This window comes from Leucoraja erinacea, chromosome 11 (assembly GCF_028641065.1).
Source record: "Leucoraja erinacea ecotype New England chromosome 11, Leri_hhj_1, whole genome shotgun sequence".
NCBI lineage: Eukaryota > Metazoa > Chordata > Chondrichthyes > Rajiformes > Rajidae > Leucoraja > Leucoraja erinaceus.
The window spans coordinates 12,654,321-12,726,409 of record NC_073387.1 but is presented as its reverse complement, the minus strand read 5'-3'; the positions used below and the strand labels follow the sequence as shown (position 1 = coordinate 12,726,409).

Genomic DNA, 72,089 nt, shown 5'->3' with positions numbered 1-72,089 from the left:
ATTATCAATAGATCTTATGAGAAGAATTTCAGTCACCACTGTAACTGGTGCTGTCCGCAGAGAGGTAAACGATGTACCATGTGACGAGGGCCAAATTTTCCAGCAGCCCCTCCCCTGCCGCAGGGGATAACAGGTTGACCACTTCCCATCATTTCATTTTCTCGCCTCCTTCTACTCTTCAATTACTATCGAAGTTGCTGGTGTCCATTATAAGTTATTGGATGATTTGATATACTCTGTGCAGATGCATCTGCACCCAGGGAGATCCAATTGCATGCTAGTAAAGATGACCTCAATTAAATCAAACTAAGCCAGCGATCGAGCTGCAGAGATCCAGAGAGGTTGCTGTTTGCCTCAGTGTTGCAGCAATAGAGTTGCCACAGATTCATCATCGTTTACTACTATTTGTGGAAATTCATAGTTCCATGACTCAAATCCCAATGACATTATATAAATCAACCTAGAATAACTGATATTTTATTGTATATATATTTGTTGTGTTGTTGCGTTTAATGTCCCTGTAAACCTGCAGTAAGTAAGGATTTAATTGTTCCGGTCCCAGTATTACCTGCAGTCTACGGTGCTTCTGGCTGCGGCGGGGACTTTAAATCTCAACCGCCGGCCTGCGGCCTACACAATCTTGAAGCCGCGGTCTCCGGTGAGGAAAGACCGATCCTGGACTGGACTCTGGACTCTGGTCTTGTCCACGGGGGGGGGGGGGGGGGGGGGAAAGGAAATGGAGGAGGACGGCCCAAATTTTTTTGTGCCTTCCACCATAGTGATGAAGGCTGTGGTGGATGTTTATGTTACATGTTGTGTCCTGTTTATGCATTTTATTATTTTTATGCTTTGTATGGAACTGATTTTTAAATTATGTAAAGCACTTTGGGGTCAATGAAAATTGACTATAAATGTGCTATATAAATAAACTTATTATTATTATTATTATTATTATTATTATTATTATTATTATTATTATTATTATTATTATTATTATTATTATATGGCATTTAAATACTCTTGATCCTTGACAAATACTTGTTTTCCACAGTCACCAACGTACTTCAATCTCCACTGAAGCTCCTCGTCTAGGTTTGCTGAATTTATTTTGTTGCTTGAGTTTGAACAGTTAACCCTACTCTGGGTGGGTGGAGGCCACACGCCCCACCCTCTTCACCGTTCTTCACCAACAAATAATTCTAAGATACCAAATAGAAGTTCAAAATAGTAAATTGGCAGAGAAGAACAGGATGGTTGCTGGAAAAGTGTACGTGAGTAAACTGCAGATGCTGGCAAAAAATAAAGTGCTGGAGGAACTCAGCGAGTTAGTCAATATTTGTGTCAGGAATGGACAGACACCACCGTTTCGGGTCAGGACTCATGTAGTTTAGTTTCGAGATACAGCATGGAGAGGGACCCTTTGGTGCCACAAGTCCACACCAACACCCATCACCCATCACCCATTCACACTCGTTCTGTTATCCCATTTTTGCATCCTACATATTAGGGAGCAATTTAAAGAAGCCAATTAACCTGTAAACCTGCACGTCTTTGGGAAGTTCGGAGCAAACCGGAGCATGCAGAGTAAACCAATGCGGTCACAGGGAGAACGTGCAAACTCCACACAGATGGCACCCGTAGTCAGGATTGAACCCGGGACTCTGCCACTGTAAGGCAGCAACTCTGCCGCTGTGCCACTGTGCCACTCCCTCCTCTCCACAGATCTGCCAGTCAACCCTACCTCTCACCCGTATCCACCTATCACTTGCCAGGGTTTGCCCACCCTCACCGCTCTTTTCTAGCTTTCTTCCCCCTCCTCCATGAGAGTGAAGAAGAATCCCGACATGAAACATCATCTGTCCAGTCCCACCATAGATGCTGTCTGTCCTGCTAAGTTCCTTCAGCAAATTGTTTTTTTGCAGTTCAGCAATGGCGAGGCCAACATTATTATCCCAATCCTCTGGCTGCCCATAAGAAGTTGATAGCACGCTGCCTGCTTGAACTATTGCAGACCATGCGGAGTTCAGTGATGCTTTTCATTATACGGACACTTCATTTTCAAGCATGTTTTACTGGCTTTGGGACCCCAGTCAGGTGTTCTGACTTGATAATGACCGAGTGTGATTATGCTGTACTGTGGTGCATTACAATGTTATTGCTCATTGCCCACGCGGCCTTAGGTACCACCAGCTGTAAGCTATTAGAATTGTTGTTAAATGACCTAATTTTGCAGACTGGGAGCTCCACGTGTCAAAGCTGAACTTCATGGACCATCACAAGGAAGAGGCAGTGGCCACTCCTACCAATACTGCCACAGGTAAGGTGATGACTATGGTGGGAAGTAGATTTTTCCCTTGTGAGGATACTCGCATTTGGCTCAAGTCTACTGTGGTAGCTATGTCTCTCTGGGATAGACCAGGTTGGCCAGTAGTGACTGCCATCCACTTTTGGGAATGATCATTGCTGACTCCCCTCTCAGTGCTTCTCTGAAGGGGTCAGTATGGAGGGACAAAATGTGGAGGAAGGAATTGTAGGTGCTGGTTTACACCAAAGATAGATACAAAATGCTGGAGTAACTCTGCGGGACAGGCAGCATCTCTGGTTAGAAGGAAAGGGGTGACGTTTCATGTCGACGCCAAAAAGGGTTTCCTTTTTCTTCTATCCAGAGATGCTGCCTCTCCCGCTGAGTTACTCTGGCATTATGTGTCTATCTTCAGTGTGGAGGGATATTGATTTATTTGATGGAGATTAGTGCCATTTGATAACTAGAGCACATCGTTTTCAGGTGAATAGGGAAAGATTTAATAGGAACAACTAATAGCAACTTTTGCACATATAGAGTTGTATGTATATGGAACGAGCTGCCTGAAGAAGTAGTTAAGGTAGATACAATAATGACACTTAAAAGATATTTAGTACAGGTATAGGACACATTTCAAGGAATATGAACTAAACATGGTCAAATAGGACGAGCTTATACTTGGAGCTTGGTTGGCATGGATGTTATGCCGAAGAGCTTGTTTCCAAGTTGTATGGCTCTTTTACTTTATTGTGGTGTGGCGGCGCCTAACGGCAGCGGCTCCACTACAGTCGTCCGTCTTTTTTTTAATTTGTGTCTTGTTAAGTGTGTGTTTTGAGCTTAGTTTTCATTATTTTTTATCTGTGTATATGTGGGAGGTGGAGGGGGGATGTGGGGGAAACCGTTTAGTCTCTTCCCTGTACGGGGACCCGACTTTTTCCCTGTCAGGTCTCCGGGGTCGTTGGGCCTAACATCGTGGAGTTGGCGGCGGCGCGGGACCAACCTGAGGGCTCCAGTCGCGGAGCCTGCGGACCTGCCATCGCGGAGCTGGCCGTCTTCGGAGCGGGGTGAGCTGTGGTGGTGCACGGCTGCGACCCAACTTTGGAGCATCGGAAGCTTCGGAAGCTCCGGCTGCAGGCCAGGTAGACCGGAACATTCGGAGCTCCTGCAACGGCAGCTTCTCCCGCAGGACACGGAGCGAGGCCTAACATCGCCCGATGTGGGTTAGTGGCCACGGGACTTACCATCGCCCGCCGGGGGCTCTAACATCGGAGCCCCAGTTCGCCTAAACGCTGCAGTTGGACTGCTGGATTGCGGGATGAATTGCTTGAACCGCGGGGCTTAAAGGACACGGAGCTGGGGCCTAACATCGCCCAGCGCGGCTAAATGGCCACAGGACTTACCATCGTCCGCGGGGGGCTTTAACATCGGAGCCCCAGTTTGCCTAGACGCTGCAGTTGGATGAAGAATGCAGTGGGTGAAGAATAATGGGAAGAGATAAGACTTTGTCTTCCATCACAGTGAGGAGGTGTTGGAGACTCACTGTGATGGATGTTCATGTAAACTGTGTTAAGTGTGGTCTTGGGTTTTTTTGTAATGTAAAAAACTAGTAAATGTATTTTCGTTCAAACCTAGGTTTGAATGACAATAAATAGCATTTCATTATGACTAAAATCTTGTGGCTGTCATTGCGTTGGAAAGGGTGTAGATGAGATTCACCAGGATGTTACCTGGGCTTGTGGGCTTGAGTTATAGGGAGTGGTTGGACAGGCTAGGAGTTTTGTCCGTATCTGGAATGTAATCTGTATCTAGAATGAGCTACCAGCAGGTAAATAGACTAATTCAAAATGCCAACCTTGTTGGCGTAGACAAGGTGGGCCAAAGGTGGTGTTGCCATGCTGTTACAACACCATGAGCCCAAGGGACTAATTTTCCAAACTAGTGCCATCAGTTCTCATAGGAAACCTGGCAATACACTTCTTTGTATATCCTAGCTGCACCATTCTTGGTTAGGGTGTTGTTCAGGTCAGGCAATAGAAATCCTGACTAAAGTACGAGGTTTATTATTTTGAATCAAACTCCACAATGTATGAAATTCCAACCCCAAATCTTTCAACTACATTTGAACAAGATCAAGTTGCTATTATAAGTATACCAAAAAAGGCTCAAAGTGCTGGTGTAACTCAGCGGTTCAGGCATCATCCTCGATAGATAACATGGATAGGTGGCACTTTGGGTTGGGACTCCTCTCCAGACTGCAATGCCCCAACCTCAAGTGCCACCTATCCATGTTCTTCAGGGATGCTGTCTGACCCACCCAGTTACTCCAGCACATTGTGTCTTTTTTTAACACCAGCATCTGCAGTTCCTTGTTTCTGGAGATTATAAGTATCCCATATCTGTCAGCACCAACATGCCTTTGCAGGATAACTTGAGAGGTTTCTTGGTGCCCCTTAGCAAAGAAGATGCATTTCATTTTGGTCATTCTGTTATAGGAAAGATATTGTTCAGAGAAGATTTATTGCTAGGACTTAAGGTCCTGAGATATAGGGAGAGGCTGGGCAGGCTAGGTCTGTGTTCCTTGGAGCGTAGGAGGATGAGAGATGATCTTATAGAGGAGTATAAGATCATGAGGGGGAATAGATAGGGCAGATACACAAAGTCTTTTACACAGAGTAGGGGAATCATGAAACAGGTTTAAGGTGAGAGGGGAGAGATTTAATGGGAATGTGAGTGGCACATTTTTCACACTGAGGGTGGTGGGTATATGGAATAAACTGCTGGAGGAGATAGTTGAGGCGGAGACTATAGCAGCATTTGGACAGGTACATGGATAGGAAAGGGTTAGAGAGATATGGGCCAAATGTGATCAGATGGGACTAGTGTGGATGGGACACCTAGGTCAGCAAAGGAAGTTGGGCTGTTGGAGCTGTTTCCATGATCTATGATTCTATGATTCATTGACAATATGTCTCTATGTAAATGTCCCAGTAGAGTGCCTCAGTCTGTAGTGCATGGACGAGATCCCATGGGGAACGTTGGCTCTGATTGGAACACCAATGTAACAGCAGTATATGAAACGATGTTGCAATTCCGCATGAAATATTGAACAGACAATGATTTCTCACGCAACAGTTCCGAATGATGGATTATTTATGAGCTTTGGATAAAGGCCAGAAGGTTCAATATGCTAAATACCTTCCTTTCAATTGAGACCTGGGTCAAACTCATGATAAGCTGCGAAAATAAATGTCTCTCAGTGAGCTATAAAGGTTCAATATTTAATGAGCAGGGCAGTTTCAATCCAGCTCTCAGTGTTCAGAGCAAAATGCTCCTAGTTTGCTCACCTCACACTGCTGTTGTGGAAAATATTCCAGTCAGTTGTATCTAAAAGTGCGCATTAGTTTAGAATTCACAATCCCATTCATTGTTCACAGACCACGCACAAAGAGTACACCTTACTAAATCTTAAAATCATTTATGTTTGAAAAATAACTGCAGATGCTGGAAAAATCGAAGGTAGACAAAATACTGGAGAAACAAGGCGGGTGAGGCAGCATCTATGGAGCGAAGGAATAGGTGACCCAAAACGTCACCTATTCCTTCGCCCCATAGATGCTGCCTCACCTGCTGAGTTTCTCCAGCATTTTTGTAAACCTTTAAATCAAGCTCTTCATAAATGTTGCTTGGTCCGTCAGTGATGACAAGCAAGCATGTTGCAAATATCACTGATGCTGCCCCACCTATGGAGTTTCTCCTGCACTTTGTGCTTCGCTAAACATCCACGGCATTTGTGCACTGCATCTCTCCAGTTAATAATGGCCATGACTTCACGGATTGAGACCTTCTGCCTGAGGCATCCCAGTAAGTATCTTTCCATGCATATACCATTCATGTTTTTATTCCATCATTGTGAAACATATTGGAATATTGCTTTTTTTTAATCGTCTGCTACATATAAAATGTCCCACACTATCAAGCAAAGTTCAGTTGTGCTGTGGATCGTTTTAAAATACAATAATGTCAGGGGAATAATACGGAAATCTGATGCGTTGAGGCCCCAACTGGAGTAATGACTTGGTGACTTGGATATAAAATGTTTGGCAGATGCAGTATAATGTGGATAAATGTGAGGTTATCCCAAAAAACAGGAAAGCAGATTATTATCTAAAACTATGGGAAAGGGGGAGATGCACGAAACCTGGGTTCATGGTACTAAAGAAAGCTGGCATAATGGATTTGAGTATAGGAGCAGGGAGGTTCTACTGCAGTTGTACAACCTGGAGTATTGCGTGCAGTTTTGGTAGGAAGGACATTATTGCCATTTTCACCAAATCCTGGGATGTGCAGAGAGGAAAGACTGGATTTGGTTTATACTCTCTAGGTAGAGAGAGGGGATCTTATAGTTCAAGGGGGGAGGAACTTTATCATGTTGGGGAAGTGATGTAGGAAGGGGGAAATCCTGATGCGTTGAGGAGAGTGGTGAATCTCCCCAACTGGAGTAAGAGGGAATGCCACAGCCAAGGGGATCAGAGGATCTCAGATCTCAGAGGTTAGAGTGGAGAGAGGAGATACCGAGTTGATGATCAGCCATGACATATATGGTGGTGCAGGCTCGAAGGGCAAAACCACCGCAGTTTTATGTTTTATGAAAACAGAGGGGTGAGAGGTTTACAAGCGAGAAGCAAAGCCAATTTGCCGGAAATGCACAGAAAAATGCTGGAAATGCACAGTTGGTCCGGCAGCACCTATAAAGAAAGAAACAGTGCTAACATTTCCAGTTAATGATCTTTCATCATAAACTTTCGTCATATGTGACTCCATTCCCAGTCTTTTGTGGTTTGAGTTCCAATCTTCAACATTGCAGTTTGTTGTTGAAGAATTTTTAAATGAAGGCAAATCCAGGCCAGAAATCAGCATTAATCAATAAGCAATAAGTGAATGAAAGTTGGGGAAAGCAGAGTTTTGAGTGATGTCAAGCTTACAGAAATGTGTAGGGTAAGAGGACAGAGAAATAAGCTTTGGAACAGCTGAGTCGCGAAGGAAAATAACAGTATGGTTGAAGGGCCTAACACCAGTTGGGCTGCAGCAGGGGCAGAGGCTGGTGACACTCAGCTGTGGCACGCTTTAACTCTGAGACTGATTCTGACTTTGGGGCTTCAAGTCCAAAAATCCACCTGAAACCTTTGTGCAGAACTGAGGGAAGGCTGCATTGAATGTGGGGTGCCATCTTTCAGATCAGATGAGATTTTAAACCGAGGACCTGTCGGTTTGTTGTGCAACTCCATCACTTTGAAGAAAGACAGGGAGGTTGCATCTGATGACTTAGCCAACAGCACTGAAATAAATTATTTTGCCACTTTGAGTTTGTTATTTGTGGGAAATGGCTGCTGCAATTCTTGCAAATCGAAAATAACTGCATTTTGCTTTGGCTCTAAAGCAATTTAGATGATCAGAGGTGATAAAAGTTGCCGCATGAATGCTAGATTTGTTTCCTTTGGCATGTACAAAGCCTGTCATGGCGATGGAAAGGATATTGGATTGGAAGCTGGGCAAGTGGACAAGGTGTTACAAACCAGCTTCCCTTTGCACTCTTAGTCTGACTTTCATGCTCCATGGATTTCTCCACAGAGCAGTACGTTTTTGTATAACCCATCTGCTAAGTAAACCAATCGCCACCTGCAATCAGCATCCACTCGCAGCACATGGCCTCCATAGCTTCTCAGGCTCCCCCACCCGTTTGCTCATCATTCATCCCTATCTTCACATGATTCCCAGGCTCAGACCTTTGCCTACTGATCACCACTACCACTACCACTCCCCCCACCCCCACCCGCTTCCTCATTTCTTCCCTGTCACCTCCTCCACATCAATTTTCTCCTCATCAGCCCACCCCTTCGTGAATCTTCTCCCCGTCTTAGAAACATAGAAACATAGAAAATAGTTGCAGGAGTAGGCCATTCGGCCCTTCGAGCCTGCACTGCCATTCAATATGATCATGGCTGACCATCCAACTCAGTATCCCGTACCTGCCTTCTCTCCATACCCCCTGATCCCTTTAGCCACAAGAGCCACATCTAACTCCCTCTTAAATATAGACAATGAACTGTCCTCAACTACCTTCTGTGGCAGAGAGTTCCAGCGATTCACCACTCTCTGTGTGAAAAAGGTTTTTCTCATCTCAGTCCTAAAGGATTTCCCCTCTATCCTTAAGCTGTGACCCCTTGTCCTGGACTTCCCCAACATCGGGAAAAATCTTTCTGCACCTAGCCTGTCCAACCCCTTAAGAATTTTGTACGTTTCGATAAGATCCCCCCTCAATCTCCTAAATTCTAGCGAGTACAAGCCGACTCTATCCAGTCTTTCTTCATATGAAAGTCCTGACATCCCAGGAATCAGTCTGGTGAACCTTCTCTGCACTCCCTCTATGGCAATAATGTCCTTGTGGGACTCGTGTAGCTGGGACATGTTGGTCGGCGTGGGCAAGTTGGGCGAATGTGTCTGTTTCATTGCTGTATCACTCTATGACTATTGAAATCCCTCCCCCGACTACTTACATTCTGCCACACACCTTTCTCCATATAATCTCCAAACTCCGCCATGGTGGGATATCAGAAAAGAAAGGTATTTGCAGTTCCACAAAGCCATGGATGTATATTGGTGCCTCAAATGAGGGCAAACCACGGGTAATCTGGTTTCCTCCCATACTCCAAAGACGTACAAGTTTGTACGTTAATTGGCTTTGGAAAAAATTGTAAATTGTCTCCATTGTGTAGGATAGTGCTAGTAATCGCTGGTCGGCGTGGAACCGGTGGCACATAGGGCCTGTTTGCGCATTGTATATCGATAATAAATGAAACAATAATCCAGAAAGTTTGCCAAGCCGGTACCACCAATGGCCCAAGCATGCCAGCTAAATAGAGTTTTACTGCACTTCCATTAATGTTGCTTTCAAAGCTTCAAAGCTTTTCAAAGCTGCTCTTTGGTCAACACATTTTCTGGAGCTTAATTTGCAGAAGATGTTTTACAATTTGGAGTTGATGCTGTTACCTTTCTGGCTCCATGCCTGGAAAAACATGTAGCACATCAGTGGGTAATTAACATCACAATTACAAGGGCTTTTAGCAGTTCAATGTCAGATACCCTTTGGAGCTTCCAGTAGATCACTGTGGTCTTAACTCTCAAATGCCTACCCTACTCCTTCACCCAACAATCAATAATTCTATAGTTTAATCTAATCAAGTGCCAAAGATTAGATTAAGCAAAAGAGAAACAGCTTTTAAATTGAGGACTAATTGGGTCACCTGATGTCTCTGTTGCCCTGCCCCCATTGCCCTGCACTCTTTCTGTTACTGGGTGCCTTACAGCTTGTGGAAAATATGTAGCATGGTCATGGCCATGGGCAAGGAGCGCAAGAGGTGCTCAGGTGACATTTTTACCACATCTTGGGTTCCACCAGGAAACAAAGGAACAGCAAACTGGGACTTGACCTCAACAAAGGTCTTTCAAGCCACATTTTCCATTTCACCACCCGCCATCTTTCCATCTTCCCATGGTCATCCAGGCAAAAGGAATGCTGAACAATCAGCAGCATGATGTAAACGAAGCATGTGTACAAAATCATGAGAGGAATAGATCGGCTAAACGCACTGAGTCTTTTACCCAGAGTTGGGGAATCGAGAACCAGAGGACATAGGTTTAAGGTGAGGGGGGAAAGATTTGATTTAATACCTGTGGAGTAATTTTTTTACACAGAGGGTGCTGGGTGTATGGAACGAGCTGCCGGAGGAGGAAGTTGAGGTGGATAGGTTCGCTACATTTAAGAAACATTTGGACAGGTACATAGATAGGACGGATTTAGAGGGATAAGGGATAAACGCGGGACCATGGGAGGACTGGAAAGATGGTGGGACGAGTGTAGATGTGTAGATGGGACATAGATGCATAGATCTTCGCTCCATAGATGCTGCTGCACCCACTGAGTTTCTCCAGCAATTTTGTGTACCTCCTGTAGATGGGACATGTTGGTCGGTGGGGGCAAGTTGGGCCGAAGGGCCTGTTTTCATGCTGTATGACTCTTTGACACTATGCATTTAAATGGCACAATTGTTTTTCTCAAGACTTACTGAGTCAATGAAGAATTATTGAAACAGTCCTGGTTTTAATGTAGGGAAATGCAGCCTAAAGTTTTATTCAGCAAGTTCCCAGTAAACAAAAACGGTGAGGTAATCTCCATGTGCAGTGCTTTATGGATGTTGAATGAAGGATACATGTTGACTGGGACTTGTGAAAGGGGAAGTGAAGAGTATTGTGATGGAGAAATACTGAATTCTGCGAGGTTTGGAATGCCTAACTAATGAAATAGGAAGGATTTAAGATTTCTGGGATTTAGTTTGGTTTTAGTTCAGAGATACAACACGGAAACAAACCCTTCGGCCCACTGAGTCCGCGCCGAACAGAGATCCCCGCACATTAGCCCAGGGACAATTTACATTCATACCAAGTCAATTAACCTTCTAACCTGTACGTCTTTGAAATGTGGGAAGAAACTGAGGAACTCAGAGAAAACTTACGCAGGTCACGGGGAGAAAATACAAACTCCGTAAAGACAAACACCCATCGTCAGGATCGAACCCGGGTCTCTGACACTGCACCTCTACTGCTACGCTGCCTTACTGCTCTTAAAACATAACTAGGCATGGATTCAACATGACTTAGTGACCACAAAGCTGCATAAGAATATGAGAACATGAGAATTAAGAGCAGGAGTAGGTCACACGACTCTTCGAGCCAGCTCCAACACTTAATAAGATCATGGCTGAATTTCTATACATTCAGTACATTTTTCCCTTACTATTTCCGTACCCGTATCCTGTAGTTTGTTTAATATCCAAAAATCTACCAAACACAGTGTTAGGGAACTCAATGACTGTGGGGTCACAGCACATGAGAGGGGAATCCCAATAATTCATCACCATAACAGGGAAGACATTACTCCTCCACTCAGCTCTTATTCTGAAATTGGCTCCTGGTTCTAGCTTCCTCAGCTACTTGGAAAACAACTTCCTTGCATCAAGTACGCCAAGCCCTGTAGAATTTTAGACAAGGAGAAAAAGTATAAATAATACTCCATGTATGGTCTCAACAAGGTCCTGTATAACTGTAGCAAGATATGTCTCCTCTTAATGAATGAAGGGGACTTGATATAAATTTAGATTCAGCAGTAGAGTTTTCAAGTATGTGGGATTGGAAGATGGGACTATATGCTGTAAGGAATGTACAAGAACCATCAACACTGATTGCACTCTATGTCAATGGACCCCTCTCCCTTATTCCTTGTCGATCTTTGGGCGGCACAGTGGTACAGCGGTAGAGTTGCTGCTTTACTGTACCTGTGACCATGTTGGTTTTCTCTGGGTGCTCCAGTTATCTCCCACACTCCAAAGAGACGTACAGGTTTATAGGTTAATTGGCTTATGTAAATAGTAATAATTGTCCCAAGTGTGTAGGACAGTGCTGGTGTACAGGGTGATCACTGGTCAGCGCGGACACAATGGTCCGAAGGGCCTGTATCTCCAAAGTAAAGTTTAACGTAAAACTTCAAACACACCAGATTATGGGAATACATCGCATGTAAATCACCTGAGATCTTTGGCTCTTGAGCTCAATGTTAGACACTAACCTTCCACAATCATACAGTATGTACTGTATTTTGCAGGGTGAGACTATCGTTCACGCCTCTTGTACATTTGCAGAGATCGCAAAACGTGGTGCTCACTGGCTCATGTTCCCACACTTGAAACATTTCTTTGACAAAACGTTCTCTGCTCTAATTGTAAACATTGTAACTTTAGCACCTTATTGATCAGGTAGTTTAAAGAGTATTGATCACATAGTGTGTTGCAGTTTAATACACTGCATCAGGGTTTCAACTGGAATAGTTGCAGCCCTTAATAAATCTTGTCTGCTGATTCCCTCACCGGGTTTGAAGGTTAAAATATTCACTCTCCACCAAAGATCCTAGAGGAGCAAGATAGACCACTCCTCCGAAATCCAATGGACTGGCGTGTAGTACGTGACGGAACGTCACGGCCGCCATTTTTTAATGCGACACGCGACTTCCGGTATGCCACCCGCTGTGATCCAAAGCAAAGATTATAGAGCTCCGCTATAATCTTTGATCCAAAGCAAAGATCCTCGAGTATCTTGTAGCGGGAACAGCCCCCTCCTTTGCGTAGTTTCCCTTGCATTGTATTGCTTTAACACACACTGCACAAAATTAAATTTAACGTATACATATTTTATATATTTATATGAATGTGTGTCTGTGTGTGAGAGGCAAGTTAGAGATAATTAAGTTTATTCTCATGGATCAGAAGCAACTTTGATTTAAATAATCACTATTAATTTATTTGTCTTGTAAGATGATATACATAAACCATAAAGGCAATTATATATATAATTATATAGTAATAATATATATATGCATATATATATATTTATACACACATATATATACACATACATATATACACACATACATATATACACATACATACATACGTATACACATACATATGCACACATACAAATACACGCATACATATGGATACATTTATATGCATACATACACACATATATATATATATACATACATATATACACACATATACGTATACATGCATATATACACATACATGCATATATACACTTACATATATATTTATACATATGATTATTTTCCAACGATCAATAGATTTACGATCAGTTCCTGTGGATTGGAGGATAGCTTTTAGTTTAGTTTAGTTCAGAAATACAGTACGGAAACAGGCCCTTCAGCCCACTGAGTTCGTGCCGACTGGTGATCCCCATTCACTAACACTATCCCACACACTAGGTACAATTTACCATTTTTACCGAAGCCAATTAACCTACAACCCTGTACATCCTTAGAGTGTGAGAGGAAACCGGAGCACCCGGGGAAAACCCATGCCGTCACAGGGAGAACGTACAAACTCCACACAGACAGCATTCGTAGTCAGGATTGAACCTGAGTCTCTGGCGCTGTGAGGCAGGAACTCTACCGCTGTGCCGCCGTGCCGCCCACAGACTCCATCGCTCAATCTGGTCCCTACAGATGACTGAAGCAAAACATGTACCGTATTTCCCATCAATGAAGACAAACCTGCGTCAAAGACGCATCCCCATTTTGAGTTGCTAAATTTTGAAAAAAAGGCTGGCGGGCCAGGATGAAGCGTTTGGTTTAGTCAGTAGAAAGGAAAATGTGAAACTCCTTCAAGGAGGCAATCTGGACCGGGGAGCCTCCATCTTCGCCTGTCCCACAATGCATTGTGCAGTTCAGGTCTGAGGGACGGGGACTTCCTGTCTCAGGGAGATCACATAATGGGTGGGGGGGGGGGAGGAGGAGGAGAGAGAGAGAGAGAGAGAGAAGGGGGGAGAGAGTGAGAAGGGGGGGAGAGAGAGAGAGAAAGAGCAGAGAGTAGTGTGCTGTGCTCATTAAAGCCTCTACTGAATTTGCCTGGCTCCTTCATTCCGGGCTTTCTCACGCACCCTCTACAATGTGACCAAAATGGTTGAAGACGGTAGGGCTTATTGTGTATAGCAAGGCAATGGTGGAAGGTTGCCATGGATGCTGCCTAACCAGCTGAGTGTTCCAAACAATGTCTGTTTCTAAAGATGAACTAATGCTTTGGTTCCAATTGGTATGGGCAGTGAGACCAGCCTTACCTGCGTCTGAAGATTCAGTGGGATCATAGATATATTTACAACCACGGTAAAAGGAAAAAAAAACAAAGTGCAGGAGAACATGTCTGTCTCCATCAACAGTTTGCAAGAGAGTCTGTGATCTAGAGTAATTCTCAGCATTTTCATGTCTCTCAGCAAGGAGCCTCATGGCTGATCTCAACCACAATCCGTCAGCAAAGACATTGATTGGAAGGGCTGCGTATCTATTGAAAGCCTAACCACAGTGTAATGTATGATGTTGCTCCCGCTGAAGCAGTCACACACTGAAGTACGGTTCCTCAGAGAAGCCTTTAAATACGATACGGTATGATACAATAGAACTTTACTTATCCCAGGATGGAATTTGATCTGCCAACAGTCATAAAAACACAAGTTACATGACGAGTTGAAAGGGGATGTGGGATGTGCAAAATGTGGGGGGGGGGGGGGGGGGGGGGGGGGGGGGGGGGGGAGGTCTCAGTCTACCCCATGACAGAAGGGGGAGGTGTTGTATAATTTGATAGCCACAGGGAAGAAGGCGTTCTACCCTGCATCTTGGTGGAACCAATCTGTTGCTGAAGCTACTCCTCATGGAGGGGGTGAGCTGTATTGTCCAGGATGCTCTGCAGTTTGAGGAGCATCCTCCCCTCCAAGACCACCTCCCATGAATCCAATTGCACCCCTCGGGCGGAGCCAGCCTTCCTGATGAGTTTGTTAATCCTAACAATGATCCTAGCAAATAAAACTATGAATTAGTTCTGGCCTACAAGGGTGGCACAGTGGCGCAGCTGATAGAACTGCTGCCTCCCAGTGCCAGAGAGAGGCTTGTTCCTTGGATGCTGTCTTTGCGGAGTTTGCATGTTCTCCCTGTGACTGTGTAGGTTTTCTCCGGGTGCTCCGGTTTCCTTCCACATCCCAAAGGCATTCAGGTTTGTAGGTTAATTGATCTCTGTAAATTACCCCTAGTGTGTAGAGAGTGGATGGGAATGTGGGATAACAGAACTTGCGTAAACAGGTGATCAATGGTCGGCATAGCCTTGGTGGATCTAAGGGCATGTTTCCACCCTGTATCTCTAAAAGATCTAAAAGCATCATGGAGGAATGTTCCTGATTCTGTCCTCAACTATGCAACTATATTTTCAGCCTGTCCACGGACTAAGTAACAGGCTTAATAGTACAGTGAGTTCTATACCCCACTTCCCATATATTCCTCTCGACGATAAGGAGACACTTTTGAATAATGATGCCTGTACTAAGTGTACTTGCAGTGAAGGGATGGGTGGGATAAAATCAGTGATGGCAGTCTGAAAGTACCACTTCATCACCTCTTTTGAGTTTTGTTTGCGATGAGGTCCATCCACCTTTGTTGTGTGTGTTCCTATAAAGGGATCTGACTGCATGCATATAGTAGATAGGACAAAAATCATCTTCCCTGCACAATCTTTGGCCCCCAATGTGTGAGCAGACATGACAAGGACATGAATATAGTGTGCAGTTTGTGCTAAACTCTAAGTGCTTATGCACAGTGATACGTACTGAACTATATACAATAATGAATCTCACTCTACCTCGGTAAATGTGACAGATAAACTACCATTGAGACAGGACTGTGACAATTTAGTGTATCCTATCTCCAATGATCCTATCTCCAATGCAAAGCAAAAGTCTAAAAGGGTGAATAGGGGGGTGAGGGGTGAGGGCTTCAAAAAAAGTTTATGTTTACAAAGAGAGGATCCAAACACACGAGGCAGTACAGTGGTGCAGAGTTGCTACCTCCCAGCGGCAGAGACCCGGGTTCGATCCTGACCACAGACACTGTCTGTGTGGAGTTTGCACATTCTCCCAGTGATTGCATGGGTTTCCTCCGGGTGCTCCCGTTTCCTCCCAGGGGTTCACAGGTTAATTGGTCTCCGTACACTTGCCCCTTGGGAGTGGATGGAAAAGTGGGATAACATAGGATGAGTGTGAACAGGTGATCGACAGTCAATGTAGGCTCAGTGGGCCAAAGGGCCTGGTTCCATGCTGTATCTCTAAACTGTGTGGGTTTGTGGGTATATTGGCCGCTAAAATTGCCCCAAGACTGTCGGGAATGGATGGGAAAGTGGGATAACATAGAACTAGTGTGAAGGGGTGATCAATGGTTGGCACGGACTCGGTGGGCCAAAGGGTTTATTTCCATGTTGTTTTACTAAACTAAACTAAACTAAACTAAACTAAAATAAAATGAAGTAAAATAAAATTAAAATAAACCAATACCAGACAAATTGAAACTATGGATAAGTTTGAAATGAAAGAAGCAAGCATTCAAAGGGACTCATGTTATTCCAGGAAGCAGTGTGGCCCATGGGAGCTGCTTGTGCATGCTGAGGGTGAAGGAAACAGACATACATTGCACAAGTGTCTCTGAAAGTGAGTGCAGTTATTTATTCACAGGCTTTGTCATAGAGTGCAGGTTACCAGAAAGCATCTTTAATTCTGAATCTATTCATACCCATGTAAAGGAGCAGGATCAATATCCGTTGAGAAAGAAGACGAGGGATTAAAGACTGTTCGATTTGTTTGATTCACAAGGGTGTTGGGCAGAGAGTGTGGAACTGCTATAGGATCTTTGCTGATAACTGGGTAGGGAAACCCAACGTTTAAGATGTGCAGGAAGGAACTGCAGATGCTGGTTTAGCCCGAAGATAGACACAAAATGCTGGGACAAGGTGAGAGGAAACTAGAGGTATCAAAAGGTGCAGAACAAATCAGAGCCGGCACCGATGGCCAAGGAGCCCACAATGGTCCATTGTTGGCTGTGGAGGAGGTGATAATGAAGGGATACGAACAGTGAAACTAGCAGGGCGACTAGAGTGGGGGAGAGACGGAGAGAGAGGGCTACTTTAAATTAGAGAAATCAATATTCATACCGAAGAGAGGCACAAAATGCTGTAGTAGCTCAGCGGGTCAGGCAGAATCTATGGAGCATTTCTGGAGAAAAGGAAGAGGTGACGTGGACTCCTTGACCATTGGTGCTGGCTCTTATTTGTTCTGTACCTTTTCATACCTCTACTTTCCCTCTCCCCTGACTCTCAGTCTGAAGAAGAGTCTCGACTCGAAACGTCGCCTATTCCTTTTCTCCGGAGATGCTATCTGACCAGTTGAGTTACTCCAGCATTTTGTGTCTGTCTTCAACCTAATGTTTAAGATGGATTTTAGCCAAGAGTGGGAACGTTTGGTCAAAAGGATTTTTATTCATCCCACATTATTTTTCTCCTTTACATGTCCATTGCCACATTGAATCCAGCAACTGCGGTCAAAATGGCAGTGGCAGAGACAATGTCTGTGGCTAAGGGTTTCAATAATTACACTTCCTCATCCCTTGTGGAATGCCACTGTTGATATTATTCATTACCCATCCCAAACTATCATTAGGCAGCTGGCACTGAGCTGGTCCACAGGCAAATGGCTCTCAAACCATTACTGGGCTGGTCTCCAACTCAATTCTAATTAAGTGTAAAAAGGAACTGCAGATGCTGGTATATACCAAAGATAGACACAAAGTGCTGGAGTAACTCAGCGGGTCAGGCAGCATCTATGGAGAAAAATGATAGGTGACATTTAGTTTGAAGAAGGGTCCTGATCCAAAACGTCACCTATCATTTTTCTCCAGAAATGCTGCCTGACCTGCTCGGTTACCCCGGCCTTTTACATAGATACATAGAAAATAGGTGCAGGAGTCTTCGAGCCAGCACCGCCATTCAATGTGATCATGGCTGATCATCCACAATCAGTACCTCATTCCTGCTTTCTCCCCATATCTCTTGATTCTGCTAGCCCTAAGAGCTCTATCTAACTCTCTTTTGAATGCATCCAGTGAATCAGCCTCCACTGCCTTCTGAGGCAGAGAATTCCACAAATTCACAACTCTCTGGATGAAAAGGTTTTTCCTCATCTCAGTTCTAAATGGCCTATCCCTTATTCTTAAACTGTGGCCCATGGTTCTGGACTCCCTCAACATCGGGAACATGTTTCCTGCACCTAGCGTGTCCAATCCCTTAATAATTGTATATGTTTCTATAAGATCCCCTCTCAGCCTTGTAAATTCCAGTGAATACAAGCCCAGTCATTCCATTCTTTCATCATATGACAATCCCACAATCCTGAGAATTAATCTCGTGAAGCAACGCTGCACTCCCTCAATAGCAAGAATGTCCTTCCTCAAATTAGGAGATCAAAACTGTACACAATACTCCAGGTGTGGTCTCACCAGGGCCCTGTACAACTGCAGTAGGACCTCTTTGCTCCTATAATCAAATCCTCTCATTATGAAGGCCAACATGCCATTAGATTTCTTCACTGCCTTCTGTACCTGCATGCTTACTTTCAGTGACTGATGTACACAGACACCCAGGTCTCGTTGCACCTCCCCTTTTCCTAATCTGACACAATTCTTGTTCTTGCCACCAAAGGGGATATATTTTCTACATTATACTGCATCTGCCATGTATCTGCCCACTCCTGCAACCTATCGAAGTCACCCCGCATCCTCATAGCATCCGCTTCACCGTTCACACTGCCACCCAGCTTTATGTCATCTGCAAATTTGCTAATGTTACTTTTAATTCCTTCATCTAAATCATTAATATATATTGTAAATAGCTGCGGTCCGAGCCTTGCAGCACCCCACTAGTCACTACCTGCTATTCTAGTGGGGACCCGTTAATTCTTACTCTTTGTTTCCTGTCTGTCAACCAATTCTCTATCCATGTCAATACCCTATCCCAAATACCATGTACTCTAATTTTGCCCCCTAATCTCCTGCGTGGGACCTTATCAAAGGCTTTCTGAAAGTCCAGGTACACTACATTCACTGGCTCTCCCTTATCCATTTTACTTGTTACATCCTGAAAAAATTCCAGAAGATTAGTTAAGCAAGATTTCCCTTTCGTAAAGCCATGCCGATTTGGACCAATCCTGTTACTGCTATCCAAATGTGCCTCTATTACATCTTTAATAATCAACAGTGTCCCAATCCTCTGGCTTCCCGCTCATCTTTGCTATGTTGTATGTCTTCTCTTTTAGTTTTATACTGTCCTTCACTTCCCTTGTCAGCCATGGTTGCCTACCCTTAGAATCTTTCTTCCACTTTGGAATGAAATGATCCTGCATCTTCTGGATTATTCCCAGAAATTCCTGCCATTGCTGTTCCACCGTCATCCCTGCTAGGGTCCCTTTCCAGTCAACTTTGGCCAGCTGCTCTATCATGCCTCCATTGACCCCTTTGTTCAACTGCAATATTGACACTTCTTATTTTACCTTCTCCCTCTCAAATTGCAAATTAAAAGGTATAATTTTATGATCACTACCTCCTCATGGTTCCTTTACCTTGTGAATTCTCTTATCAAATCTGGTTTGTGTCTGTCTTCCATTTATTCACTTTGTGCCTTAATGATTCAAATGCTCCTATAGATGATTCCTAAATGTCATGAGACTATCTATCTCCACCCACTTCTTATTGTATTTATAATATAAACTGTTTTACAGCTGGACTGTAAAACTTGTTCGACAAGTGTTCTGATTTCACTTGACACCAGCAGAGATTGTAAATGAACAACACAGAGCTTATTCCAGCAATTGCTTCAATTATTTTATTCTGATGGAAATAACTTCATTTATTCTAATGGAAAGTTCAGAGCTAAAATACACACCTTTTCCAAAGCACACACCTTTTCCGCAAACCACCCTCATAGAGAGTGATGGACCATGTCAGCTGTGAATCATTGGCAGATTTATTCAGTGATGTGGGGTGAAGGGGTTGGGTGGGGGGTGAAGATACGTTCCCTCCTAACGTGTCCATGTGATATTAACACGTGGACAGCAAATGGCTTAACACTCGGGTATTGAATCAAGCAGTGCGAATTACGTGTCCTCACAGTGCCGGCCATACAGGTCAGCGTGGTGTTGACGTTAACATTTCCACAGTTAAAAACCAGGAAAAGCCAAAAAACAAATTGTTTAACTAAAAGTAAGCAAATGAAAAATATTATCCGTAAGACTTGCTGGTAGGATTATGTTGAAGTGAAACTCACTGTCAGGATGTCTGAAATAGCAAAAAGTGTGATTGATGCTTTTTCCAGAGGATTATTTCCCCATCATGATTCACTTACACACACACACACACACACACACTGGATCCCAATGCTTTTAGGTTGTTTTGCAGAGAATCTCACTCCCAAAATTTGTTTTACCCCCCAACTAGTAACCCCATTTAACAGAGGGGATCTGTTTTATTGCTTGGAATTACTGTGAATCTTATCACTGTGATTCTCAATATCACGTTCTATTAACAGAGTAAATCTCATTCTTAGATCCCTTGACTGTACATTACAGAGTCTGTTAAAGTTAGCAATAATTACATTTGTAAATGCTGTCTACAATTGTATCATTTTGTTAGTCCATTCTGTCAACCATTAGACATTTGACTAATATAGCAAAGTATATTAGTTGCTATGTTTGCATATTATAGAGTCCAGAGTACATATCATAAAAATGATAGATAGAAATGTAATCTCAGGTTGCTGAATACACCGACAAACTGCTTGTATTTACCGTAGCCCTTCCTATGATTAAAACCACTTATGGTTTAATGATAGCAGAACTCCTCTATTAAATGGCAGCATCATACTCACTGCTAACACTTGATCATTTTTGGAGCTTCTTTGCTTTATTTGAGTTGTTAATTCTAATGATACAAAGAGCTGAATGAACATCAATAGAACAACAATCACTGACACAGATACTGCTGGTGAGGCATGACCAGCCTTGACAATACGAGGGAGCTGCAGTAATAACATCAGCAGGGTGACAGGTACTAACGCTGGGGCCTTCTGAGCTAAATTAATGAGATAACGAGAGGAGCTTCATTAACATCAATAGTGACACAGCCACTAACGCCGGGTAATAACTAGGAGAGTTACTTGGTCTGACATGTAAGAAGCAGGATTAATATAGAACTGCAGAAAATTGTTCGGAAGATGTTAGTGAAACAGGGAAGCTGGATTTACATCAATCAAACTCGTGGTAAGCACGTAGAATGTACGTCGGAGCTTGGGACATCTCTTAGCGGCTCGTAACGCTAACGGCAGGTACTCGGGAAATGCGGTAAGCTCGTGAAGACTCGTGAAGATTTTTCAACATGTTGTAAAATGTCCACGGGAGCCCCGAGTACCTACGAGCAGCTATTACCGTAATTCGCCGAGTTAGGGCAAACTCGGGAGAACTCTTGAATTAGCTCGTACAGTAGGACAGCCCCATTAAGTTAGAGGGTGATAAAGTGTGGGCCGTCCCTTCAGTCTGGACCAACCATCAATATTATTCCGAAGATGGACACAAAAAGCTGGAGTAACTCAGCGGGTCAGACAGGAAAGGAATAGGTGACCTTTCGGGTCGAGACCCTTCTTCAGACTGAGAGTCAGGGGATATAAATGGTGATATAGAGAGACATGGAACAAATGAATGAAAGATATGCAAAAAAGTAATGATAATAAAGGGAATGGGCCATTGTTACCTGTGTGCTAGGTGAAAATAAGTTGCAGACAATGAGACTCAACAAGATGACTTTAAAACCAGTACAACAAATTGGGAGGGGGAGGAGTAAGAGGGAATGCAAAGGTTCCTTGAAGATGGAGAAGTCAATGTTCACACCGCTGGGGTGTAAGCTCCCCAAGTGAAATATGAGGTGCTGTTCCTCCAATTTGCACTGGGCCTCACTCTGACAATGGAGGAGGCCCAGGACAGAAAGGTCAGAGTGGGAATGGGAGGGGGAGTTAAAGTGTTTGGCAACAGGGAGATCGGGTAGGTCCAGGCGGACTGAGCGAAGGTGTTCAGTGAAACGATCGCCCAGTCTGCGCTTGGTCTCGCCGATGTATAAGAGTCCACACATGGAACTATATTATTCTCTCTATCTTCCCATCTGTTTTCTGTTACTCACCAACATACTAAGGGTGGTTTACACAGGCCACTTAAACAGCTTTGGGAAGTGGGAGGAAACCTGGAGCACCCAGAAGAAACCCACACAATCACAGGGAGAATGTGTTGGAAAGAACTACAGAAGCTGGTTTAAATCGAAGATAGACACAAAATGCTGGAGTAACTCGGCGGGACAGCCAGCATCCCTGGAGAGAAGGAATGGGTGACATTTTGAGGTCGTGCAAACTCCATACAGCCAGTGAGAAAGGTCAGAATTGAACCTCTGGCTAATGAACTATTCAATTGTCAACCCCTTGGCCGTGTTTACAAGCCTTTTGATTTGACTTGTGTTGGTATTGCTGAAATGGTGCTTGAAGCCTGCATTGAATTGTTGCCTTCTGATCTAACAAGCTATCACCAACCCACATTTTTATAGTCAGGGCTTTAGAATGGTTAGTTCTAGACAAAGATATTATTTTTTAGAACATGTAGGAAGAGTTTCATATTTTGAGCTGTAATTGGTTTCTGATCAACCCTTTAACTCTTTGCTACCTCTAAACTTGTCATAAAAATTGCTAACATTGAATATTATTTTTTAATATTAATTTTCCAAACAATTGCTAACACTGTTCATTTAAATATGAACTGAGTGGAATGAAAACCGAGATGAGAAGAACTTTTTTCACACAGAGAGTGGTGAATCTCTGGAACTCTCTGCCACAGAGGGTAGTTGAGGCCAGTTCATTGGCTATATTTAAGAGGGAGTTAGATGTGGCCCTTGTGGCTAAGGGGATCAGGGGGTATGGAGAGAAGGCAGGTACGGGATACTGAGTTGGATGATCAGCCATGATCATATTGAATGGCGGTGCAGGCTCGAAGGGCCGAATGGCCTACTCCTGCACCTAATTTCTATGTTTCTATGTTTCTATAAAACCAGAGATAGACACAAACAGCTGGAGCAACTCAGTGGGACAGACAGCATCTCTGGAGAGAAGGAATGGGTGACGTTCGGGTCGAGACCCTTTTTAAGACTTTCAATAAAGCCAGAGATCTCTTTGTGCAGAAATTTACATTTGACTGCCTTTGAAGGTGGACATTAGCCCAACTATGCTAGAGACATATCACAAAGACATATCTTTAATATGCAAGACAATGTGGTGGTGATAGGTGATGGGTAAGGGGTGGGGCTCCCCTTTATCCATTTAATTGATCGACACTGCTTAGTAAGCTCATATCAAATTTCTCTCTCTATTCTAATGGGGCAGTAACCAATTTATTTTAACTGGATTAACCCTGTGCAAGGATAATGAAGGAAGCAACTTGATATGGGTCTGTTAGATGTTCACAGAGTAATATTGGCAACAACCGTGCCCATGCTCCAATCAACAACAAACCAGCAAGATTCAAATCATCTCCTCCCTTCCTGCTGCTTGTGCTGATTTTATTCCAGGTGAGAAACACATTATCAGGAATTATTTTTCTTCTCCATCAGGTTCTTTAAATGGTTGAAGATGAATGGAAGGTCCTCTTCAATACTGCGGAGACCTCTTGAGGATCCAGCTACAGATGTGAAGCTTGACCAATGATCAGAAAAATGGCCACTTGACTGCAATTTGTGGAAGGGTGCAGGTTGCTACAAATAACACTCCATACTTTTTTACCCTGTTCTATGTTCTCAAGAGAAGGCTGCACTTTCTTAGTTTGTTACCCGAAACAACGTGGTGTAGCGGCACCATACGTGGTGAATAAAGGTGACACGTTAGGTTGGTGCGCTAACTATAATACAATGTTGTTGTAGCTGAGCGAGGTTGTTATCTCGGGCTCAGCTACCTGTCGACTCCTCAAGGTCTCGAGGTGAGAGACCTTAAGTACCAGGACACTCCCTCTAGCCCATGACGTCACGTGCCCGCCCTCGTATCTCCTGACGAGGGTTCGAGCATGAGTGGCCCGTGTTTAGGCTGATGCCACAGGACCCCACCCACAGAACTGGAGGAAGGTGGGTAGTTTTAACCCAACTGCAAGTTGGAAGACTCCTAGGAATGGAGTGAATGTTTGATTTCGATCTGCCCGATATTCAGTCTATTGACGATGCACGATCCAAATTATTCCCTAAATAGCTCAAAAGTTTCACTTTGTCAAATGAAAAGTTGCTACAAGGCAAATGAAGATGAGAGGTACAGGAAGTTATAGAAGAAATGAACAAGGAGGGGAAATCTTTGGAAGTGCATTAACCACTGGCTATTGGACCAGGACTGAATCTGATCAGATAATAATTTCTTTATGTTAGGGTTACTAGCATGGGTTAAACGTATGACTGAGAGAAAGTCAAATTCGTCTCATTTAAACTCATTCTTCAAGAATAAGGGAGTGCAGAGACGGTTCACCAGACTGATTCCTGGGATGTCAGGACTGTCTTATGAAGAAAGACTGGATATACTTGGTTTATACTCTCTAGAATTTAGGAGATTGAGAGGGGATCTTATAGAAACTTACAAAATTCTTAAGGGGTTGGACAGGCTAGATGCAGGAAGATTGTTCCCGATGCTGGGGAAGTCCAGGACAAGGGGTCACAGCTTAAGGATAAGGGGGAAATCCTTTAAAACCGAGATGAGGAGAACTTTTTACACACAGAGAGTGGTGAATCTCTGGAACTCTCTGCCACAGAGGGTAGTTGAGGCCAGTTCATTGGCTATATTTAAGAGGAAGTTAGATGTGGCCCTTGCGGCCAAGGGGATCAGAGGGTATGGAGAGAAGGCAGGTACGGGATACTGAGTTGGATGATCAGCCATGATCATATTGAATGGCGGTGCAGGCTCGAAGGGCCGAATGGCCTACTCCTGCACCTAATTTCTATGTAATATCATTTTCCAATAGAATTTCTTACTAATTTCTTAATTAAGTTCCATCTTGTTGTGCTAACAGGCAGAGTTATCAGTAATGTTAAAGGTTTAATGTCAGAGCAAATAGATCACAAAACTGTTTGATATGTTCAAGGTGAAAAAACATTCAATGGCGCACAAATCGGGGCAGCACAGTGGTGCAGCAGTAGAGTTACTGCCTCACAGCGCCAGAGGTCCAGGTTCGATCCTGACGACGGGTGCAGTCTGTACGGAATTTGTAAATTCACCCATGTAGGTGTAGGTTTTCTCCGAGTGCTCCGGTTTCCTTCCACACTCCAAAGACGGACAGGTTTGTAGGTTAATTGGCTTCAGTAAATTGTCCTTAGTGTGAGGGATAGCACTGGTGTATGGAGGTTGCCAGTCGGGGTGGACTCGGTGGGCCGAAGGGCCTTTTTCTGCGCTGTATCTCTAAACTAAACTAAAGTCACACGACAGATTGCTTTCACCAAGTAAATAAGCCCCCAATTAAATTATACTTGTGACATTCGAGCGCAGGTGGCTAATTCTATTGCAGCGTTATGCAAAGTGTTGTGATGGTGGCGCAAATGAAAGGCAAGATGGCAAAGTAAGCTCTACCTTCCCTTAGGATCTGGGATGAGCTGCTTCCCCTCCTGCCCTGTAGGTCCTGAGATGATTGATCAGGCCCACGTGTGATCAGCAAATGCTGCTCCAAGTGAGGCAGGAGCGGGCTGACGGGGACAGCTGAGTGGGTGCCTGGTGAGGAGTTGAGCCCCTTACTGCTGTAGACGCCAGATCCTCAATGCCATTCTGAATGCTCCCTTCTACTCTTTGAGAGATTACAGGCTAAGAATTTCTGAACTCACTGGCGTATGTTCAAAGGTCAAAAGCTCAAGTCTGCCATACAGTGGAAGCAGCATCAAGGATATTTTTAAGGCAGTAGATGATAGATAAAGATAATAGCACCACTACCTTGTAGCCCTTGTGGCTAAAGGGATCAGGGGGTATGGAGAGAAGGCAGGGATGGGATACCGAGTTGGATGAACAGCCATGATCATATTGAATGGCGGTGCAGGCTCGAAGGGCCGAATGGCCTACTCTTGCACCTATTTTCTATGTTTCTACTACAGGATGGAAAGCGGAGTTGAGATTTCACTCCGATCAGCCATGATCTGATTACAGACTGGAGAAGGTTCCAGAAGGTCCAAATGGCCTACTCTTTATTTCTCTGTTTAAATGATCAGTTGTGGCTAAACCATTGTCTTGGAAGGAGATTGTACTCTATGCACTTATTAATAAACCCCCAAATCCTTGCATTTTCAACCACATTCTCAGCCCTTGCCCCTCCTAATAAACTGCACAGTCATCATCAGACCTACCAGAACAGCAGTAGTGAGGTTTCCTGCAAGGACCTTAGTCCCAGGTCTCTTCCATACCCCGCAACACTGCTCTCTCTCCCCATCCCCCCACTCGCAACAAGGGCAGAGTCCCCCTAATCCTCACCTTTCACCCCACCAGCCGTCACATACAAAAGGTAATCCTCCGTCAGTTTCGCCACCTCCAACGTGACCCCACCACTCGCCACATCTTCCCATCTCCCCCCATATCTGCCTTCCGCAAAGACCGCTCCCTCCATAACTCCCTTGTCAATTCTTCCCTTCCCGGGCACTTTCCCTTGCAACCGCAAGAGATGCAACACTTGACCCTTTACCTCCCCCCTCGACTCCGTTCAAGGACCCAAGCAATCGTTCAGGTGCGACAGAGGTTTACCTGCATCTCCTCCAACCTCATCTATTGCGTCCGCTGCTCTAGATGTCAGCAGATCTATATCGGTGAGACCAAGCGGAGGTTGGGCGATCGTTTCGCCGAACACCTCCGCTCGGTCCGCAATAACCTAGCTGACCTCCCGGTGGCTCAGCACTTCAACTCCCCCTCCCACTCCATCTCCGACCTCTCTGTCCTGGGTCTCCTCCATGGCCACAGCGAGCAGCACCGGAAATTGGAGGAACAGCACCTCATATTCCGTTTGGGGAGTCTGCATCCTGGGGGCATGAACATCGAATTCTCCCAATTTTGTTAGTCCTTGCTGTCTCCTCCCCTTCCTCAGCCTTTGGGCTCCTCCTCCTTTTTCCTTTCTTGTCCCCGCCCCCGATCAGTCTGAAGAAGGGTTTCGGCCCAAAACGTTGCCTATTTCCTTCGCTGCTGCACCCGCTGAGTTTCTCCAGCTTTTTTGTGCACCTTAGTCCCAGCTCTGTTGTGGTCCAATCTAACAGGACTGCACAGGCCCCACTTCCCACAGAATTGTTCTTAAGGCCCCGGAAATCTAAACTCCACCTTCCTGCATTATCTCCCAGCTACACGTTCGTTGGTACTTTGTTCCATTGTATGTTTCAATTATCCTCCTTACTTCCATGCACACCAGCACATGGTGTAGGGAGTAAACCAAAGATTACCACCATCAAGGTCCTGATTCTTAAACTCTTTCCTATCTTAAAATCTACCTTCTTTAACCTATGCAGCTGAAAGAATAGGTGGATTTCAAAGGACCATGCAACCACACTGGGTCTTTATCTGCATCAGTGTAACGAAGATGCTGACAGGAGTAGAACTACTAAAAGCCAAATAGGAGTTGGATTTGTATCATGATATAGAAGTAGGGTGATTAATTCTGAGCTTTGGCCCAAAATTGCATTGGCTATCTTTTCAGAGATACAGCCTGGAAACAGGCCCTTCGGCCCACCGCAACCGTGCCGACCAGCAATCACCCTGTACACGAACAATATAGCACTATCCTGCACACTAGGAATGATTTACAATATTACCAAAGCCAATTAACCTACAAACCTGTACGTCTCTGGAGTGTGGGAGGAAAGCGGAGCACTCAGAGAAAACCCAAGAGGTCACAGGGAGAATGTACAAAATCCAAACTGACAGCACCCATAGTCAGGATCTGGCCCGGGTCTCTGGTGCTGTAAGGCAACAACTCTACTGCTGCGCCACTGTGCCACCACACTTACTAAGCTTTGTTTATCTACACGAGAGATTAAAATAGTCTTTAAAGATAGATGCATGCAGCATTTAAAGTTTCGGTGATATATTCCATGATGAGTGAATTTTGTTGGGGAAATTCTGAATGGTGGAGTCATTGCACAAACACATTGTAGATTTCAATGGATCGCGTCACACTAGCAGTCATTCTTTGCATCCATTTTAGAAACTGCATGGAAACAGGGACTAAAAAAGGATTCTGAACTGAGATGAAGGACAATTTGACCCTTTTAAGATGTAATCTGAGATCCAATTTTTTAGATCCAATTTGAGATGGTCGAAGGACATTTCTCCTTTCTTCTTGCACAAATGTACAGAATATAAATTAGATCTAATTAATAATGGTTATACAAATGCGGTAGAGTTTGAAATCTCAATGAGATGTTTAAAAAAAAATCACGTACTGAGGCACTGCAAAATATAAGCTGCAACCAAAAAGCTTATTGTCTGGAAAGTCGATTTCACCGCTCTCTTGTTTGGTAAATGGATATTGTGCTAATACTAATGCCTCATCATGGTAACGCTGCACAATTTGTCAAATTGGGGACATTTGTTTTTTTTATAAATTGGTTAAAGTGATTTTCATCTTGATAGACATAAATTGCTGGAGTAACTCTGCAGGTCAGGCAGCATCTCTGGAGAACAAGGATCGGGACCCTTCTTCAGACCCACCGTGATTGCTGTGTTAAAATATGACTGAGCAATTCCTAATTGAAGCTGCCTGAAGGGGTTGCAGATACTGCATCTTTGCATCTGGGAATCCTGCAGTCCTGCAGCATAAATGATTGCCATGGAGGTGAGGGAATCGCACGAGAGGATATAGTTTACCAACCCCCACACTGCCCCACCCCCCCCCCCCCCCCACCCCACGGATTAAACGTTGTGCTAATGTGACACCTTAGCTTATTATTCAGGCAGAGATATCAGAGCCATAGAAACACTTTATCTCCCACTCCCCCCCCCCCCCCCCCCTTTCTCCTCTCCTTCTCCCCCCTTCTGCACCCTCCCCTATGCCCCACGTACTCAGAGCTATTTCTCCCCTTCCCCCCCCCCTACCTACATTCCTTCCTCTGGCTTCACAATTCACAACATTTGTCTCACATTCAGATTTTCCACCCCTGGCTTCTGTCCAATCATCTGCCTATCAAAACCCCTCCTCACCTGTGCACACCTATCACCTGCAAGACTTTGTCCTGCCCCTCCTCTCTTCTAGCTTTAATCTCTCACCCCCTCCCCCCAACATACACACAATCAGTCATCAGAAGGGTCCCGACCCAAAACGTCATCTATCCATGTTCACCAGGGATGTTGCCAGTCCTGTTGAGCTCCTCCAGCGCATTTTATCTTTTTATATTGAACTGCGCTTGACTTGAAAGTCTACAACAGGAAGAGCCAGCAATGCTGCAACATACATGCACACCATTGTACACTTAGACTGGCACATGCAGGTGATAGTCAGGACACTATAACTCACGTCACCTCTCCAATTTCTTGCGCTCTTGGGCAGAGCAGTTACCATACAAAGCTGTGATTCACCTGTATAGGTTCCTTTCTATGGTGCATCTGTAGAAATTGGTAAGAGCCATTTGTGACATGCTGAGCCTTTTGAGGACGTTGATGTGTTTGGGTGCTTTCTTGGCCATTGCGTCAATATGGTTGGGCCGCGGCAAATTGTTGGTAGATATTCCACTTCAGCACCATTGATACAGACTGGGGCATATGCTCCTCCATTAAGTTGATGACCAGTTCCTTTGTTTTATTGACATTGAGAGATTGTTGTTTTGACACCATGCTACTAACCTTTCTCTCATTCTTATACACCGTCTCGTCATAATTTGAGATCCAGCTCACTGCAGAGATATACAAACTCATAAATGGACAATAATGAAGGGCTTGTCATCTATCCTTAAGGGCCTGTCCCACTGTACGAGGTAATGCAAGAGTTTTTCCCGGGTTTACCCTGATTAGAACTCAGAAAATTACGGTAATAGCCGCTCATAGGAACTCGGAGCTCTCGTGGACATTTTTCAGCATGTAGAAAAAACTTCACGAGCTTACTGCCTTTCCCGAGTACCTGCCGTTAGCGTTACGAGCCGCTAAGTGACGTCATGAGCTCCGACGTACCCGCTACGTACATTCTACGTACTTACCACAAATTGGATTTTTTTTAAACTCGGAGGAGCTCTTGGGTAAACTTGTATAGTGGGACAGCCCCTTTACAGATTGACCTCTATGACTCAGGAAGTCAAAGATCCAGTTGCAGAGGGGAGTGCTGACTTCTAGATCCATGAGTTTGGAGATGAGTTTGTTTGCTCATTCTAACGATACTTTATCAATGAAAATATCAGCAGATCATATCCACTGTTGAAATCAGTGTTAATTGATCAAAATAATCTTTACTGAGTAGGAGATTGGTTTAAAGAGAGCTCTTTTAGTTTAGGTACATGTAGGACATTTTCCCTTCTCAGTTTAGTTTATTGTCGTGTGTACAGTGAAAAGCGTTTGTTGGGTGCTATCCAGTCAGTGGAGAGACAAAACATGATTACAATTGAACCACTTACAGTGTATAGATACATGGTAAGGGAATAATGTCTAGTGCAAGGTGAAGCCAGCAAAGTCCGATCAAGGATAGTCCAATGTCACCAATGAGTTCGATAACAGTTCTAATAACGCTGCTGTAAAACATAAATGGCATTAAAAGGTCTACTATCCTCAAGCCTTTTATTATCACAATGCCAGTGACTTGTGTTTTAACAGTGGACAAGTGGCAGCTAAACCTCACCCTACGCATGCACAATCTCTAAACACCTATTGACATCTACTAACTCAGCTGAGATAAGGAACCTGGCGTCCTCCTGTATTAGTGTTGAATATACGGTCCAAGAAAACTCACCAAAAGTGCACACTGGAGCAAAGTTCATGACATAAGATAGACTATATTTGCAGAACCAAAATATATATATCCAACCAAGACCTCAACGGTGGAACAAGCGGAGGACAATGGCTGCCCTGAGTGGACTGTCACGACGGCTGGGAAGGCGGATGAAGGCCGCAGCAGAAAAGGGTCTCCGGTCGCCTTGGACTCCATGCCACTGGATCCTGACCCAGATCTGTCAAGGACCGTGGGGTGGCTGTCTGTGCACCAGTATCCCCACGTATAGATACATGGATACATAGAAAATAGGTGCAGGAGGAGGCCATTCGGCCCTTCAAGCCAGCACCGCCATTCATTGTGATCATGGCTGATTGTCCCCTATCAATAACCCATGCCTGCCTTCTCCCCATATCCCTTGACTCCATTAGCCCCTAGAGCTTTATCTAACTCTCTCTTAAATCCATCCTGTGGCTTGGCCTCCACTGCCCTCTGTGGCAGGAAATTCCATAAATTCACAACTCTCTGGGTGAAAACGTTTTTTTCTCACCTCAGTCTTAAATGACCTCCCCTTTCACATGCTATCTGGACTACACGTCTTCCCACCCTGCCCCCTGTAAAGGACTCCATCCCCTACTCCCAATTCCTCCGCCTACGCCGCATCTGCTCCCAGGATGAGACGTTCCACACCAGGGCATCGGAAATGTCCTCGTTCTTCAGGGAACGGGGATTCCCCTCCACCACCATAGATGAGGCTCGCACCAGGGTCTCATCCATACCCCGCAACACTGCTCTCTCTCCCCATCCCCGCACTCGCAACAAGGGCAGAGTCCCCCTAGTCCTCACCTTTCACCCCACCAGCCGGCAAATACAACAAATAATCCTCCGCCATTTCCGCCACCTCCAACGTGACCCCACCACTCGCCACATCTTCCCATCTCCCCCTATGTCTGCCTTCCGCAAAGACCGCTCCCTCCGCAACTCCCTTGTCAATTCTTCCCTTTCCTCCCGTACCACCCCCTCCCCGGGCACTTTCCGTTGCAACCGCAAGAAATGCAACACCTGTCCCTTCACCTCTCCCCTCGACTCCATTCAAGGACCCAAGCTGTCGTTCCAGATGCGACAAAGGTTCACCTGTATCTCCTCCAACCTCATCTACTGCATCCGCTGCTCTAGATGTCAGCTGATTTACATCGGGGAGACTAAGCGGAGGTTGGGCGATTGTTTCGCCGAACACCTCCGCTCAGTCCCCAATAACCTACCTGAACTCCCGGTGGCTCTTCAACTCCCCCTCCCATTCCCAATCCGACCTCTCTGTCCTGGGTCTCCTCCATTGCCAGAGTGAGCAACACCGGAAATTGGAGGAACAGCACCTCATATTCCGCTTGGGTTGCTTGCGTCCGGATGGCATGAACGTTGAATTCTCCCAGTTTTGCTAGCCCTTGCTGTCTCCTCCCCTTCCTTAACCCTCGAGCTGTCTCCTCCCATCCCCCCGCCCTCGGGCTCCTCCTCCTCCCTTTTTCTTTCCTTCTCCCCCCCACCCCCCATCAGTCTGAAGAAGGGTTTTGGCCCGAAACGTTTCCTATTTCCTTCGCTCCATAGATGCTGCTGCACCCGCTGAGTTTCTCCAGCATTTTTGTGTACCTTCCCCTTTATCTAAGACTGTGGCCCCTGATTCTGGACTTGCCCAACATTGAACAAAGGCACGCGGAGGCATCCTCCACATAGGGAATAGCACCCTGGAGACACCCATGGTCAGCCATGACTGAAGGGGGCCTAAGAAGATTTGCAGAGGATGCCAGATAATTCTCAGTAAATCACAAGACACCAGTGCTCTTGGAAAATGTTGACATCAGATACCGAAAGGAATCAGATTCTAATAGTAGTTTATGAATGAAATTTGAATTGCAACATTACAATCACCTAATCTGTTATCACTGATAAAATATATATAATATGACAGTAAATTTTCTTTTCAAATTGATTTCCCCACCACAGCCATGCAGTCCAACTGTCTATATTTTCCCCACGGTGTTTTTTAAACCACTATTTGGAGACGACAGCAGCCGACACGCCACGCATCACAAAAAAACATTCATGACATAAAATTGATGGTGCTGTTTGATTACTAATCATAGATTTTTGGAGAGTATTTCTTAAACAGTTCCTAAACAGATTATGCCACAATATTGTACATTATAACCATTAAAGCATTAGACATATTTACAAACAATGCATAGTAGAAGAACGAGGTGCAATAACACTTATGAAACATTGATGCTAGATGATAATGCTGCAAGACTATTTAAAGAGGAGGGAGTCATCCTGACTTTTATCACTCACTCAATATCATGAAAACATATTACTCTGCTCATTGCTGCTTGTGAGAACTTGCTCTTCACAATCTGACTGCCATGTTTCGAATATATTACGAATAGTGAAAGGCCTGGATAGAGTGGATGTGGAGAGGATGTTTCCAATAGTGGGAGAATCTAGGACTAGAGGTCATAGCCTCAAAAATAAAAGGATGTACCTTTAGGAAGGAGATAAGAAGGAATTTATTTCGAGGGTGGTGCATCTATGGAATTAATTGCCACAGAAGGCTGTGGAGGCCAAGTCAATAGATATCTTTAAGGCAGAGATTGATAGATTCTTGATTAATATGGTTGTCAGGGGTTGTGGGGCGAAAGCAGGAGAATGAGGTTGCGAGAGAAAGGTAAATCAGCCATGAATGAATGGCAGAGTAGACTTGATGGGCCAAATGGCCTAATTCTGCTCCTTGAACTTATTGCACCAGTGACTACATTTCAAACAAGTACTTCATTGGCCTATGGTCATGGAGAGCGCTCTAACATCCTCCTTGATAACCAGGTGTACACCTCTACTTTAACCCCACGGTACACCTGTTATAGAGTGAACTGTGGCAGATCGGTCATGTGGTGAAAGTACCACATGTTCATGGTCTCGGTTTAATAATAGTATTTGGTGCTTCACTCTGACAAAGTTCATCAGGTTATCCATTGATCTGTGGTGACTCCCACCACTTACTGTGGCATAATTAATGCTCTACCTTCACAAGGATCATTTCTCATGGTGTCACTCAGGTGATAAGACATCGGTAAATAGCAGCATGGCAGCAAGGATGTTCTCAAAGCCTTCCTGAAGCAATGACCGACTCTTGGGAATCCCTGGCCCTGATCGCTCACAGTGGTGAAGGAATGTTAGGCATGATGTTGAGAACCTCATGTCCACTGGGTGCACACAGAATCCCTGCGTAAGTGGTGGAAGGATTCCACCAACTCACAAACTGCCCACCAGCCTGTGCCGTCAGCTCCCTCTCCACCCTTCTGTGGAAGGGTCTCGATGCCAGATATCGGCCTCAGCATTCACAAAGCCAGAGAGGAAGCAAGTCAACCTCAATCCCAAGTGACAAGGAGTGCAGAAGCTCACAGCAGCATGGTGTGAGCTTCAGACCTCACGTTGATGCAGCAATGTTCCAAAATGATGTTTATCTGTTTTAGGCAATTCACAATACTGTAGGACTTGTCCAGCCTCATATTTAAACATTGGAAAACTGTCTCTGCCGCTTAACTCCCTTCTGATAAGAAATAATCAGTTAATGATCATCTACAGTCCTACAAAGATGTGGCTCAAGTGAAAAATTATTAAGGTATAATTTCCCGCTGACAGAGTGTCTGGTCATCAGACTGTATTACGTATGGACTTAAATGGAAGCAACAAGTGCTTAATGTTACTAAGCCCATCCTATCAATTGGTTACACATTCAATTGGTTACACATTCATTGGTTGCACCTAGTGCTGGAAACTAGGCAAAGAAATGTTGGCTTGTTATAACTTTAGGGAATTATATAAATATGAGTTAAATCTGGAAACTGAGTTAGCCTGACTACATTTCTAGTTTGTACCTTAGAAATGTTAAATTGATAGGCTATTTTTGTAAACTATTTTCTCCTTTTAAGCTGTGTTCCTGGCATTTGTTTGAGGTTTTAAAAGCAAGCACAATTAGCATGGGACACAAGTGAAGTTAAAAACCAGGCTCGTCTCTTCTTCTGTCTTCATAAAAAGTCCTGTTGCTTCCTTTCAAATGGCATTTTCCACAATGACTATGAAGATGTAGAACGATGAGAGAACACGGGTTGTTGCTGGGGAGAGACTCTGGATGGTTGTTCCTGAACTCGCATTACAGTCAGTTATTTCCTCAGACATCGACTTTCCTGGAGAAGCCTTCGGTTTGCCAACATGATCACAATCCTGCAGTGGAGAGAAACACTCGGTAATCACAGCCTGAGGTAGATCAAACACTCGGATTGCTGCATGGTGCATCAGAACCACTCAGTTCAGCTCTGGGCTAAGGACTTGTAGTTCACTAAGCCAGCCAACCTATTTTCTGAAAGGGTAAAACTGAATGGCAGCCAACATGCATCTGATGCAAGATATTTGTCAAATTGGAAAGGGTACAGGGAAGATTTACAAGGATGTTGCCAGGACTTGAGGGTCTGAACTATAGGGAGAGGTTGAGCTGGCTAGAACTCTATTCTTTGGAGCACAGGTGGATGAGGGGTGATCTTATAGTGGTGTATAAAATCATGAAAGGAATAGGTAGATGTACAGAGTGGGAGAAATTGGAAACCAATAGACAATAGGTGCAGGAGTAGGCCATTCGGTAGAGGACATAGGTATTAGGTGAAGGGGAAAGATTTAATATGAATCATAGAAACATAGAAAATAGGTGCAGGAGGCGTCCATTCGGCCCTTCGAGCCAGCACCGCCATTCATTGTGATCATGGCTGATCGTCCCCTATCAATAACTCGTGCCTGCCTTCTCCCCATATCCCTTGACTCCACTAGCCCCTAGAGCTCTATCTAACTCTCTCTTAAATCCATCCAGTGACTTGGCCTCCACTGCCCTCTGTGGCAGGGAATTCCATAAATTTGCAACTCTCTGGTTGCAAAAGTTCTCTCTCACCTCAGTCTTAAATGACCTCCCCTTTATTCTAAGACTGTGGCCCCTGGTTCTGGACTCGCCCAACATTGGGAACATTTTTCCTGCATCTAGCTTGTCCAGTCCATTTATAATTTTATATATTTCTATAAGATATCCCATCATCCTTCTAAACTCCAGTGAATACAAGCCTAGTCTTTTCAATCTTTCCTCATATGACAGTCCCGCCATCCCAGGGATCAATCTCGTGAACCTACGCTGCACTGCCTCAATCACAAGGATGTCCTTCCTCAAATTAGACCAAAACTGTACACAATACTCCAGATGTGGTCTCACCAGAGTCCTATACAACTGCAGAAGAACCTCTTTACTCCTGTACTGAAATCCTCTTGTTATGAAGGGGTAACTTTTTCACACAAAAGGTGGTGGGTGTATGGAACGAGCTGCTAGAGGAGGTAGTTGAGGCAGGGACTATCGCAATTTTTAAGAAATAATTAGGCAGATACATAGATCGGATACGTTTAGACTAGAGGGATATGGGCCAAACGCAGGCAAGTGGGACTAGTGTAGATGGGACATGTTGGTCGGTGTGGGAAAGTTGGGCTGAAGTGCCTGTTTCTACATTGTATGACTCCATATTTCTATTGTTAATGTACTGGAGCTCCACAGGCCAAACAATGAACCTTGCCATACACGTGGATTCAGCTGTTCTCAAATGTGTGTTTCAAAACTACACTGTCTGGGTGAAAAACCACTGGGGAGGCACGCAGTTATATCTAACAATTAAGTTATAGGAGGTAGACGCAAAATGCTGGAGTAACTCAGTGGGACAGGCAGCATCTCTGTAGAGAAGGAAATGGGCAACGTTTTGGGTCGAGACCCTTCTTCAGATGCAAGTTGGTTGGTGCATTGCATCAGGTAAGGGTATATTCATTTCTCAGACCTGCTTATTCACCTGGGTAACTGACATATCTATGAAGGAGCCTCAGTCCTCAATATGGATGTTACCCCATTAGAGAGGGTAAGATGTGGGTCCACACTCACAATGCCATTGTGTGTGGCACTATAGGGTCGCGCTGTTGTTTCACTGCTCGGACCACCTGGGTTGGATTATGACCTCTGTGCTTTCTACACATTCTCATTGTGACCACATTGGGTTTCTCCCGGATACTCCAGTTCGCCCCCAAGTCCCAAAGACATACGCTGTTCAGGCTAAATGCACACCGTAAATTTCCCCTTGTGCAGGAGGAAGACGGAAGTACCAGTGAGGTATTAACATGCAAGGTGAGAGAATATACTTCGAGAAAATAAGTGGGGCGGCTGGAATGATGGGACTGTTCTCAATGGCATTGACTCAATGGATCAAATGGTCTCTTTCTATCTCATGAGGAAGTGGATATTATGAGTTTGGCCAAAGCGTCGGAGTCTAAGGATGACATGAGGATATAATGGAGATCAAAGAGCCACCATGTGGTTAAACACAAAACAAGAAATCATCTTGATCCAATTAACTAATAGCACTAATGCAAGGTTTAAGAGGAAAACCAGTTATATGCCCATTAACTATTGTGTTCAACATGTCAAATATTGAAAATGTCTCTAATCCAATAACTTTAAGGTGAGAGGGCTAAGTTTAAAGAGATGTGTGAGCTGAGTTTTTGTTTTACATAGAGGAAGGTGAGAGCCTGGGAAACAGTGATGTGTATGGTGGTTGAAGCAGATACGATAGTGGCATTTACCACTTTGGATAGGCACATGTATGTGCAGGGAATGGATAGATATGGATCATATGCAGGCAGATAGGAGTTGGTCTTGCATCTTGTTAGGCACAGACATTGTGGGCTGAGGAGCATGTTGTTGTGCTGTACTGTCAAAGCTAAAAGCAAACCTGTTTTTATTACTGATTCACAAAGTGGTTGAACATCCTAAAGTTTAATTAAAAATATCTTCCAAGAACAGCACTCATGTCAGAAAAGGAGATCAGAGTGAGCTTTACCATATTCGAGTCCAGTTTGACTAATGGACTAGTATTACTGTTTGTCCCGTCCTCGTCTGGGAAGTTGAACGATAATTGTTGAATAGATGTTACTGCAGGGTATTCATTATCTGATGTGCGAAACACTGTAGAGCTGTACCAATTAATAGAATTTCCTGAAAGAGATCAAACCATGTCAACATCAGGCAAAATAAAGGACATAAATGTTTTGATGCAGGGATTTTTGCTCCATCTATCACCCGACAACAGATTTGGAGACAGCTCAGCCACCAGTCTATTGAAGCCACGATAAACAACATGGAATGTGTTGTCTATCTTGGAACATTGAAAAATCAGAGCAAATCTGGGGATGGAAGATATCTGAAACAAAAACAGAAAATGCTGGAAAGATGTCAAGCAGCATTCAATAAAGCAGAAACCGAGTAAACACATCATAAACATTAACTCGTGTTTCTCTTTTCATTAATGTTCACTTAGCTGTAGAGTGTTTCCACCATTGTCTGTTTTTATTTTCATGAACCAACACTGATTTTGGCCACTGGCTCGCCAGTGTCGAATTTAAAGAACATGATCGAAGCAGCTTAGTCAGATTGATGTGATGCAAAACATAGTTTACACAGCTATCTTAACAACTGAGGGCTCATTTCAATGTCCTAGTTTCAGACAAAGTTGCCCATGTTGAACAGAAACACATTCTCCTCTAAATCTAATCTTTATATGCGTGTATATACTGATTTTTTTTTCAGAATTGATGGGTTAATGTGAATGTTTCATCAATTTGGAATGCATCTCAGGTCTGATGCAGTTGACCACAATCTCCTAAAGTACTCTGTTCATTAGAGGTATGCCAAGGTCTAGAAATAATTTAAGCAATAAAGGAAGATCATCTGTCAATTAGACTGATATCCAAATAGCTGGGCTCCGCATTCATGGCTCATACACTTTTGACTAGCTTTCTAGGTGAGGCACTCATATACTTGGCAATTTGTCTACTTTCACCTTTGGTCTTTTATTGGGATGAACAATCCAAAACAACTCAATTTGTGTTTCTGTTTAATGCAGTTAAAGCATCCCAAGGTCTTTCAGAGGATGTAGTAACGCACAAAGCACGATACCCTGTAATGTTTAAGTTAGGATGTATTTGGGTAAATAGCTAAAGGCTGATACATACAAGGAGGTTTTAAAGATTGCTTAAATGAAACGGTATCGTAGAAAGTAATTGCAGAATCTAAGAGGCAAGACAGATGAATTTATGGTAACCAGTGTCGTAGTCTGTTTTGCCCAAGAGGCTAGGTTTGAAGGAGCACAGGGATCTTAGAGAGGATGCTAGTGAGAAGAGGTTATAAAGATTGTGAGGGACAAAGTTATTGAGGGATTTTGCAACAACCAAAAAAGTAACTTAAAATAATCATAACAATTGCAACTTGACCTTACATCGTAGATTCCACTAGATACTAAACTTTTAATAATGGAACAATTAATCCTGGCTGGAGGTTACTGCTCCAGCTATTAGAGTGCAGAACATGGCTTTCTAACTTCATTAACTTTATGAGGAAATGGTTTGTGGAATCTGAAGGCCTATCCGACAAATATGGGATGAGGATGAATCATTCTGGGCTGCCTGAACCAGCGACAGAGTTGCTGCCTTACAGTGCTGGACACCCGGGTTTCATCCTGACTACAGGTGCTGTCGGCAAGGAGTTTGTATGTTCTCCCTGTGACCGCCTGGGTTTTCTCCAGATGCTCCGATTTCCTCCCACACACCAAAAATGTAAAGTTTGTAGGTCAGTTGGCTTCGGTAAAAATTGTAAATTGTCTTCAGTGTGTAGGGTAATGCTAGTATACTGGAATCACTGGTCAGTGGGCTGAAGAGCCTGTTTCCATGCTGTACCTCTAAACAATAGACAATAGATAATAGACAATAGGTGCAGGACAAGGCCGTTCGGCCCTTCGAGCCAGCACCACCATTCAATGTGATCATGGCTGATCATCCCCAATCACTACCCAGTTCCTGCCTTCTCCCCATATCCCCTGACTCCGCTATCTTTAAGAGCCCCATCTTGCTCTCTCTTGAAAGTATCCAGAGAACCGGCCTCCACCACCCACTGAGGCCAAACTCTGAACTAAATTCTAAATAATTCTGAACAGCTTTTATCCATCCTGAGCGGAGATCCTGAGGAGAGATTCGATTAAAACCATAAAGTGCTGGAGTAACTCAACGGGTCAGGCAGCATCTCTGGAGAACATAGATAGGAGTGACGTTTCGGGTCAGTGCCCTTCTTCAGTGATTGTAGTTGAGAGGAGAAAGCTGGAAAAGAGGTGGGCATGGGAGAAAGCCTGGCAAGTGAGAGGTGGATACAGGTGAGGGAGATTGATTGTCCGATGGGTGAACAAAGGCTAGACATGAAGGCGAGACAAAAGGACGTAAGATAAGGAGAAAGAGGAGTGAAATGTGAAACCAGAGGGAGGAATATAGGTGGAAGGGGATGCAGTTGAGGAGAAAGAAGTGGAATACTGGGAGAAATGGATGCACAACAGAGAAGAAAGTGGGGAAAAAGGGAAGGTGTTATGAACATTGAATTCTTCAATGTTCACACCATTGGGTTGTAAGCTACCCAAGTGGAATATGAGGTGCTGTTACAATATCTGTCCATCACTTACCAAGGCAGTTGTTGCTTGTGAAAAGGCTCAGTAGATTCTCACAATCTTCACGCTGGTTGCCACTGTGGTCACACGTACACCATATGGAGACATTAGAGCTGCTGTTGCTCATGTAGTTTGGTGTCAGAATAGTACCTAGCGTGAAAGAAAAAGCAGGCACAACAGGTACTTCTTGTTAAACGTCCACGTTATAGGCAGTAAGTACAGGAAATGCACAAATCTTCCACAAGAAATCTAAATCTTCTCTTAGTTTTGAAATAAAACTCTCAGGAGGAATGTTTAAACAGCCTAATTTGGGGATATAATGTGTCTCTGGAACATACAAGCTGCACTAAGATGAAGTTTGCTGCATCTGGGAGTAATTTCCTTGCTACTTTTCTCATGATAGTTTCCTTCCAGAAATGGGAGAGTCTAGAACCAGAGGAATCAAAGGACATACCAGAATGTAGATGGAGGAATTTCTTTAGCCAGAGGGTGGTGGATCTGTGGAATTCATTGCCACAGGCATTGGGAAATTTTAATGCGGAGATTGACAGGTTCTTGAATAGGAAGGGTATCAAAGGTTACGGGGAGAAAACAGGAGAATGGGTTGAGCGGAAAAAAAATACACCAGCCATGATTGAATGGCGGAGGAGACACAATGGGCTGAATGGCATAATTCAGCTCTTATGTCTTATAATCTTATGCAGCACAAAACTGGTCTAACTTGATCCAAATTGGCAATGGCATCAAACCTGCTGAAGCTGGCTAATATATAAAACAAAATAAAATCTACACTCTGGAGAAATAAAGGTTCCACTGAGGCACTGATTCTGTCCTAACCTCCTGTATATCCAGTCACACCACTTAACCTGGCTATCAGGGGGCCTGAAATTACAATGTGTTGTAATACCTGGCAGTGGCGGTAATTGTTGCATTACCTCATTATGAAGGGAAGTGTGATGGGTTCTCAGACTGGCCATTACATGACAATGTGTAACCTCCTCTGGTGATGATGCTTGAGAGCAAAATGTTGCTCATGATAACATAAGAACTTTAAAATGGGAGGGGATTTTTATGCCCCATCAATCTGCTGATGAGATCTTGGTTTGTATATTTTTTTCCAAAGGGCGGCACAGTGGTGCAGCGGTAGAGTTGCTGCCTCACGGCGCCAGAGAGCCGGGTTCGATCCTGACCATCTCTCTGTTCGGAGTTGGCTGTTCACTCTGAGACTATGTGGGTTTGCTCCGGGTGCTCCGGTTTCCTCCCACATTCCAAAGGCGTGCAGGTTTGGAGGCTAAGTGGCTTCTGTTTGTTGGTTCCTAGTGTGTAGGATACAACTAGTGTATGGATGATTGCTGGTTGGTACAGATTCAGTGGGCTAAAGGACCTGTTGCCATGTGTATCTCTAAATTAAAATAAAATAAACTAAAAGACTACTCAATTCAACACATTCCCCAAAGATGCCAAACAGCATCAGGAAGTTGGGGGCAGATAGAGAAATAAGGAAAGAAAAACACAATAGAATCAGGCCTTCAAGAAGTGTCACAGCCTTGATTTTAGTTTAGTTTAATTTAGTTTAGTTTAGATATACACCTTTAAAATAGAGACTTTGGCCCACCGAATCCATGGCAACCATTGATCACCTCTTCACACTAGCTCTATGTTATCCCACTTTCCCATCCATTCCCCGCACACTGGGGGCAATTTTAGAGGCCAATTAACCTACAACCCCACACATCTTTGGGACGTGGGAGGAAACCGGAACACCTGGGGCAAACCCTCAGCATGACAGCGAGAACATGCAAACTCCACACAAACAGCAGCCGAGGTTGGGATCGTATACGGGGAAAAATGGCGCGATGAGGCAAGCAGCCTACCAGTGTGCTGCCCCTATATAGGGAATGAGTTCAAGTGGAAGTTCAGGCATTGCAACACTCCACGCTTGTTTTCAACCGCTTTCCATGTATGGTGCAATAATCCAGGCAACCGCTCTGATGGACAACGAGCCCCACAGGAATTGGAGGCTGATCCTCCAACCTACCGATCTGTGTTATAGTGAACTAGTGGTTCTACTTCAAAATTAGCATTGCCACTTTGAGGAAATTAGCTTAATAAATCTGATCATTTGTGGAGCAGCACTATGAAATGACCAAAGAATTGGCCTGTAATAGAGTAAATTGTTCATGCCTTTGCTGGAGAACCTATGTGTGGAGAACCTACCATAACCTTCAGACTTTGGAAACAGACCATTCGTCCCACTGGGTCCAGGCTGACCAGCAATCACACTTTACACTTGCTCTATCCTACACACAAGGGACAATATACAATTTTACAAAAGCCAATTAACCTTCAAACCCGTATGTCTTTGGAGTGGGGGAGGAAACTGGAGCACCTAGAGAAAACCCACGCTGTCACAGGGAGAATGTTGCAAACTCTGTATACAGTACCCATTGTCAGGATCAGACCCGGGACTCAGGCGCTGTCGGGCAGCAAATCTACTGCTGCGCCACTGTGCCGACCTCTTACAGTTACAAGTCCAATCACATATCACGTGGTTAATATTCTTTTAAACCTTCAGATCGGCTACGAGTATTAGAAATACTGACTTACTAGTAACACCCTCATCCCAAATGCTGACAGGTTTTACTAAGATTAAAACCCTGTGAGAAATAGGACAGAAATAGACAATAGACAATAGGTGCAGGAGTAGGCCATTCGGCCCTTCGAGCCAGCACCGCCATTTAATGTGATCATGGCTGATCATTCCCAATCAGTACCCCGTTCCTGCCTTCTCCCCCTATCCCCTGACTCTGCTATTTTTAAGAGCCCTATCTAGCGCTCTCTTGAAAGCATCCAGAGAATCTGCCTCCACTGCCCTCTGAGGCAGAGAATTCCACAGACTCACCACTCTCTGTGAGGAAAAAGTGTTTCCTCATCTCCATTCTAAATGGTTTACCCCTTATTCTTAAACTGTGGCCCCTGGTTCTAGACTCCCCCAACATTGGGATACATGTTTCCTGCCTCTAGCATGTCCAAACTTTTAACAATCTTATAGGTTTCAATGAGATACCCTCTCATCCTTCTAAACTCTAGAGTGTACAAGCCCAGCTGCTCCATTCTCTCAGCGTATGACCGTCCTGCCATCCCGGGAATTAACCTTGTAAACATACGCTGCACTCCCTCAATAGCAAGAATGTCCTTCCTCAAATTAGGGGACCAGAACTGCACACAATACTCCAGGTGTGGTCTCCCTGGGGCTCTGCTCCTCTTGCTCCTATATTCGATTCCTTTTGTTATAAAGGCCAACATGCCATTCGCTTTCTTCACTGCCTGCTGTACCTGCATGCTTACTTTCATAGACTGATGAAAAAGGACCCCCAGATCCCATTGTACTTCCCCTTTTCCCAACTTGACGCCATTTAGGTAGTAATCTGCCTTCCTGTTTCTGCTACCAAAGTGGATAACCTCACATTCCTCCGCATTAAACTTCATCTGCCATGCATACAAGAAACGTTTGCCATCTGCAATGATTATCTGTATGGCAGCAGGATCTTAGAATAGGAAGGGTGAGGACACTATGCACACTGATGAATTCCCAATCCCTGACCTACTGTCCAAAGCTCTGCATTCAATCAATGTACCTGCCCTGAAGGTGGTGGACTGTGGTAAGTCTTCTGCCTCCATGTTGAGTAGTCCCACAGCCAGCGGAGATTGCTAAGGATGTACAGCCTGGAAGGGCTTATTCAGGGGTTGTGGCAGAAAGCCCATGCAGCTCCAAACAACACCATACATGTTACTGATAACTAAGTACTTGAGTTACCAATAGAATTTTAGTTTGGTGTAGTTTAGAGATACAACATGGAAGCACCCCCTTCAGCCCACCCAGTTCATGCCGACCATCGATCACCCATTCTCAGTGGTTCTATGTCATTCTACTTCCTCATCCAATCCTTACACATTACAGGCAACTTTTTTTTTACAGAACCTACAAACCCACGAGCCTTGGGGATGTGGGAGGAAACTGGAGCACCCCTAGAGGTAACGTGCAAACTCCACATAGACAGTGCCTGAGGTCAGGATCACACCTGGTCTCTGACGCTGTGAGGCAAAAGTTCTACTAGTTCCCAAATCCCATATTCATCCTCTTGCCAAAATAAAGTATTGGCCGGTTTCATCCTTTTAACAGACATAGATAACTAAATCAAGGTTGATTTTAACTGAATGGGGAACATGTAGAGAAGATTATCTTTGATCTCAAAGAACAGTGGGAGCATAGAATAGAACCTAGAGGGAGAACAAGGAGGGAAGAGACAGAGACTAAGACTTTTGCCTCCATCACAGTGAGGAGGTGCTTGGTGAACTCACTGTGGTGGATGTTAATTTGTGTTTATTGTATGTTTTGTTATTTATTATTATTGTGTATGACTGCAGGCAATGAAATTTTGTTCAGACCGAAAGGTCTGAATGACAATAAAGGAATCAAATCAAATCAAAGAACCTAGAACAACACCGCAATAGGAATGGTGACTAACAGGATGATGGGTGGCCAGCTAGATGAACAGTGGCTTGTATTTCCTAGGTCTATTATACCCCTCCCCCCCTCCCTTGGTGCGGGTCATGGGGGGAGGGGAGAATATAACTTTCCAAATAACTTTTTATGGAGGGTTATGTTTATGAAAACATGACTTTCCATAAGTTATATAAATTTGAAGTTACATAACTGGAAGTTGGAAAAGTTAGAAGTGGAACATAATTATACAAATGAACACGTTTTAATCAATATTTCTCATCAGAGTGGAGAATGGTGTGGACCAGCAAGAAAGCCAATTTCTCGGTAGCAGGCAAAAATATTTGGGAATCTCTGTTCTGGCAATTCCTCTACTTTGTTTGCTGGCAATGTCATGAACAAATGGTTTCAGGATATGTTCACACTGCTCTGGACAATGGAACACTGGAACACTGCCATTGCAGTCACAAGTCACCAACTCTTTAGTGGAAACCTTTCAAAATGCTCGGGGTACTGCACAAGGATATTTGGCACTATTTGTTCCTTAATATTAAAACAACAGAAAGAGTGAAGAGAGGGTAATTATTTTACCGATGAGGCCAGTGTATGACTGGAGGCAGGCATTATAGTTTTGCCGGAAACAAGAGCTGGTAGACTTCTTAGACGGCTGGCAATTAGTCTGAAAATCCACCAGTCGGGATCTGCCAGAAAGATAAAAGCAAGATGTTATACTTGGAACACAAATAATCAGATCCCAGTGAGTGCAAAACAACAAAAGGCACATATACTGTGAAAGCAATCATGAACGATCAATAGTCGAGCATTAGTGTGGCAGTTTCACAATCCAAAGGGTTATGTGAGGTTGTCTAACTGGTCGGAGGCTAAGTCAACAACAGACAAGTTATTTACCCAGTCATGACAAGCATCGGGTAATGATGAGAATGGAAGGCAGGGAGGATATAGATCTGTCAATGTCGGAATATCGGTAGTTTGTATCCACAGATGTGTTCAGAGTTATAGAGTCATAGAGTCATAGAGTCATACAGTGTGGAAACAGGCCCTTCAGTCCAACTTTCCCATACTGACCAACATGTCCCATCTACACGTCCCACCTGCCTGCGTTTGCTCCATATCCCTTTAAACCTGTCCTATCCATGCACCTGTGCAAATGTTTCTTAAACTTTGCGATAGTTACTGCCTCAACTACCTTCTGCGGCATCTCGTTCCATACACCCACCACCCTTTGCGTGAAAAAGTTACCCCTCAGATTCCTATTAAATCATTCCCTCTTCACCTTAAGCCTTTGTTTTCTGGTTCTCGATTCTCCTACTCTGGGCAAGAGACTCTGTGCATGTACTCGATCTATTCCTCTCATGATATTTTACTAATGCATTTGTGAGTAGCAACAAGCCTAATGTACTTGGAGTCCTTATAAACAACAGTGGAGAGAACAATTTGATCCACTGAAATTGCATGAACTATGTGTATTACAAAAAAGGGCTCATTGCCTGGAAATTAAATTAATGAAAAATAATTTGAAAGGAATTTGGTTAATTCTACGCAATGGAAGACACGAGTAAGAGTTTGAACCAAACCATTTTACACAGCTGACCATCTTCCACTAAGTCGGTAGTTCTTAACCTGGGGGTCGGGACCCCCATTGGGGGGGTCATTTGGGGTTTTACCGGGGGACATGAAGGGGGTCATAAATAACATATCCATTTGTTGAGCCCATTTTTAGGAAGGCAACAAAGGTACATACCACATACAGTATTTTGTTTGCGTATGTGTACGCGTATGCCAAAAAGGTTAAGAACCACTGCACTAAGTGCAACTTCTTTAATGTTAATTTAGTTAAGTGTTCTTACCTGCAAATGGTGTCTTCCTTGCACATGTCCTGCAGCCTCAAGCAGTTCTGTTTCTCGGGTTCCTCGAAGGAGCAAGCAGGTACGATGGTCTGGCGTCGGCGCTCAGCACATCCGCTGTCTTCACAGGGGCAGAACAGGAAGGGGTACTTGTATTCCTCCGGCACATGGTCAAAGAAGCGGCGAAGGCTTTTGTGGCACTTGTGCCTGTTGCAACCAAATCTGGAGGTGGGCTTGAGGCAGTTCTTGGCGTAGTCTGTGCGGAACTGCTTACAGTTCTCATGCACGTTGCAGGCTTGCGCAGCATCCAAGCAATGGTTCACACTGGCTGGTGGCTGAACCTTGGTCCCTTCTGGAAAGGAAGACACCAGAAAGAAAATTGAAATCCATTGGGCCAAGCGATCGCCAAGCCTACGCTTGGTCTCACCGATGTAGAGCAGCTGACACCTGAGCAGCGGATGCAATAGATGAGGTTGGAGGAGGTGCAGGTGAACCTCTGCTGCACCTGGAAAGACTGCTTGGGTCCTTGAATGGAGTCAAAGGAGGAGGTAAAGCGACAAGTGTAGCATTTGCTGCGGTTGCAAGGGAAAGTGCCAGGAGAGGGGGTGGCTTGGGTAGGAAGGGATGAATTGACCAGGGAGTTACAGAGGGAGCGGTCTCTGCGGAAAGCAGACAGGGGAGGAGATGGGAAGATGTGGCTGATGGTGGGATCCCATTGGAGGTGGCAAAAATGTCGGAGGATTATTTGTTGTATGTGACGGCTGGTAGGGTGGAAGGTGAGGACAAGGGGGACTCTGCCCTTGTTACGAGTGGGTGGGGGGGGGAGTTGGGGAGTGAGAGCAGAGTTACGGGGTATAGAATAGACCCTAGTGAGAGCCTCATCTATAGTACATGAAGGGAACCCCCGTTCCTTGATTAATGAGGACATCTCCGATGCCCTGGTTTGGAACACCTCATCCTGGGTGCAGATGCGGCGTAGACGGAGGAATTGGTAGTAAGGGATGGAGTCGTTACAAGAAGCAGGGTGGGAAGAAGTGTAGTCCAGATAGCCATGGGAGTCAGTGAGTTTATAGCGGATGGCGGACAGTCGTCTATCACCTGCGATGGAGATAGTGAGGTCAAGAAATGGTAAGGAAATGTCGGAAATGGTTTATTTGAGCGCCAGATGGAAATTAGTGGTGAAATGGATGAAGTCTCGGATGATAGTTCTCAGAAACACTGTGTTCTGGAAAAGAGATGTTTGGGGGAGATTTGGTGGAAACCTATTCCATCTCCTCCTCGACAGATTACTCCAGTTCCCTACAGAGTATTTTACCCTTATAATTAGAGCCAGGATGTTTAGGCGTTAAAAATCTCTGAAATAGGCAGGCAAAAAGGCATAATAAAATTACAAAAAAGGCCCATAAAAGGCATTTATTGACAAAAAAGGCATTTATTTCCTCCACCAAAATATGGTTAAAAATGATAATTATAAAGGTATACTACATTAAATGACCAAAGTTGCTTGGTTGCACATAACTACCAGCATTTTTTCAAATTATCTGATGTTAAACCATGCCGTCTGTCAGACAGAATATGCTACAGTTGTGAAAAACTTCTTTCTACCCCAGCTGAGGTCACTGGTGCATACCTAAAACAAGCTACAAACTCTACATTCATGTCGATATCTTGTGCATTACAACTACCTTTGAGAACTTTAGCTATGTTTTGTATTTCTTCAAGATCTTTGTTAGCTAAAATCACCCTCTCACATTTTCCTTGTTTGTCTTCACTTACATCGCCAGGAACGTTAAGTACAAAGTACAGCAAGTGAAGATGTAAACAACTGAGCAATAGTTCAGCTCTTTGACTTCTCCAATACTTCAGATGTCAAGAAATACTCCTTTGATTGTTGGCCTGCCTCCAGTGTACCAATTACCACATTGGCAACAAATCTCCCCACAGCATCAGTTATCTCGTCTATAGAAATACATATTTTGATGCATGCAACTTCATCTCTAATTTTCTGCACAACAATGTTGTGCAATTTTTCCGTAATGATGACTCGCCTGGTATGTTCCTCTGTGTATTTCCCTAAAAAACCTCTGAGAGATTTGTTTTCCAATTTCCACAGTGGAATTCCAGCATCAATGAATGCTTTGCGCAGATCAGTCAAAAACTCAGATTGCGATTGGAGCCAGCAGTAAATGTTGTGAGGAGACAAGCTTGCATATATCCTACCTTCTGTTTCTCTGTCACCAACTTGTGTTTAGCTGTCTGTACATGCATGGAGATGAAATATTTTTTCTCATGATTCACTGCTTTCTCACATGCGTTGCAAAACAGCACACAGTTGTCTGTAGAGAATATATCACTCCTGTACACTCTCGCCAAAGCATTCAGTTTTTTACAAGATGTTGACTTGACTTTAGGCATTTTGACACTTGCAGGGGTAGATCCTACAGGAGTAAGGACGCAGACCTCTACAGGCAGGCCAAGTACAAGCTGAGAAGAGGAATCAGAGCTGCCAAGGAAAGGTACTCTGAGAAGTTGAGGAGCAAGTTCTCAGCAAATGTCTCTTCTTCAGTGTGGAAGGGCTTGCAAGAAATCACAAGCTACAAGAGGAAAAACCTCCGGCTCCTTGGACAATCGTCAGCTGACCAACGACCTGAACGAGTTCTACTGTAGTTTCGATAAACAGAAACCTAACCCTGGTAACCCCAACCAACAATTCACACCTACTCACAGCTTGAGTCCAGTTTGAAAAGACAAGTTCCTTCCCCACCTACTCCTCCCCAATCACCACATCACATCTACTTAAAGCATGACTCCACTTTGCAAAGAGTGGAACCTTTCCCACGCACCCCTCTCCAATCACTACCTAACACCCACTTAGAGCCGGGTTTCGCCCCGGAGGTGTAAATTTTCTTGTAAGTTACGTTAAAATGGCAAAAGAAAAGGCTGATTTAGGCACTCAATTGTGAAAAAGGCATTATCTTCCTGAAATTATAAAAAAAAAAGGCATGAAAAGGCACATGGCATTTATGGCAAAATCCTGGCTCTACTTATAATACAGGTTATAAGTTGAGGTACCTGAAACCAGAGAAGCTAGTCTGCCGAGGTCCAAATCACACAAAGGGGGAGATATGAAGGGAATTTCTGGTGAGAACATAATGTGGGTAATTTACTGAATAATGGCTTCAACACCAATAAATCTGAGAAGGAATTCAGGAGAAACTTAATCTCCCAGAGATGTACCTGCTACCACATAGCTAAGGCAAAGTATATAAATGTTAATTATATAGTTAATGTTATATTATTATTATGTTATAAATAAAGATCAAATGTTTAAGTGTTTGTGTGTTTATGCGATCATACAAGAAATAAATGAATAGAATGATATGCATTTAAGGGGCTTTTTTGGAGTATCATATATTAGTTCCTAAAACATAACTAAACCTCTGCGTGTTTCTTTTCATGTGATTACATGTCTTGGCCTTAAAAATATGACATTTGCCTCAACTGTGATTGCAAATTCATGTTGGGTCAAATGGCCTGTTTCTGCACCTTAGCTTCTACATAAAAGCTCCAATGTAAACCTTGGTCATTTTGCACTGAAATTGCACTCATTATAAACAGATCACAGCTTCAATATTTTACCCAACTTTTATTCTCCCAAATTCTCCTTACTTGACTCTTGATGCAGTTTGCAGTTTAAATGAACCACTGATTCAGCAATTTTAAATTACCTGCTCCGATTGGGAGGGGATGAGGACATGTGCGTTGAATAATGCATGCTAAAAAATGAGTCCCAGGCTGCTATCTGATCAAATGATACTTAAATTACAGAAGCCCTGGAAATGAATTGCAGTCTGGTGTCTAATCAAGGGTTGACAATCCATAAAATGAAATCAATAGTGAAGGACACTATAAGTGTTGGGTTATCAATTATTGTACAATATCAATTTTATAACACAGCATTATTCCGTTTGCAGCCTGTTATGACTCCACAGTTTGTTGGTCAAGCAAGAACTGCCTGCAGGTTATTGAAATATAAAAGATGTCGACATAGGCCATTTAAAAATGGTTATATTCTGCATCCGGCTAGAGATACTTTCCTTCAGGAAAGAGGTACAGAAGTGTGAAAATGCACCAGATGCTGAAAATGCTCCAGATTCAGGGACAGTTTCTTCTCAGCTGTTAACAGTGAACTGTACCATCCTACACCAACTAGAGAGCGGTCCTCATTGGTTCTCATGTACTTCATTGGAGATCCTCAAATTGGACTTTATTAGACTTTGTCTTGCACCAAACATTATTCCCTTTATCCTGTATCTGAATCCTGTAGACGGCTTGATTGTAATCATGCATAGTCTTTCTGCTGACTGGCGAGCACGCTACATAAAAAGATGTTCACTGTACCTCGGTACATGCGACAATAATGAGCTAATCAACTAAAACAAAATATTTATTTCTGGAAATCTATTTTGTCTCCCCCCACCTCAATAGTTACACAGGTTCACTACTGAATACTATAATGCATGTTACAAGTTGAGGTACCTGAAACCAGTGAAGCGAGTCTGCCAAAGTCCACATCCCACAAAGGGGCAGACACTGAATACTCATAGGGCGATGTGTCAAACTCATTGTAACCTGCAGGAAAGGAAAGACACAGCATCTTACTCAACGCCTCAGTGTTCACTCAAACAGAATTCGTGCATTCAAAGGTTCAAAGGTATTTTATTACCACGTGTACCAATTAAGGTACAGTGAAACTCGATTTACATTCAGTTTCTTGTACCTCAAACAATCTGGGTTCCGACCCGAAATGTCACCCATTTCATTTCTCCAGAGGTGCCGCCTGACCCACTGAATTACTCCAGCACTTTATGTCTATCCTCAGTATGATTAAGCAAATACAGTTCCTTCCTACACATGTAATCTGCTCCAGTGCCAGTCTCTGAGAACAGAGGCCACAGGCCTTCCAGGCTTACTTTTGCAATCGTAAAATCGTTGCCTATCTGATTTTAACCTCAACTCCACATTCGTGCCTAAGCAAGGAGATTGTTAGCCCTCTTGCTTATCAAGGATTCATCTCCCTCTGTTGCACTTAAATAGTTTTTTTTTAACCACTCTTTGAAGGAGAGTTCAAAAGCTCACAACTTTCTGCAAGAGTAAAAATCATCTCATCCCAGTCTTCAAGGAGCGTCTCTTGTTTATCGTACTGAGCCGCAGACACAGATCCTTCCAGGAGGAAAAAAAATCAACCTCTCCACGTGAACCTGTCTGCACCATCAGGATGTGTCTCCTCTCGCAGCCAATCATTTATAATGTGTCTGTTCAGATAAGCCAGAGAGTCATGCACTATGTAGCATTACAGTCTAGCAATTTTTATTCTGTAGTCAGCACAGTTCCATTGTTTGCTGGCGCAGTGGCTGAGAACTGGTCCAAACGTTTTGTTCAGGGTCACAAAAGCTGTCAGAGTACGAGGCGATTTCACCCGTGGGTCATGACAACAACCTGAGACTGTAATTAAACCCTGAGAATGGTGGGGACATTCAGCAGGTCATCAGGACCTCTGGGGAGATGAACAGCCAACGTTACATGTCACCTGATGAATGGCTATTTTCCTAAAACATTAACTCTATTTCTTTCCCCATAGACACTGACTGACTTGCTGAGTATAGCCAGCATCTTAAGAAAGGTTCTGTCATCCATCCTTTTTGTTGCCTGGTCCATTGAGTTACTCCTGCATTTTATGTCCATCTTCGGTAGAAACCAGCATCTGCAGTTCCTTCCTACACATCTTCTGTTTTTTTGGTCAGGTTTCCAGCATCTCAGTTCTTCGGTTCTCCAAACATTGGTCAACCTTAGCCTCCACATCCACCAGCCGTCTGCCTTTGATCACAGCCAGGTCCTTTGATAGGAAAAGCTCTTTCTGAACCAGTCCATTATATTTCAGTTGGTAAAGAGGGGAATATCTGTGGTCTGTGTGATGCAAGGCCTCTTTTATCTTATTGTGCAGAATGAAACCCCCAGAATCAACCCTTGCACATATACCCAACATGACAAATAAACGAAATAGCATTGATCCCCTTCATGAATTGTACGCTCACAAGCATTCAGGTGACAACAACGGAGACACAAGAAACTGCAGAGGCTGGAATCTCTGTGCTGCAGGAACTCAGTGGGTCAGACAGCATCTGGGGAGGGAATGAACAGGCACATTTTCAAGTCAGAACCCTTCCTCAGTCTGGGACATCTCCACACATATAATGTGCAATGGATTAAAGGAGATACCATACTCCCATTTGGCCCTGCACAACTTGTAAGGGAGGCACAGTGACACAGTGGTACAGTTGCTGCCTAACAGCACTGAGATCCATGTTCGATCCTGCCTGTGTGTGCTGTCTGTATTCAGTTAGTATGTTCTCCCTGTGACCGCGTGGGCTTTCTCCGGGAGCTCCGGTTTCCTCCCACACTCCAAACACCTGCAGGTAGGTCAATTGGCTTCAGTCAAAATTGTAAATTGTGATCACTGGTTGGTGTGGATTCAGTGTGCTGAAGAGCGTGTTTCCAAGTTGTATCTCGAAATCCTAAAGTAACACAATTGGTCCTTGTCCAAACCACTGTGCAAACCAAAGAAGCAGCATTCTATTCTCCTCTTTTCATTTATGCATCTTACTAACCATAATCATTATATTTTTGCCCTTGCTCTCTCTTTTCCATCTTGGTATGTAATTCCTTATAGACATTATAGGAAGCATCTATCTACAGTGGTCATCCTGTGTACCTGGGACGTGGCTCTGGTGTATGGTCCAGAATATCTGCAGGCAGTTCTTTCTCTTTTTTCATTCCCCTTTTGCACTTGCACGTGAAGAGCTGGTGGGACTGAAGTGCGAAGGCGGCAGCCATGCAGTCATTGCCGGCTGCAGGCTGCAGGGAACCCGCTGCATTGCTGGCTGCGCACTGCTTCAGCATGTGGAACCTTGTGGTGCAGTTGGGGTCCAGGGAGCACTGTGTGAACACTGACAGGCAGCTGTCTGGTGGGGTGACATCATCTACCAGGACGTGATCTGCGGGAGAAAACGGCTACAATAATTAACGGCGAACAATGCATCCGTGAAACAAAATGCTGCCCCTTCGTCGTGCAAGGGATGTGCCCTTTGGTGCTTCCTCCATGTCTCAGCTTGTGGGTACATTTATTTGCGTTTGCCCAAGCGCTTCTGACTGTATCTAAAAGGCAACCTAATCCTCTTATCAGATTAGTGTAACTTTGTCATCATGTCTGCTTATTTCAACATAGATATGTTTCCCCGCTGTGTCTATGTGTGTTCTTCAATGTGCACGCACCTGTATGTGTTTACTTAGCTTACACGTGTCACAGCCGCCGAGTTGTAAGGTATTGTTCACTTTCCAGCAAGAGTGATCACGGCCGGGGGAAAATGTGGTGCAGCATGGACCACATTTAATCATCGAGCCTTCATTGACCTCCACAACAACTGTCACTAACAATCAGCTATGCCACAAAGGACAATTTGATCTTGAAATCTGTATCCAGATAAACTGGAAAGAGTGTGGAGAGTTTTAGAAAATTTGGAAATCAAGAAGCAATGGGAAATTTCCTCAAACCATCTTTAGAGTTGCATTTACAAGTTTTGATTTGGAATTTACGATGCTGCCCGGGATAATTTATTCACAATAGGATTAATGTAGGGGGCGCTGTCCTGTGCACGGCTGCCCAGCCAGCAGCTGTCTGTCTTTTCATCTTTTTTTTTTAGTTAGTTAAGTGTTTTGTTTGGAGGTGTAGACTTTTTTTATGTGGGGGGTGGGGGGGGAAAACTACCTTTCAGGGTCCCTTCCTACCTGGTCGGAGAGGCAGCTTTTCTCCGGGCTGCAGCTTCGACCCGTCCTTGCGGCCTACCAGCGGGCCTGGAGTGGCGTTTCCTGTCGGGGACCGCCCAGAACCTCAGCTTTGGCGGCGGCACAGCGCTGGAGCGCTATCGCGGAGCGGGCGATGCCTTGCCCGGGTTGCCGCGCTGGAGCTCCGGTGAGCTGAAGATCGCTGGGGAAAACATCGCGGAGCTGCGGGACTGTGGAGCGACCAGCTGCGGGCGGCAGTGCTGACTTTACACCGGGAGCCTGGGATCTCTAGATGAGATCGCCAGTTGTGGAGCTCCAACCGGCGCGGCCTTGTCGGCTTCGGAAGCCGCGGCCTCCAGTACGGAAGCGGCCGTTCCAGGGTTCCCAAGCCGCTGAGAGGACTCTCCCGACGCCGGAGCAACATCACCCAGCGAGAACGGCCTGGAACAACGCCTCAATAGGCCCGACTACGGCAACTATGGAGGCCTCAATAGGCCCGACTACGGGTTAACTGGGGTTGGGGACTGGACTTTGTGCCTTCCCTCATAATGGGAACCATTGTGGGGGGATGTTCTTTATGTTTAAAACTCTTATTAATGTTATGTCTGTATTCCTTCTTTATGTGCTGCAAAATGGCAAGAAGCATTTCACTTCACTACACCTAGGTGAATGGGAATGTGACCAATAAAATACCTTTGATACCTTTGATTTACTCAGGGGAGACAATTGGGATTAATTAATTCATGAATGTCAACTTCCATTATTACATTCATCGCTGCTACCGGGATGAATTTGTTCACCAAGTCTGTGAATTCTATACATGTGTTAAAGATTGGCGTTTGGGATTCATTTATAGCTAATTACAATTGATTTATTCTGGTTTTATTTAAGCACAAGTGGGTAGGGTGAATTTATTGAAAATTAGTGATTGAGATGAAAAGATATAGGGTCTCACTATATGCTGAGAAAATGCATTTGGAATAACACGCCCAGTTTTTTAAATTTGACCTATTTATCACAAATGTTTCTATCTTTCCTCCATCCCCTGAAAGCACCAACTCTTTGCTGGGATAACTTAATTGCAGCTCATTATCTCTGCTGCATCCAAAAAAAAAATGTATTCCCACTTTCCGGTTCCCAGTATTTAGCCTTTCAGTAAAATCAACTTTCTTAATTAACAGCCTCACTGCTAAAGGAAGTCGACACATCTGTGCAATTTTTCTAAGCTCTTCATAACTTTATACATCTTCATTAATTTTCCTCTCAAACTTTTTTTGTTCTAAAGAACACAACACACAGAAAATTGGACCAGAGCAAGAAAAATAATTATTGGTGAAAGGCCCTGTTATGCTCCCCGAGTAATATAGGAGCGACTATCCTCTCACCAATAAATTTGAATAATAAAAATTATAATAAAAATCCAATTATACATAACACAATTAGAACATGGAAACAAATAAAACAGAATTTAAAATTAAGAAACCTATCTCTTTTAATACCAATAGTCAATAATCCATCGTTTAAACCATCAATCATAGACAAATCATTTATACAATGGGAAAGAATGGGAATCAAAACGCTCGAAGATCTGTATGAATTGGGAAAATTACTATCATTTCAACAACTACAACTGAAATATAATTTGAAAAATAACCAATATTTTAAATATCTTCAAATTTGTGATTATCTGAAAAAACACACAAAAGACTATCATAATATGCCTTCCGACTTACTGGATGAAGCAATGAAGACAAAGGCGGAATCAGCTAATCTAATATCGTACCTATATAATATCATTTTAAACATAGAAATACCCACAACAGATGGAATTAGAAGAGACTGGGAACAAGAATTAGCTATAAAAATTTCAAAAGAGAGCTGGGATAATCATTTACTACAGGTGCACAAATGTTCGATCAACGTACGACATACGCTCATCCAATTCAAAACATTACATAGATTATATTATTCAAAAACTAAATTAAACAAAATCTTCCCTAATGTTTCACCAATCTGTGATAAATGCCTGTGTCAAGAAGCTACCATAGCGCACTCTTTTGTTTTTTTCTACAACAATCCAAAAATTCTGGTATGAAATATTTGATATTTTTTCAAAATTAATCAAAATAAAACTGGTACCAAAGCCAGAATGGATTATTTTTGGAATATCGGAAGGTAACCCTGAACTAAACGCGTTTCAGAAGAATTTATTTAATTACGGGCTAATAATGGGAAAAAAGCTTATACTTAAATTCTGGAAAAATGCGCCCACACCAACAATAAAAATGTGGATATCAAATATGTTTGAAACATTACATCTGGAAGAGATGAGATTCCTCTTAGCAGGTAAAGCAGACCAATTCCAAAAGACGTGGTCTATGTTTCTGGACCTATTACAAGTATGAAGTGCAATAGTAATTTTTTTAAATAAATAAATAACTAAAAGGTATCAGGACCTGGTAACGGGAGGTAAAACAACAAAAACAGACTTGGTTGGTAGTCCCCTTTCTGCGGAGTTTAATGTTATAATAGAGCGATTGTTCCTATTTTCTTTTTCTTTCTTTTCTAGGGTCTACTTTCTCACTTTACTTCCTTCTCTAACTTCTTTTCTAAGGGGCTTTCTTTTCCCAACACTCTTGCACTTCACGACTTGCTCACTTTCTTTACTTCTATCTTTTTCTTAAAGCTCAAAAAAAAATGAAGCGGTACAAAAAATGTATTAAGATATATGTGTTGTGTAGTATTGTAATTTACCGTACTTCTAATAAAAATAAAAAAATAAAAAATAAAGAAAGGCCCTGTTATCGTCCCCAAGGATTTGTACAAAAAACATTGATTTTCTTCACATACATTAATGATTTGCTAGTGGGTTAAGGGCAGAATTTCCAAATCCCCACATTGTACAAAGCCTCTGTGATTTTTTTTAATGAACTGTGAGGTAGAGAGTAAAAGACTTCAGAATGGATGGTGGCAGATGAAATTTAATACTGTGAAATGTTTTAGTTTAGAGTTACAGCATGGAAACAGGCCCTACAGCCCACTGAGTCCACATATATGTGTATGTGTATATATATATATATGTGTATATGTGTGTGTGTGTGTGTGTGTGTGTGTGTGTGTGTGTGTGTGTGTGTGTGTGTGTGTGTGTGTGTGTGTGTGTGCGTGTGTGTGTGTGTGTGTATAAAAATATATATATATATATGTAAATATTTGTATATATTTATATATATCTATATAGATAGTTAATTGGCCTCTGTAAATTGTCCCTAGTGTATATTTGCCTTTGGGATATGGGAGGAAATGTGAATTGTTAAAATTTATAAAGAAGATCAGTAGAGGCATATAAATAAGCAGCACCATTTTAAATGGGAAGAAAGAATAGAGGTTGCTATGTTAATATTAGGGGGGATACATGTGCATTTTTCATTAAAGTGGCAGAGCAGGTTGACAATGATACAAGTTCTTGGGCTTCATGATGAATCTTAATAAACTGTAAATAGCATTTTGTATCTAGTTCTGAGCAACATCGAGGAAAGTTACAATGGTTATAAGAGGGAACGGGAGAGATTTACCAAATATAATTCCAAGGATGAGACATTTTAGTTGCCTGAACATACTGGAGAAGCTGGAATGTTTATGCGGATAGAGGAAGACTGAGGTGAACCAAAAGAGTAATGAGGAAACAAATTTGAGGCAACATATTGTTGTGACCTGGAATGCATTAACTGAGTAGTTGTGGATAAAAATTCAATTAATGCAATGAAATTCAAATGGAAACAGGATTATTGGCTTCAGCGAAACAGTAAGTGAGAGCACTTTAATCAGCTTGCTGGAAGCTGAGCGTAGTTGATGTTCTTGTACTCCACATGGCCAATCGCTGGGGGAGTGATTCTGTTCAGACAATGGAGATACTGGGTCAGCTGCTTGTTATTGATTTCAATGCCAATAAAAATAACAATCAAGGACCATGTTTAACGGCCGATTCTTTATCTTATGCTTCATACAAACATTCAAAATTCATTACCATCTATAATTTCCTGTCTAACTTATTTTCATGCCATTCCAATATCAATTAATATTGATGAATTAAATCGTTTACATATAATTAATTAATAATGAGAATAACGAGGTGACAGGAAATGCATATAGACCCGTAGCAAAGTATTACATGCCTCATCAATGATAGTCCCCAAATGGGGGAATTTTTAAGAATATGATATTTAAAAAATACATTTTATGTAATCCTAGTGCTTCTCAGGCAAATTCCTTGAAGTTTGATCCAGATTAATACTAAACCAGACTAAAGTTTAACTGACTGTGGACTAAAACATGTGAACGTTTTATGATCAGCAATAACATCTCAGACAGTTCATGACAAATAAATGAATCTAGAATTTGTTGCACAGGTAATACAGCTCACTTTTGGGATCAGCCCTGTGTTGAATTATTTTTACAGTAAAGATACTGTAATATTAATCTGGGAAAATATGTGGTTACAAGATATGCCAGTGAAATTCCCGTACATTGTCAATAGCATAATAATAGGCTGCAGTAGAGTTGCTGCCTTACAATGCAGAGACCCAGATTCGATCCCAACTACGTGTACTGACTGCGTGAAGTTTGTACTTTCTCCCTGTGGGTTTTCTCCGGGTGCTCTGATTTCATCCCACAATCCAAAGACATGCAAATTTGTAGGTTAATTAGCTTCTGTAAATTGTCCCTAGTGTGTAGGGTAGAACTAGTGTGTGGGGGATCATGGGTCAGCGCTGACTCAGTTGGCCGAAGGGTTTCCGTGCTGTATTTATAAAACTAAACCTTTAGGATCTGGCACCAACCATTCCTGAAATGCATACTCCAGCATTTCATTTGTTTTATTAACGGCTAAAAATATTGCCAATACAATGGACCAAGGCAGGATAAGTGCTGTACCAAAGACCCACTATGAGTCTCCCCACGCTAGCTCTGTTTTCTATCATGCTGTTTCAAAAAAACATTGTATTTCACTTTATCAAACTTGAGGGTGGAACTACCTGGGCATTTGTGTGAATTGCCAAACTCCTCATTTTCAACTACATGCTCATTTTTACCGTACTGTTACTTTCTCTGTGTTTTGTCTTGTTATTGCATTTCCTCTTGTGATCCCTGGCCATTATTAAATATAAGAGGTCCCAGGACTGGGCCCCACAGAATACCATTCACGACATGGCCCAACACAGCAACACACTGCCTCACTCTATTTCCACCACCACCACATCATATCACATACCTAGAATCTGCTATGATACTTGGCTTGAATTTCACTGGCATATCTTGTAACCACATATTTTGTGTGTCAATGGATAGTTTTACCATGTGTCCACCTAGATAGCACCAAGGTCCCACATCCAGCATTTAAAATAGCTCTTTTTAAACAAATAAAGTCCTTCCTTTATATCGGCAGTCAGTTTCACTCAACTTTCTTTTTGCAAAAAAGAGGATTGTGTGGTAACGCAGCAAGGTGAAATTCTCTTAAAGGGCAATGGGGTCAATTCTGCCACCCAGTGCTCTGTGGAACACTATGGCCACATCTAGGAAACATCTGAAGCAAGTTCATGGAAACAATCTGTTACATATTGCTCGTTAGAAATGATGAGCATTGCATGTTACATTCTGGTCACTTTAAGCTGACTAGTGTATATTTCATGTTTGCTGATTAAATATTGCAGGTTACACTGTATACTGGCCCAAATGTCTGCTGATAAATGCCAGCAGTTTCACACAGGGTTTATGGTGGGGACTGCACTTGGACCCTGCACCAGAGTGGACACAATACTGGATCCCCGAGTCCCTCCATTTGAGAGGGTTGAAGTGAGCAAAGTGATATTGCATGCCACTTTATTTTCGATTATTTGTCTTTACTTTAAATTAAATAAGTTGAATGTATTTTAATTGATATAATATCGAGTGAAAGTCTGTAACAATGTTAAATGTTTGTTTCATTTCTATTTTTTTTAAAGGATTAGTTTAAGGATTTTTTTTAATGAGCTGGATGGTAAAGCTGAGAAAACAGTTTGCTCTGGTCCATTCACTTCACCCAGATACAGTGATCACGGCCTCGCTGTTTGCAAGACTGCCTTGGCCGACAACAACAGCCTTACGGATCTGCCAGTAAAATGCACGCAGAGTTTGCAAATGACAGAACGTTGACTTTTGTGATAAATTATTGTGTGTCCTTGTCATCTTAATATGTTCTGCTATTAATACAGTTTGCATATTTGCATAGTATATTTTTCGTATATTGTGAGTTAATTTTTGTAGTGTGCATTGAATATTATCTGTTTAATATATTGTATATTTTCATACTGTGTTATTAATTTGCACACACTGGGTATTAAACAGTGGAGACTGTATATCGGAAGGTTTAGTCGTATGTTACTGGATCTCAACTAATATATGCAGACTGATGATCCACAGCAAAAAATTCAAATCCCAAAGGAACTGGTGAATTAAAATTGTTAATTAAATACATTTTGGAATTAAAAAGCTAGGGCCAGTAATATAATGGTCGCTATGAAACTACTGCATTGCTGTGAACTCCATCTGCTTTAATGATGTGCTTTAGGAAATAAGACACACATCTTACTCCTCCTGACCTAAACTCCAACATTAGACTGGGTAGCTGATATTTAGCTACCTCGGAATGGGCCCAGGAAGTCACTCAGTCCAAGAGCAATTGGAAATTAGCAATAAATGGTAGTCACATAAATGAATTTAAAAAGCATTGCCTAATAAACTGAATCTTCAATATTATTTATTGTGCACTGATTAAGAATGGATATTATACATTGGATTGAATTTCATTAGTAGATTGTACAGTGTGCATTAAAATAATAGCTTGCATTGCCTAAATTATATGATGCGTACTATGTTATAAATTGAACAATACATTAATATAGGTTGCAGATTATACACTCCATATTAGTTATTGCAAAAAGGATATTGATCAAAAATAGCAATCTGGGAGCCAGCAAAAAAAATGACCCATGCTGTTATTAATGTGTAAATTGACTAACAGGTTCAGGGGATTGAAAGATATGTTGCGAATCATGAGGAACCTGCTAATCAATTTATGCCGAAGATAGACACAAAATGCTGGAGTAACTCAGCGGGACAGGCAGCATCTCTGGAGAGAAGGAATGGGTAACGTTTCAGGTCGAGACCCTTCTTCACACAAAGAGTCAGGGGAGAGGGGGACATAGAGATAAGGAAGGGCAAAGTGTGGGAACGAGAGATCAAAGATCAAGGAAAATGTAGAATGATTCATTGTTAGTTGAGGGGAAGTGAACAACGAGACATACAATCAGTAACATTTAATCAGGAGGACAGTGAAACGAGTCAGAGAACTATGATGGGGGTCGTATATTAATATCAATTTACACCGTCACACATGCAGAAGCCCACCTTTCACCTTCCCAATAACTTTAAGAATTTGGTTGAACTACATATAATTAATTGGTGTAATGAAACATTTCAATACTTTTTAAACAACGTGGCACGTAACTGCAATGTAATAATTTAATGACAATCATTATCTCTGAACCTGAGGAGAAACAACTGGATCTTTTGAGTTGTAGTTCTGGGAGTGAATCATTCTTCGATATTTCAAACCTTAAAGCCCCTGTCGCACTTTCCCGAGTTACTCACAAACTCTCCCGAGTTTTGCCCTTGATTCGAACTTGGGGAATGTCGGGGAATGTCGGTGGCGAGCTCGTAGGAGGCCGTAAGAGTCCGTAGATGTTTCGTAGTGGCTCGTAATGCCAGCCGTAGGAAATCGGGGCATCAGGTAAGTCGGGACGTTTTTTCAACATGTTGAAAAATGTCCATGTGTTTAAAAAAAAATAGCCCCGAGTACCTACGAATGGCTATTACCGTAATTCTCCAAGTTCGAATCATGGGGAAAATTCGGGAGAGTTCGAGAGTAACTCGGGAACGTGGGACAGGGCCTTTATGTAAAACTTGTTAGTCCCCGCGCAGTTAAATGACTGGCAGAGAATGTTGCTGACTGGCCCATTCCAGACTGCAGGAGTAAGTGCTGAAGGGCTCGCTGAAGCTTGGTGCAGTCAATGCCAAGGTTCTGTAGACGAACAACACAATCTGGGGTCCTTCCTCTGCTGGACATTGAGACGAGGGTGCAGTGGTGACTCCCCTCAATCAAGGGAAGGGATATCACCCCAGAGTGCCAAGTGGGTGGCAAAGGTGTTTTATTTAAAAGAGAGGTGTGAACACTACAGAGTATGAGCCCTTTTCTCCAGAGATGCTGCCTGCGTTACTCTAGCACTGTGTTTATCTTCGGTATTAACCAGCAGTTCCTATCTACACATGACATTATTGAATACATGAATACTGACAATCTATGAGGGTTTTCCACACTTGTGTAGATGTTTTTTATTCTAAACCTTTATTTTTGGAACAAAGTCCCATCTCCTGCTCGCTCTCAAATTCCAGTCTTTCTTTCCTTGTCTTGATTCCGCTTTTGATTTTTAATCTCCTACCGATTCGCACTTTCCTCTTTTCTCTTTCTATCTCAATCCTTCAATCAAATTGTTAAGGTCGTTCCTTACTTCGTTTATTAAGATTCCAGAGAGTCCACTGCCTTCTCTCGACTATCACCAACATTCAGCGAGTTACTGCACCCGGGATGGGAAGGGTGCAACGAAAACATGTCGCCTGCTAGATGAGTCACCCCAGCAAGCTCCACAGCTTACAGTGGTTGTTGTGCTCCCTCCCAGTTTGATGGCCATCCCTGTGTTAGACTCACCCTATATTAATCGCAGCTCAATCAGCAACCCACTGCAATGCCCATTGATTCTCATTTGTTGCATTCAAATGAGGCTTGGATCATAATTTGGCTCAGGGAATAGACTGTAGACCTGTACCACTATTGACGACTATTGCTTCCCTGACTTTTCTATTAGCATCACACGCCACACAGCAGTAGACTGCAGATACAAGCCCTTCAGCCCATCGAGTCCTTGCCAATCATCAAGCATCCATTTATACTAAATCTCCGTTTGTTGCTGCTAGTTTGCCCCAGTGCTGCCCCGGCTAGTTTGCCCCAGTGCTGCCCCCGCTAGTTTGCCCCAGTGCTGCCCCGGCTAGTTTGCCCCAGTGCTGCCCCCGCTAGTTTGCCCCAGTGCTGCCCCCGCTAGTTTGCCCCAGTGCTGCCCCCGCTAGTTTGCCCCAGTGCTGCCTTGCCCCATACATTAATCTCCGTTGTTTATTCTCTCTATGTTCCATCAGCTTCTCCCACCCCCAACTCACCTGCACAACCTACAGCAGTCAATTAGCCTACAAACCTGAACGTCTATGGGGCATGGGAGGGAACAAGAGCTACCAGAGAAAACCCACGTGATCACAAGGAGAACGTGCAAACTCCACACCAACAGCACTTGAGGTTAGGATCGAACCTGGGTCTCTGGCACTGTGAGGCAGCAGCACTGTTAATTGTGCCGCTGAGCTACCCTCAGAATAAGGAGTAATATAACATTATTACTTCAAATTGTTACCAAGTCCTGTGAAGTAATAATGTTATACTATCTCTTACTGTGAGGGGAGGACAGTAGCACAACCAATAATGCTGCTGCCTTACAGATCCTGACCTCAGGTTCTGCTTGTCCATGTTATATTTTCACTCTAAACTCCCTACCCAAAACATATTATGCTGTAACTGTAAGGAACTGCACTGCATGACTTCAAAAGGAAGGGCCACATCCTCTTCGCAGGGCAAACAAACTATAAATATTGGCCTTTAATACTGGCACCAGCAACATGAGGGGAAATTTTTTTTAAGGGAGCTGTGGTAAGCATGTGCAATCTTACAATCCAAACATTAAAGTTCCAACTAAAGACTAAGCACAATTATTGAGAGTAATGGAAACCTGGGACGCAGGAAGAAATCTAATCAAGGATTTCAAGTGGGTCATAAGTAGAATAATGGAGCCTTGGGAATCCGTAACAGGCTGGAATTTAATTGAAGGGGTCCAGGTGTTTGTGTTATATGTAGTAATGGACTATTGGGAGTACAGTACAGGGGGTGGAGTCTGGTTGAGGGGTTCAGCTGGGCTACAGTAATGGTCTACCAGTGGGTGTAGTACATTACAGTCGTAATCAAGCAGCGCACAGCGCCAACTCCCACACCACCATTTCATGCGAGCGTACTCTCAAAATCCATTTCAGGAGCAGAGATGAAGCCACAAAACCAACACAGAACCAAATGGTTGCTGACTAATCACACGGTTTTGAACCAATTCATTCTCTGTTGGTTCCTTGGTTGATGGGAAGGCTGATGTGATATAAAAGCTGATGGGGAGCAATCTGTCATCCATTATAAGGGAGGGTGGAAGAATACAGGGGTGGGAGGGGGTGTAGGTGGAGGGCTGGGAGAAGGGGTGGAAGACGGGGCTGGGAGAAGGGGTGGGTGGCAGTAGGGGGCTGGGAGAATGGGTGGGGGGAGGGAGGGGGTGGAGAGATTGGAGAAGGGGTGGTGGGAGGGGAGGGGAGGGTGGGGGGCTGGGGAAGGGTGTGGGAGGGGGAGTAGGTGGAAGGCTAGGATAAGGGGTGGCAGGGGGAGGGAGGATGGTGGTGGGGGGGGGGGGGGGTGGTGGTTTGGATGACTGGGTAAACTCAGGGGAACCCACCATGCTACCAAATATTGCACTTTTCCTTACAAATGATGCCAGTGCCGATTCATTTCTGAGCCTGGAAAGGCTTTGTATAATAGACCATGTAGCCATACATAATTGTTGGTATGAAGCAAATTATTATTTGACCATTTCCCTCCTTTTCATCTCCATGTTAAGAATGACAGGTGACGTACCCACACTAATGAGAGCTTCTGTCCGCTGCTTTACCTGTGCTGAGAGCCAAGGTTAGAGTTTATCTCCTTGCAACTTCCCAATGGCAAGTCTGTGAATTTCAACCCTTGCACTCTGCTGCCAGCTGCTGTGACTGGAATGAATCACCTGCCAGCTATTCAATGGCCAATCATGAATCTCAGCTGCTCATTCTATTATTCTGTAACAGCAGAGAATAACATTTTCCTAAACCTCTCAGAAGTCTCATTATTATTTGGGTCTAGCAGCGTCTCGGTAACATTTGCATTTTGCCGGCCAGTTTGCAGTAACAGCTAAGTGGTGTTGAACAAATGATGTGTGTGCCTGTTGCTTTACAACCAATATTGTTGGGCAGATTCAATGATACGTTAATATCACATGCACCTAGGTACAGTGAAATGCTTTGTTTTACAAACAACCCCGTAACATCATATAGCAGACCTCACCTATGCAGTACACAAGTGTCGCCACACAGATGTACAGGTGGCATTGTACAAGCACAATAGCTGTGGAGTTATAGCCCATGTGATATTATACAAATGGTGTTACAGGGATAGTAACATATTCCAGATTACACTTAACAGACTGCACTGTTCAGACAGACACAAAAAGCTGGAGTTACTCAGCGGGTCAGGCGCCTTTGCTGCTGCCTCACCTGTTGAGTTACTCCAGCTATTCGTGTCTATCTTCAATGTGCACCAGCATCTGCGGTTCCTCCCTACACATGCACTGTTCAGATAGTCGGCACGGTGGCACAGTGGAAGAGTTGCTGCCTCACAGCCAGGCACCCGAGTTCGATCCTGACTCATGGTTGCTGTCTATACAGAGTTGGCATGTTCTCCCTGTGATCACGTGGGGTTTCTCCGGGTGCTCCGGATTCCTCCCACATCCCAAAGATGACCAGCTTTATAGGTCATTGACTTCTATTCTGTAGGATAGAACTAGTGTACTGGGTGATTGCTGGTCGGCGCAGACTCGGTGGGCCGAAGGGCCTGTTTCCACGTTGTATCTCTAAAGTCTAAAGTAAAGCTACATAGAAACATAGAAATTAGGTGCAGGAGTAGGCCATTTGCACCTTCGAGCCTGCACCGCCATTCAATATGATCATGGCTGATCATCTAACTCAGTATCCCGTACCTGCCTTCTCTCCATACCTTCTGATCCCCTTAGCCACAAGGGCCGCATCTAACTCCCTCTTAACAATAGCCAATGAACTGGCCTCAACTACCCTCTGCGGCAGTTACCTATAAAGCTACCAAGGAGATAACCTCTGAGGTTCTCTGCTCTGTCTTACAATGTGGCTAGCCTATACTTAAAACCTATCTCTTTCACCAAGAAAATAGGTCACATGCCCAATTAGCCTGATAATGCGACCTGGAGTGCCAAGGGCTAAAGATTCAAAGTAAGCTATAATGAAAATGATACAATGTCAAACATTTTCAGGCAGGGCTCTTCCCAACAGCAGACTCATTTCAAGGAGAAAATCCTCCTGGGAGCTGTAGGACTATTTGCAGCTTTTTATAGAATTAGAGAATTGTACAACACAGAAGCAGGCTCCACGTTCGTGCCACATCCCAAAGACATGAAGGTTTGCCGAGGGTATAATACGGACTTAATTATGGCGGTGGTAGGGCACGGGTGTTGTGCAGATATTACAGTGCATGCAGGTACTGTGGTACAGATAACACCACTGAGCAGTTGACACGCTACGAGTCATATCAGGCACGACTGGGTAGATAGAACAGTCTGAAAAAGGGTACACAAAAATGCTGGAGAAACTCAGCGGGTGCAGCAGCATCTATGGAGCGAAGGCAATAGGCGACGTTTCGGGCCGAAACCCTTCTTCAGGGGCCCGACCCGAACGCCACCACCGGACCCCTTTTCTCCAGAGATGCTGCCTGACCCGCTGAGTTACTCCAGCACTCTGTGCCTATCTTCGATATATACCAGCATCCGCAGTTTCTTCCTGCACACTGCTCGGATATCCTTAAAGGAGCTGTTCGCGGTACGTATGTTGATCCACAGACTACATTCAATATCACTATCCTCTGCTCTCAGTCCTTTACTTACGGAACACTGAATCAAAGGGGAAATTAAAGATCCAGAATAGTTCTTACTTATGGGAACATGTTGTCTGCTGCAGGCTCCCAGCTCCAGTATCCGCCCCTCTCCCCCATTCTAAAATCTTTAGAAATGCCTCTGAACATTTTTTTCTGCTTCTATATGTGGCCACCCGCCTTATAATTCCCGATTGAGTGAAGGGTCCTAGGATGGATATTGGCGGTATTAAAGTCACTGTATAAATGCATGTGTCTACACTATTCTATCCGCCTAGGTTTACTCTCTAGAAATTGCTGAGATATTAAAATCTCGTTAGTTAGTTTCCTAATCCTACAGTTTGGATCTCAGCTGAGTTCCCGTGATGTTATGTGTACCAACACAACGGGAAAGATAAAAGTACAAAAACAAAAAGCCTCGCACTTCTACAAGGCTCGGATGAATAGGGATTGGAACTGAAGTTAACGTTCTTGTGTGTTGTAGTTGTTCCGGCGAACAGAATGTGAGTTAGACCCATGACCGTGTGTGGTGGAACTCAGCCCAGCGGGCAGGAGCTGCCTTGCCCCGGTGCCGCCTTGCCCCCTTGCCCCCCTTGCCCCAGCGCTAGTTTGTCCCAGTGCCGCCTTGTACCAGTGCTAGTTTCCCCCAGTGCTAGTTTGCCCCAGTGCTAGTTTGCCCCAGTGCTAGTTTCCCCCAGTGCCAGTTTTCCCCAGTGCTACTCTGCCCAGAGCTGCCTTGCCCAGTGCTAGTTTCCCCCAGTGCCAGTTTTCCCCAGTGCTACTCTGCCCAGAGCTGCCTTGCCCCAGTGCTAGTTTCCCCCAGTGCTAGTTTGCCCCAGTGCTAATTTGCCCCAGTGCTAGTTTGCCCCAGTGCCAGTTTTCCCCACTGCTACTCTGCCCCAGAGCTAGTTTCCCCCAGTGCTAGTTTCCCCCAATGCTAGTTTGCCCCAGTGCTGCCTTGCCCCAGTGCTAGTTTCCCCCAGTGCTAGTTTGCCCCAGTGCTGTACTCACCGACCAGAGCCAAGAGCAAGGACACTCCAGGTACCATCATCGTGGCGCTGAGCGAGCTCCGCCGCCGCCCCGCCGGCTCCACACTCTCGCTGTGTCCCGAGTCCCCGCACCTACTACACCAGTTCCAGCGGCTCTCGGCGACCCACACACTCGCAAACAACTTGACCAGCTCTCGGCAGTCTCAGCCTTGAGGTGTTGACACGCAACCACACGCTCTCATCTTCTGCTTGTAAGTATTTTCCCACCAACTTCGTATCTTGAAACCACGGGTTACCCGGGGCTGTGCATCTCTCCGCTTCCCCGGCTCCGCTCGGGAACAGCCCGTCACTCCTACTCCCCTCCTCCCGTCTCTTTGTGTCGCTTGGCCACAGCTAGATCGACATCACACCCACCCACGTGTCGGCACAGCAGCGATACACAGCGAGTTAGCCAGTGAGTGCGCTCCAACAGGTAGCGTCGTCTACACCAGAACATCGACTCTCTCACTCACACACACACACATAGATCTATCCATGTACCCGCACCACACATCCACACCTTTCACAGAACACAAATCCGATTCCTCTACTTAGGCAATTTCACTGGGTCCAGGATGAGCCACGTAAAGAGGCCCTTCGGCCCAACCCGTGCCTTCCTGAGTTCGTTCCCCTTTGCTTCCTCTGCAGTTGAGTGGAAACTGAGGCGGCCGATGTTGGACCACCAGACAGGTGGTAGCATGAGGTGCTCACCTTCACATTGTTTTGGGAAGCTTCCCACGGTAGACCCCTCTGGTTGGAACTTATGTGAATCCCTGGGCACTTCTTTTGCGGGTGTTATATCTTTTCAGAGAGACCTTGAGAACATCTTTGGGATGCTCTTATTCCTGGAAGAATCTTGCCAAGACAGGGCTGAGAGTGGAGGCTTGTCTCAGATAAGGTGGACCCTTCATTGGAGATGGTTGAGTGTAATCTGAGTGAGTCTCCTGTGACCGTCAGACAGGCATTTACACCAAAGATAGACACAAACTGCTGGAGTAACTCAGCGGGACAGGCAGCAGCGATACAGGCAGCATCACTGGAGAGAAGGAATGGCTGACGTTTCGGGTCGAAACCCGACTGAGAATCAGGGAAGAGGGAGACAGAGATAAGGAAGTGTAAGGTGTGAAAATGAGACATCAAAGGTGATAAGGTTCAAGGAAAATTTAGAATAGATCATTGTTAGCTAGGAGAAGGTGACAATAAAGCATACAGATATATAATTTAATACAGAGATAAAACATTTACACCAATCCCATTTTATTCCCACCATCTCTCTCCCCCCCCCCCCCCCCCAACCCCATATTCTACCAATCACCCACCTGCCAGGGGCAATGTAAAGTGGCCATTAACCTACCAACTTGCACCTCTTTTGGGAAGTGGGAGGAAACTGCAACACCTGGGAGTAATCCACCAGGGCATGCAAACTCCACAGAGACAGCACCGGAAGTCAGGATTGAACCTGGGGCACTGGAGCAGTGAGACAATGGCACTTCTAGCCGTGCCACCGGGTGTTGACTTTAGAGAGGAGAATGGAATTCGTTAATTATTGTACCGATGAGGTGGTGGTAGAGTTGCTAGATTTTCTCCAATGGTCTGAGGTGCCATCAACAGGTTGTCCTTATCCCTGAAGCATCCAGGAGGGCAGGGTCACTGCCGCTCAATTGACCAAGAACTTGATGGGTATTGTGGGGATGGATGTTCTGTCTGCCTTCTGTTGGGTCTCCACTCGCCACTCACCTCGACCATAGACCCTTCAGCTGAAGGCTGTACTAGCATGCTAGTGGGAAGGCTAAAATTTGTCATTGATCTCATCTTCAAGAAAGGATTACAAGTCTGATGATGGGGAACTTAAGAGGGTTTTTTTTTTAATGTATGCTATCTGTCACAGGGAATGTCATTGCAAAGATCCTTGTCTGGAAACAGAAGTAGCAAAATGTTGAAACCATGCCAACTTCTATTGTAATAGGTTCATTTTAAAAGGTCTCACAAGCTCTTTTCATTACAACCATGTTAATAACTTGCTATTATCTAGGCTCATTTTGCACAATGTGTAATTTATTATACAATCAGTATTTCAACACTTAAAGAAGCTATTTCAACCTATCTCACCAATGGCACTCCCAGCATATTTTAAAGCACTTCTTCTGTTCCAATTCCTCATTTATTCCTGATGCTCTTTAGTTTTTGTATCCGGGGGGGCGTTTTTAATGGATGGATGGATGACAAAAATGTGGACATTTTTGTAAAGTTCCATCTATTTTCCTCTATCACTTCAACAGTTATAAATGGTGATACATTCTACAATCTAATGACACATTAGAAACATTCTCTCCTCCCTCTTTGTGGTGTGAGTACTAATGTGTAGTTTGTCTCTTGATTCATTGGTCGGTGGAAATATTTCAACGATTCACCTCTCAAACCCTTCCATAATGTATCATGCTTCATTTTGATCAATCGGCCACTTCACATAAAAGCATCTCGAGTTTACCCAGATATTTATCGTTGCTCCGTATATCATTGCGAATCCACCTTGCACCTTCCCCGTGATTCCAATACTATAGGTATGCCTTTTCTATTAATACAGTATATTTTGAAGTTGTACCACAGAAACCTGAGCACAAAATCTAATCTGATAGCTGAACGATGAACTGCAGGAATCTTGGGATGAAACATTAAACTGAGGCTCAGTCAGGTGAAGGTAAGATATGTCATCACGTTACATGGAGAAAAGTCTTGTGTTCTTCATGATTTCCGAGCCAATATTTATGACTCAATGGTATAGTAAAGTAAATAACTTGACCATTATTTTACTGGGACATTGCTGTGAATGAATTTGCTGCTACAGTTCCTGCATTACCAGGGTGTCATGGTAAAATTGCAGTCAATGTGTATCAAACGGAAAATATTCCCATGGCTGGAATCTTATCTGATAGAAGAAAGATGGATGTAATTGTTGGGCATCATTTATCCTGGTCCCAGTCTTAGGCCAACACCACCACAGAAGTTCCTCAGGTCAATGTCCTCAGCTGAATCATCTTCAGCTGCTGCATCAATGGCCATGGAACAGTTAGAGTGTGGATGTTAGCTAATGATTGCACAATGTTCATTTATATTGGCATCTCCTCAGTGAGTCAATGCCTTCATGCAGAAAGACTTAGACAAAAGTAAGGCCTGGCTGGATAATTGGCAAGTCACATTAGTGTAATAAAAGTGCCAGACAAGCATCTTCAACATTGGAGAGTCCAACAACACACCCTTGACATGCAATAGCATTTTCACGGCTAAATTCCCTCCCTTCAACATCCTGGGGAGGGGTCACCATTAACAAAAACCTCACATGGGCCAGACATATCTCTCTGTCAATAGTTACATTCTGACACATGTTAGATGGGACAGCATGGTGGCACAGCGGTAGAGTTGCTGCCTTACAATGCCCTTGCTCTTTACATGATTTCTTCCACCACAATCCATCTGAAGAAGGGTCCCAACTTAAAATGTCACCTTTCCATGTTCATTAGAGAGTAGCATAAATCAGGACACGGATA

The 72,089-nt window shown here is 43.8% G+C and overlaps 1 protein-coding gene across 1 annotated transcript; it reads right to left on the bottom strand.

Moving 5' to 3' along the window:
* Positions 1-32,641: 32,641 nt before the first annotated feature.
* LOC129701463 (GDNF family receptor alpha-4-like) lies at positions 32,642-69,027 on the bottom strand. Its single transcript, XM_055642657.1, is given in 9 exon segments — positions 32,642-35,044; positions 37,732-37,886; positions 40,393-40,527; positions 45,473-45,582; positions 46,750-47,098; positions 51,286-51,378; positions 53,519-53,567; positions 53,569-53,801; positions 68,528-69,027. Coding segments are annotated over 9 exon segments (1,335 nt in total). The 5' UTR covers positions 68,568-69,027; the 3' UTR covers positions 32,642-34,873.
* Positions 69,028-72,089: the final 3,062 nt, after the last annotated feature.